This window comes from Bos taurus, chromosome 15, assembly GCF_002263795.3.
Source record: "Bos taurus isolate L1 Dominette 01449 registration number 42190680 breed Hereford chromosome 15, ARS-UCD2.0, whole genome shotgun sequence".
In the NCBI taxonomy this organism is placed as follows: domain Eukaryota; kingdom Metazoa; phylum Chordata; class Mammalia; order Artiodactyla; family Bovidae; genus Bos; species Bos taurus.
In genome coordinates, this window is record NC_037342.1 from 79,079,609 (window position 1) to 79,146,028 (window position 66,420).

Consider the following 66,420-nt stretch of genomic DNA (forward strand, 5'->3'; position numbering starts at 1 on the left):
CCACCTGAGTGTACTCTTTTATTTACTTGACAGATGACAGATCGGTTTAAGCCAGAAACAACCATGAAAATGTCTTATTCAAAAAGCATTTGTCCTATCAAACTATCAGAGGGATTATCTTTTGCTATAAAGAGGAAAACAATTATCCTTTTATTTTTGCCTTTGAGATGTACAAGCTACATCAGATTACTACTGCTTCAGAATGTTTCTCTAGATTTAATATTTAGAAAAATCTTTGAAAAATGAACTTCCCTGGTGGCTTAGATGGTAAAGCATCTGCCTACAATGTGGGAGACCCAGGTTCAATCCCTGAGTTGGGAAGATCCCCTGGAGAAGGAAATGGCAACCCACTCCAGTACTCTTGCCTGGAAAATCCCATGGACAGAGGAGCGTTGTAGGCTCATGGGGTCACAAAGAGTCGGACACGGCTGAGCGACTTCATTTTTTGAAAAATGCACACCAAAAAGCATGTTTTATTTGCTGGAGAGGTGAAGAATGAGGGGAAAGGACAGATAGGGAGTTTAGAATGGACATGTATACACACCAATATTTAAAATGGATAATCAATAAGGACCTACTGTGGAGCACATGGAATTCAGCTCAACGTTATGTGGCTGCCTGGATAGGAGGGGAGTTTATAGGAGAACAGATACATGTATGCATATGGCTGAGTCCCTTTGCTGTCCACCTGAAACTATCACAGCAACGTTAATTGGCTATAAACTTATAAAAAAATAAAAAGGTAAATAATAAAATAAATAAAATTCTCAGAAATGGAAAGTTTTATTTCACTGAGAGGAGCAAGAGGCAGGTCAGTTTCAGAAAGAAGCCATGGTATTACAGGAGGTGGTGAAAAATGATGAAAAGTGGATGCATCGTGGGGGATACCTGGGATTGGATCTGGGCTCTGACAGTTCTGAGAGCTTCTATAAAGGGGAAATAAAATAACATGTACAAAAGCCCATCACTGTTGCATGTGCTCGGTGCATGGCTGTTATTATTTTTCCTCTTCTTTGCAAGCTTTGTTTTTCAAGATTGGATCAATATAGTTGGAATATTTACCTTCTATTAGCATTGTATTTTTAGAAGAAGCTTTAGATTATTTTAGAAGTTGACCCTGCATTATTAAAACCTTTGATAATCATAGTCATTTCCTCTTTAAAATTCTGAGTCCTTTCAATATATTCTAATAGTCATTTCCTCTTTAAAATTCCGAGTCCTTTCAATATATTCTAATATTGACTCGGTTATACCCAGTATGATTTTCATTTTGGCATCCAGTAGAAAAGCCTGTTTTCAGAGAAATGGAAATGGAAACCCACTCCAGTATTCTTGCCTGGAAAATTCCATGAAGAGAGAAGCCTGGGAGGCTATAGTCCATAGGGTCCCAAAAATTTGGACATGACTGAGCACACACATACACACACACACACACACACACACACATTTAACATCATAAGTCTTTCACTATCTAAACTTAAACTCACTGTAACATAGAAAATAGAATTATGTGATATGTGTGTGTGTTTTGGTATTACCAGAATACAAAATTTACAAAGCTTCCTTACTCTCTAAAGAAGATACCAGAGGCATGAAGAGTGAATAGGGGAATCAAAATCAAAATCAAATTATGATACATTGCATTTCTTCCTAGCAGAATATTGTTTTGGTATGTATTAAAAGTCACAAAACAAATTCATGACAAGTAGATAAAGGAGAAAATATCTGGATCAAGGATCTGATCACATATATTGTAAAATTATTAGTTATAGTATTAACTTTATAATCCAGCATTTGCTAATGTTTTAAATATATATACATTTGGTGATCAAAGTTCAATTATATGGTCATTCTAAATGTGTAACCAAACAAGACATATTTAAAGGAAATTGTTTTACATATTTATATTTGTTGCTTTGCATATTTAATTAGCCTGTGTGACTGTGTATTATTTTATCTGCTTGAGCATATACATGTCTTAGTACTTTGAAGAAGGAAAACTTTAGAGAGCAATATTAACATTGCCCATGGCTCTTAATCATGAGCCTGGCCTGTGAACAAATATTTTCAGTTTCTTAATCCTGTTTTATTTGTCTTGAATGAACTATATCATTGAAATGATATTAAGAATCATAATGGGGTTAATCATCTTGTGAATCAAACTCCCATTTAAAAATAATCATTTTAATATTATCAGAAATACTAATGTTCTGATTCTAGAGTTGACTAGATAGTAATTGCAAGTCATTTTACACAATAACTGAAAGTTGTGGAATGCTGCTATTCTGTTTCAGGGATCTGTACACTGATACACTATCTTATGTGTTTGAATATCAGAGGGAAATTATATTTTATTCAGTCATTTGGTGCATTTTAATGTGATTTAGTATGAGGACAGTTAATAGAATGCAGTGACACATTAACCAGTTAACCTCATGGTTTTATAAATTACATGGATTCAAGAAGTAAGTGAACACACAAATATTGGTATTTGATTCTCCAGTGAGCAGCATGGACACTTTACTCACTGCTTTGTCACGTCTCCTGATCAACAACTCGGAAATGAAACATCCCTCAAAATAAATATAAGAGCATATGTCAAAATCCTTTAAGCCACATTACTGAGTCACAATGTTTTTATTATTTTGTAGTAAATGAATTGTAATTTTATGTTTAAATTTGTTCCATGAAGAGTCACCATGAAGAATACCACTGAAGTTACTATATTTGTACTGAAAGGTCTCACAGATAATCCTGAAATACAATTTATCTTATTCTTCCTGTTTCTAGCAATGTATCTCTTTACTTTGATTGGAAATTTAGGACTGGTTGTGTTGGTCATTGGGGATTGCCGGCTCCACAACCCCATGTACTATTTTCTGAGTGTGCTGTCATCTGTTGATGCCTGCTATTCTTCAGTAATTACACCAAAAATGTTAGCAGATTTTATGTCAAAAAACAAAACCATTTTGTTGTCTGAGTGTGCAGCACAGATGTTTCTCTTCACTACTTTTGGGACCACAGAATGCTTTCTTCTGGCTGCAATGGCATATGATCGCTACGTGGCCATCTACGACCCCCTCTTGTATTCAGTCAGCATGGCACCCAGAGTCTACGTGCCACTCATCATTGCTTCCTATGTTGGTGGCATCGTGCATGCTACTGTACACACAGTGGCTACTTTCAGCCTCTCCTTCTGTGCCTCCAATGAAATCAGACATGTCTTCTGTGACATCCCTCCCCTCCTCGCTATTTCTTGCTCTGACACTCACACAAACCAGCTTCTGCTCTTCTACCTTGTGGGCTCCATTGAGATAGTCACTGTCCTGATTGTCCTGATCTCCTATAGCTTCATTCTGTTGGCCGTTCTGAGGATGCATTCCGCTGAAGGGAGAAGGAAAGTCTTTTCTACTTGTGGCTCTCACCTAACTGGAGTGTGCATTTTTCATGGGACCATCCTCTTCATGTACGTGAGGCCAAGTTCCAGCTATGCCTTGGACCATGACATGATTGTGTCCCTCTTTTACAGTGTTGTGATTCCCATGCTGAATCCCATCATCTATAGTTTAAGGAATAAAGATGTAAAAGAGGCAATGAAGAGAATGTTCTGGAGAATTTGATTTAGCTGTAAAGCATATTTTCACAGAAACTGCTACAGCTAAGTCACTTCAGTCTTGTCCAACTTTGTGTGACCCCATAGACGGCAGCCCACCAGGCTTCCATGTCCCTGGGATTCTCCAGGCAAGAACACTGGAGTGGATTGCCATTTCCTTCTCCAATGCATGAAAGTGCAAAGTGAAAGTGAAGTCGCTTAGTTGTGTCTGACTTTAGCGACCCCATGGACTGCAGCCTACCAGGCTCCTCCGTCCATGGGATTTTCTAGGCAAAAGTACTGGAGTGGGGTGCCATTGTCTTCTCTGTAAAAATTAAAGTTAAAAAAATTGAGGGTAAGGTTCTTCTATGCCTCAATATCAAGAAGATACGCTGAAAATATTTTTACATTATGAATGCACTTCTTTTCTCCCTTGATGTTTTAAAACAACGATCAACTCTCTACCTGTACTATATTTATATGCAGAAAAACCCATTTGCTATCACCCATGTGCTCCTCAGTATGTTCCTACCAATATGTGTATATATGTATGCTGAAGCTGTACTGACTGACAGAACACTAGCACAGTCAAAGACATATGTAAATATAATCTTTATTTTATAATGTTGTTTATTATTTTATCCCCATATAACTTGGATATATAGACTCCAATTTGCAATTATAAAAAGTATTATAATTATAAATGACTAGCTTTATCAAATACTATTTGATCAATAGCAAAACCATAGCTGAAATGACCTCATAACCTGGAGTCACTGGTATCTGACTTGGCCTCCATTCTTAGATTTACACATTGTCAGTCACCTAATCCCAGCCTGTGTTTTGGGGACCATAGATAACATGTTCAAATTCCTGGTGTTAATTCCATGCTGATTTGAGGAAGAAGTTCTTCTTTATTTTAAATTCTTTCAAAGCACAAGCATTATATCCACCTTTGATTTCTCACAGATAATAAAGTCTATGCATTAACATTTACAGAGATCATGCTGCTGCTGCTGCTGTTAAGTCGCTTGAGTTGTGTCCGACTCAGCCATAGACAGCAGCCCACCAGGCTCCTCCGTCTCTGGGATTCTCCAGGCAAGAATACTGGAGTGGGTTGCCAGAGATCATACTTACATTCAAAAATGACAAAAGAAAACACACGAGTGAGAATGTAAGAGGTTGATTCAAACGAAATTTAGCTTATATGTTGTTAAATTTTACCTTAAATTAGTGCATCCTATAAGATAAATCAATTCTTCAGCACTCAGCCTTCTTCACAGTCCAACTCTCACATCCATACATGACCACAGGAAAAACCATAGCCTTGACTAGACGAAGCTTTGTTGGCAAAGCAATGTCTCCACTTTTGAATATGCTATCTAGGTTGGTCATAACTTTCCTTCCAAGGAGTAAGCCTCTTTTAATTTCATGGCTGCTGTCACCATCTGCAGTGATTTTGGAGCCCAGAAAAATAAAGTCTGACACTGTTTCCACTGTTTCCCCATCTATTTCCCATGAAGTGATGGGACCAGATGCCATGATCTTCGTTTTCTGAATGTTGAGCTTTAAGCCAACTTATTTACTCTCCACTTTCACTTTCATCAAGAGGCTTCTTAGTTCCTCTTCACTTTCTGCTATAAGGGTGGTGTCACCTGCATATCTGAGGTTATTGACATTTCTCCTGCCAATCTTGATTCCAGCTTGTGCTTCTTCCAGCCCAGCATTTCTCATGATGTACTCTGCACAGAAGTTAAATAAGCAGGGTGACAATATGCAGCCTTGACGTACTCCTTTTCCTATTTGGAACCAGTCTGTTGTTCCATGTTCAGTTCTAACTGTTGCTTCCTGACCTGCATACAAATTTCTCAATAGGCAGATCAGGTGGTCTGGTATTCCCATCTCTTTCAGAATTTTCTACAGTTTATTGTGATCCATACAGTCAAAGGCTTTGGCATAGTCAATAAAGCAGAAATAGATGTTTTTCTGGAACTCTCTTGCTTTTTCCATGTATGGATGTGAGAGTTGGACTGTGATTAAGGCTGAGCGCCAAAGAATTGATGCTTTTGAACTATGGTGTTGGAAAAGACTCTTGAGAGTCCCTTGGACTGCAAGGAGATCCAACCAGTCCATTCTGAAGGAGATCAGCCCTGGGATTTCTTTGGAAGGATTGATGCTAAAGCTGAAACTCCAGTACTTTGGCCACCTCATACAAATAGTTGACTCTTTGGAAAAGACTCTGATGCTGGGAGGGATTGGGGACAGGAGAAGAAGGGGACGACAGAGGATGAGATGGCTGGATGGCATCACTGACTCAATGGATGTGAGTCTGGGTGAACTCTGGAAGTTGGTGTTGGACAGGGAGACCTGGCCTGCTGCAATTCATGGGGTCGCAAAGAGTCGGACACGATTGAGCGACTGAACTGAACTGAGAAGATAAATCCACTGTTTAACATGGATAATGGAAATGTAGTGTCTTTCGTGCCATTTTTCTGTATATTTGTATCTGTGTGCCTGTTTCTTACAAATATTTTTGAAAGGTGAGATTTTGTGATCCAGTGATGGCACTGTCTTACAGTTTTGTCTAACCAAGATATGTTTATTATATAACATACAGAAGATTTAGGAAATTAAAAAAAAAAAAACCCTCTTCTACAATAAATAATAAGCTTCAAATGAGAGATCAAGTTGCAAAATAACACATCAATAAGAATGGAAATTGTGAAAAAAAGAATCTTAACAATGTTATGTGTGTGTGTGGTCAGTTGTTTCTGACTCTGTGTGACAACAAGGACTCTAGCTAATCAGGCTCCTCTGTCCATGGGATTTCCCAGCAAGAATTCTGGAGTGGATTGCCATTTCCTACTCTTGGGCATCTTCCAGACCCAGGTATGAGACCCACATTTCCTGTATCTCCTGCACTGGCAGACATATTCTTTACCACTGAACCACCTGAAAACCCAACATTGTTATAGGAATACTGAATCAGTGGAGAGGTTGGCAGAGCTATGAACAAATGAAGGTCTGTTAACTCCACATGGTGCAGACAGTGTCACTGGTTACATGACAGACAAGATACAAAGGACACCAGAGGAAGCAACAACACAACATTCAAGAATTTATGTCATTGTAAAAAGTGACTTCATGGTAAAAAATCTTTGGAACTTCCTTTCTATGGTCCACAATTTATCTTTTATTTTGTTCATTTTAGAGCCAAGAATATACCATAACTTTATTAATTTTAGGACTAAGTCAATGAAGAAAGAACAGCTGTGCCCTGCACTAAAGTAATGAGTATTCTAGAAAATGATATGTAGGTTGTCTCTGTTTCTTTATCAAAGTCAAAATGATTTTAATAATCATATTACCATAAAACTATGGGCCTTGGAACAAAAATCTCATACTTCATTTCAGAATTTCAGGATTGATATTGTATACATTCATTCCTTCACTTATTCACCATTCGTCTCTTTCAGTCAGTCAGTTAGCAAGTAACTTTTGAACATCTACTGTTCAAAAGTAGATTTTGGGCTTATTTTAGAAGCTATTGCTACAAAGGCAATGTATTTAGACATACTCTATATCCCACAATACTTATAGATCAGGAACTTGCAAAAGGAGAAAGGGCAAAGGATGAAGGGAAAAATATACCCAACTGATTGCACATTTCCAGAGAATAATGAGGTAAGAAAGCCTTCTTAAGAGAGCAATATAAAGAAATAGAGGAAAATATTAGAATGGGAAAGACTTCAGATCTCTTCAAGAAAAGTGGAGATACTAACAGAATATTTCATGCAAAGATGGACTCAGCAAAGAACAGAAACATCAAGGACCTAACAGCAGTAGAAGAGATCAAGAAGAGGTGGCAAGAATACACAGAACATTATACAAAAAAGTTCTTAATGAGCCAGATAACCACAACAGTGTGCCCATTCACCTAGAGCTAGACATCCTGGAGGATGAAGTCAAGCGGGGCTTAGGTAGCATTACTACAAACAAAGCTAGTAGAGGTGATGGAATTTCCAGTTGAGATAATTTAAACCCTAAAAACTGATGCTGTTAAAGTGCTGCACTCAATATGCCTGCAAATTTAAAAAACTTGGCAGTGGCCACAGGGCCAGAAAAGATCAGTTTTCATTCCAATACCAAAGAAAGGCAATTCCAAAAATGTTCAAGCTACCAAACAATTGCTTTCATTTCACATGCTGCCAAGGTAATGCTCAAAGTCCTTCAAGTTAGGCTTCAGCAGTGCATGAACTGAAAACTTCCAGATGTACAAGCTGGATATAGAAAAGGCAGAGGAACCAGAGGTCAACTTATCAAACATCTGTTGGATTATAGAAAAGGAAGATATTTAAAAAAAATCTACTTCTGCTTCATTGACTTTGCTTAAGTATTTGACTGTTTGGATTGCAACAAACTGGAAAGTTCTTAAAAAAAAAGTGAACTTTCTCAGTTGTGTCTGACTCTTTGTACCCTATGGACTGTACCCTGCAAGACTCTTCTGTCCATGGAATTTTCTAGGTCAGAATACTGAAAAGGGTTGCTATTTCCTTCTCCAAGGGAACTTCCTGACCAAGGGATCAAACCCCGGTCTCCTACACTGAAAGCAGACTCTTTACCCTCTGAGCCATCAGGAAACTTCTTAAAGAGATGGGAATACCATACCGTTTTACCTGCTGCATGAGAAATCTGTATGCAGCCAAGAAATATTTAGAAATGGACATGGAACACTGGACTGGTTCAAATATGAGAAAGGAGTATTAAGGTTGTATATTGTCACCCTGCATATTTAACTTATATGTAGAGTACATCATGCTAAATACAGGGCTGGATAATTCACAAGCTGGAGTCAAGATGGCAGGGAGTAATATCAACAACCTCAGATATGCAGATGATACCATTCTGATGAAACAAACCAGCAGGAACTAAAGAGTTGAAAGAAGAGAGTGAGAAAGCAGGCTTAAAATGCAACATTCAAAAAACTAAGTTGATGGCATCTGGTCCCATCAGTTCAGTGGCTAAGTCATGTCTGACTCTGTGACACCATGGACTGCAGAACGCTAGGCCTCCCTGTCTATCATGAACTCCCAGAGTTTACACAAACTCATATCCATTGAGTCAGTGATGCCATCCAACCATCTCATCTTCTGTCGACCTCTTCTCCTCCAACCTTCAATCTTTCCCAGCATCAGGGTTGTTTCAAATGAGTCAGTTCTTAGCATCAGGTGGCCAAAGTATTGGAGTTTCAGCTTCAGCATCAGTCCTTCCAATGTATTCTGGACTGACTTCCTTTAGGATGGACTGGCTGGATCTCCTTGTAGTCCAAGGGACTCTCAAGAGTCTTCAACACCACAGCTCAAAAGCATCAATTCTTTGGCACTCAGCTTTCTTTATAATCCAACTGTCACATCCATACATGACCACTGGAAAAACCATAGCCTTGACTAGATGGACCTTTGTTGAAAAGTAATGTCTCTTCTTTTTAATATGCTGTCTACGTTGGTCATAACATTCCTTCCAAAGGAGTAAGTGTCTTTTAATTTCATGGCTGCAATCACCATCTGCAGTGATTTTGGAGCCCATAAAAAAAAAAAAAAAAAAGTGAGCCACTGTTTCCACTGTTTCCCCATCTATTTGCCATGAAGTGATGGGACCAGATGCCATGATCTTAGTTTTCTGAATATTGAGTTTTAAGCCAACCTTTTCATTCCTCTTTCACTTTCATCAAGAGGCTCTTTAGTTCTTCTTCACTTTCTGCCATAAAGGAGGTGTCATCTGCGTATCTGACGTTATTGATATTTCTCCTAGCAATCTTGATTCCAGCTTGTTCTTCATCCAGTCCAGCATATCTCATGATGTACCCTGCATATAAGTTAAATAAGCAGGGTGACAATATACAGACTTGGAGTATTCCTTTCTTGATTTGGAGCCAGTTTGTTTTTCCATGTCCAGTTCTAACTGTTGCTTCGTGACCTGCATACAGATTTCTCAGGAGGCAGGTCAGGTGGTCTGGTATTCCCATCTCATCATGAAATTTCCACAGTTTGATGTTATCCACACAGTTGAAGACTTTGGCATGTTCAATAAAGCAGAAGTAGATATTTTTTCTGGAGCTCTCTTGCTTTTTTTCCTCACTAAGAAGAAATCAGCAATATAGATAGCTCCAGGAAACTGCACTCAAGTGATTAAATTCATTCCAATGAGGATCTCAGATTATCCAGAACTCCAGATTCCTCTTTTCTGGGTGTTTCTAGTCATCTATGGAATGAACATGACACGGAACCTGGGAATTGTCATCCTCACCAGCGTGGACTCTCACATTCAAATTCCTGTCTACTTTTTCCTCAAGCACTTGGCTATCATCAATTTGGGCAATTCTTCTGTCATTGCCCCTAAAATGTTGGTTAACTTCTTGGTTACAAAGAAAACCATATCTTACTATGCATGTGCAGCCCAGATGAGTGGATTCATAGCTTTTGTTGTGGCTGAGATTTTCATGCTGGCTGCCATGGCCTATGACCGCTGTGTGGCTATTTGCAGCCCCCTGCTCTACCAGGTGGTGGTTTCTCCATGGATCTGCCTTCTCCTGGTGGCCCTTATACATGTCTGCAGTCTGACCACAGCACTGATGATTTTTCCTGTGTGTTTACCGTGTCATATTGTTCATCCAATGTGATCAGCCATTTTTATTGTGATTATGTCCCTTTGTTGCTGCTGCTGCTGCTAAGTCTCTTCAGTCGTGTCCAACCCTGTGCGACCCCATAGATGGCATGCCCACCAGGCTCCCCCGTCCGTGGAATTCTCCAGGAAAGAATGCTGGAGTGGGTTGCCATTTCCTTCTCCAATGCATGAAAGTGAAAAGGGAAAGTGAAGTTGCTCAGTCATGTCTGACTCTTCGCAACCCCACGGACTGCAGCCTACCAGGCTCCTCCGTTCATGGGAGTTTCCAGGCAAGCGTACTGGAATGGGTTGCCATTGCCTCCTCTAGGGAATCTTCCTGACCCAGGGATCGAACCCACATTTCTAGTGTCTCCTGCATTGGCAGGCTAATTCTTTACCATAGCACCATGTGGGAAACCATAATTCTATGTACTTCTAGTCTATTATTTATAAATTTAACAGATGCATAACTGTATCTATTTTCTCTGTTTATGGTTAGTTTTTTCCTATATTAGTGTTTATTTTTCTTTAAAACTAAAATTTTAAAGCATAAAATTTATTTTTGTGATATTGAATTATGTTTAAGAATCTCTTCAATGCCGAATGATACACACACACACACTATTCAACAACACATTTGCATAGTTTGGATATGTAACTATAACTAATATCAGTGAACATGGTTTAGTTTTGATATTTAGTAGAAGAAACCGTATGAATAACAGCTAGGAGAGTATCCCAAACAGTAGAAATAAGAGCAGATATATTGCATAGGAATAAATACAATAACAGCTTCTCTGATGGCTCAAGCAGTGAAGAAGAACCTGCCTGCAATGCAAGAGACCCAGGTTCAATTCCTGGGTCAGGAAAGACCCCCTGAATAGGAAATGGCAACTCATTTCAGTATTCTTGCCTAGAGAATTCCATGGACAGAGGAGCCTGGCAGGCTATAGTCCATGGGGTCGCAAACAGATGGAGACAACTGAGCTACTAGCACTTTCAAATACAGGTAATATAGGTAAGGGAATTCTGCACAAGAACTGTTGAATTATAATTTAAATTTAATCCCAATTCAGAAAAGTATCATTAGGTTGGACTCTAAATCTCAGAAGATTGTCTTGGATTTAAAAATAAGGATGCTCCTTTAAGAAGAGAAAGAGTTTTTGCAAAATTGTGATTAAAATTAATAAATACAAATGAGTGAAAGCAGGAAAGGAGGACACTACATCTTAAAGTTATCTCTGAAGGACACATGTCCTCGCAATGAAAATGAGGTCTATTGGAAACAAGGCTTAAACATGCATGTAGGAGGGACCCTTCTGTAATGAGGTTCTTGGGCCTGAGCATGAGGAGTGGGGGTTTCTGCAGGGGCATATCAGAGTTGAAAGGGTCCAAGGAACAGAGAGTTAAAATCTAAGTCAGCACCAGACCTGTAATCAAATTCATAAAGGTGGATTGGGGCTCAGCTGTGGAAAGAACCGAATACCCAGGCCAGTTATACACTACTCTCTGAATTGCGTTTGTCTTTTTTTAATGTGTGATCGTGATAGATATCAATGTCTGGACTTTATTTTCTGTGAGAAATTAAAGATTTGTTTAGCACTCAAGCTCTGAATGAAGTAACAAAGATGGAAGAAATACATCCTTACAAATCAGCATGGTATTTAACACCAGGAATTTGAACAAGTTATCTGTGGTCCCCAAACCACAGACTGGGGTTAGATAGCTGCCAATGAATAAATCTAAGGCTAGATCAGAATGCTTTGAAATGAATTCAGATACCAATGATTCCATGGTATGGGATCATATGAACTGTGGGTTTGCTATTGATTAGTTGGCATTTCATCAAGCTAGTCAGATATAATGTTAATTACAGTTGTGAATATTGGGGACTATACTTTCAAGTTATATCAAGATGAAAGAAGAAAAGAATATATAATATGCTAAAGAAAAGTTACATACACATGTCTGTGTGTGTTTGTGTTATATCCATCAGCATGCTTTTACATACAAACGTGTATAGGTGTGTGTGCATGTGTGTTTGAGTGTGTGTGTGTACACCTCTATCAATGGGATAATATTAAGGCACAAATGGATGTTATGATTTTTCTGCATATAAAAATAACATAGATAGAAGGTTAGCTATGATGTTTATATTAAAATATCCAGGAAGAATAGAAATATATTAATAAGATAAAACAAAACAATTTCATCATATCTTCTTGGTATTATGGTACATAACATCACTCTCGATATTTTTAGATTAATTTTTACTGTGATAATAGACTTTATTGATAAAGCATTTTTTTGCACTCTCTTCATTGCCTCTTTTACATCTTTGTTTCTTAAACTATAGATGATGGGATTCAGCATTGGAATCACAATGCTATAAATTATAGACACAATCATATCATGATCTGTGGCATAGCTGGAACTTGGTCTCACATACATGAAGAGAACAGTACCATGACAAATGGATACTCCAGTTAAGTGAGAACCACATGTAGAAAACACTTTCCTTCTCTCTACAGTAGATGGCATCCTCAGAACAGTCAGCAGAATGAAACCATAGGAGATGAGGACAATCAAGACAGTGACTATCTCGATAGAGCCTGCAAAGTAGAAGAGCAGAAGCTGGTTTGTGTGAGTGTCAGAGCAAGAAATAGCGAGGAGGGGAGGGATGTCACAGAAGACATGCCTGATTTCATTGGATCCACAGAAGGATAACCTAAAAGTAGCCACTGTGTGTACAGAAGCATGCAAGACGCCACCAACACAGGAAGCAATGATGAGTGGCACGTAGACTCTGGGAGCCATGCTGATTGAATACAAGAGGGGGTCGTAGATGGCCACGTAGCGATCATATGCCATTGCAGCGAGAAGAAAGCATTCTGTGGTCCCAAATGTAACAGCAAGGAACATCTGTGTTGCACATTCAAGGAAGGAAATGGCTTTGTTCTTTGACATTAAGTCTGCTAACATTTTGGGGGTAATTACTGAGGAATAGCACGCATCCACAGATGAAAGTGCACTCAGAAAATAGTACATGGGGCTGCGGAGCCGGCAATCCCCAATGACCAACACAACCAGTCCTAAATTTCCAATCAGCGTGAAGAGGTAAACTGCTAGAAACAATAAGAATAAGATGATTTGCAGTTCAAGATTGTCTGTGAAGCTTTTCAGTAAAAAGGATGTTACTTCGGTGACATTCTTCATCTTCATACCTCATGGAACAAACTTGAAGAAGATTTTCAAAAAATTGCAGTTTATTTCCTACCAAAAGAATGAATAACATTGTGATTCAATGGAATGTGATTTGTGTCCTCAAATTTATTTTTTGCCAGAGTATAATTTCCCAGTTGTTCAGAACATGGTGACAAGACAGTGGGTCAAGTGTACATGCCACTCACTGAAGACTCAAATGGGAAAATACATGTATTCATTCACTCATGGGCTGAATTCATGCCATCTAAATCCATTAGATAAACCAGTTAATTTACCACTGAATTCTATTAGTTGTTTCCATATTAAATTAGCTTAAAACACCAAATCATTGGTTAAAATCAATTTCCTTCTCTCATGCAATAACATGACCTAGTGTATCAGTGTGCAGATACCTGGAATAGGATATCAGCATTCTAGTTACTTTCAATAACTGTGTAAAATTATTTGTTATAATTTATCTATAGAATGAAATCATTAATATTGATTTAACAAAGTGGAGTAAATCAAAATTGATTTACAAATATTGTAACATAAAATGCACTAAGAAAACTGAATATTCAAAATGATGTTAAATAGATAATGCTAAATTAGGCTGGACCTACAGAGTAGCAGCCTCTCAGACTGTAATATTTTATGAGCTAGTCCCAAATTCTTTCTGACTTTTTTTAGCTATTCTTAGGTGTATCCAAAAGAATAATGAAGATTTTTTTAAGATGTTGGGCCATAATTAAATTATTATATGACAACATATTTCATTCAAATGTATTTCTCCATTATTTTGCATTACATTGTGTTTTTTCTTTTACTAAATAGTCACTGATATTTATTACTTTTGGATATCTAAAGTCTTTGCTTTTCAACTGTCTCAAGACCTGTGGTGAAAATGTAAAGAATTTTTCCGAAAAAACAAAACAAAACATTTTTTCCAAATTATTATACTTGTTTAGATATTGTTTACTGTGGATCTAGTGAATTATCAACTAGACAAGCTGAGTCACAGTTAAAGTCACTTGTAAAAAATTGTAACTAAACTATGACAACAGTAATTAACCAACACAAATTTAATACTTTATTTTCTTTGATGTATTTATTCATCTATATGAGAGACAACAGCTATTAATGAAAGGATTACACAACATATCTTGATATTTTAGTTCCAAACTCCTAAAGTACTAAGCAAATGCCTGAAACTTTCTCTTACCTGTGGATTGGCAAAAGCAGGTTTTGATATACTCTGAATATAATTAACTCAAACTGCTTATATCTACTTACTCAACTGCTGATCAAACCACAGGAGAGTCCTCAAGGGGAATACACTCCAATTATGATCTGGTTCAAAATAGCAACATGATGATTCACTCAATAAAAAAAAAAAAAAGTCTTGGAGTAATTCACGACCTAGTAATATTTGTTGAATAAATAAAGTCATTCAGCCTCTGATTTATAATAATACTTTATATTTGTATTTCCCTAATAACTAGTGGTTTTATGTACTTTTTCATACTAACCTGTTGTCCATTTGTGTGTCTTCCTAGGAGAAGATTCTGTTCAAGTGGTTTGAACATTTTCTCCCACTCTGCAGGAGGCCTCCTTACTCTGTGGATTGTTTTCTTTGCTGTATGTACTTTTAGTGTGATTCTTTTGTGCCTGTACTTGTGATGTAATATCTATTAAGTTATCACTAATCTAATGTCATGAGGCTTTTCCTTTATATTTCTTCTGAGAGTTTTATAGTGTCATGTATTATGTTTAAGTCTTTAAGTTTACTTTTGTTCATGGTTTAAGAGGAGGGTTGAGTTTTGTTATTTTGCATATGGATATCCAGTTTTGCCAACACAGCTTGTTGAAGTGATTATCCTTTTCCCACTATCTTTTGTCAACACCCTTGTTGAAGATCAATTGACTAAATATATGTGAATTGATTTGTGGGCTCCTTATTCTGCTCCATTGGTCTATATGTCTGTTTTTATACCAATACTGTATGGTTCAAGTACGGTAGCTTTGTAATACATTCTTGAAACCAAGATGCGTGATGACACCAGCTTTGTACTTTTGCACAAGATATCTTTGGATATTTGAAATCTTCTTTGGCATCACATAAATTTAGAATTTTTTTTCCTATTAAAAAAAAACAATGTTATTTGATAAGCATTGCATTATATTTTTTATTGCCTTGGGTAGTACAGAAATTTTATCAAAGGCAAATCAAAAGTGCAATTGCATATCACCTCACACCTGTTAGGTTATTATTAAAGAAGAAAAAACCTACAAACGTGACAATCACAGAACACAAGGAATAAAATGATCAGTGGTTGCCAGAGGTTTGGGAGCAGGAGGATAAAGAGACAGAGCATAGAGGACTTTTAGGGCATTGAAAACAATTCTATATAAGAATATGATGATGGATTCATGTCATTGTATGTATTTTTGAAACTCATAGGACATACAGCCCCAGTAGTGAAGTCTAATGTAAATAATGGACTTCAAGTGATTATGATGTGTCCATGTGGGCTTATCAAATGTAAAAAATATACCACTTTGATGAAGAATACTAACAAGGGGCATGCACATAAAATATCTGTACCTCCCTCTTAATTTTGTTGTGAACCTATTACTTCTCTTTATAAAGTAATTAAAAAATTGAATGGAAATTGTACATCAGGCAGAGGAAAATTGTCATTCATAAGCCAGAATATCCTCAAAAATACTTCCTGAAATAAAGCATAGAAACAGCAGTAAACAAGGTAAAGTAAAGAAAGCAGTGAAAGACAAATAGATGATAATTTGACAAAATAATATCACAAAATTCCTGTATTAACCCCACAATAAGTATCTCTGAAATGTTAGGACACTTTAAAGCATTGGCCTATTATTGGAATCAACACTTTTTCTCCAAGCACAAGAGTCACATGAAAAGGAAGGTATTAACATGAGCTGTGACACTGAAACCTAGCAGTTTACTGTGTGAGAATTAAATGTTTATATGCATTTAAGTAAGTTGTAGAAGACTCTTGAGAGTCCCTTGGACAGTAAGGAGATTAAACCAGTCAATCCTAAAGGAAAGCAGCCCTGAATATTCACTGGAAGGACTGACTCTGAAGCTGAAGCTCCAATACTTTGGCCACCTGATTTAGTTTTAATAGGGCTACCTCCTTAAACACAGAGTGTAAGCTAAAAATTTTTCCCTAAAATGGGATTACATTACAAGTTATTGTGGTTTATTTTACAGTTTATTTTTTGTTACATTCTTTATCATGTTTTCATATTTTAAAATCCACAGATATGAATAAATGTAGCTCTGTCAATATTGAAATGTTATTGTGGAAAGCATACAACTACATACTAGCTTTGCTACGAGGTGCTTGAAGTGCCTTTTTACATTCATAATTGCAAAAATGGAAGTAAGTAAGCACACATAGCAAGATTTTTGCTTTTATGTTGTACTTCGTCTGGTTCTTGTAGTAAATACACCAGGGTTTGTCTTGACACAAGAATGGAGGCTTTACATTTGGTTCTATTTCCAATATATATGTTAAAATTCAACATGGTAGCCAGAATCCTGTGATTTTCTCCATTCAAGAGCTAGAGGCTACACTTCCAAACAATGTAGGGGTAAAATTCAAAACAAAAAAGGGTGGAATCAATGGATGCAATAGTTAATCAATGGTTTTCAAGAATACTCCCTGGCTATCTACAGATTTGCGTCTTGTGTGACATTTTTGCATACAAGCTTGACTCATAAACATTCAGTTTTCCTTTACTTCCCTGGGGGACCTGATCTGTACTGGGAATTTTGATTCTCCTGTTTAGGGACTAGGGCCATGACACAGATTTCAGTGTGAAGGTCTTCAGAGATTTCAAGCACTTGTATAAACCAGTTAGCACACTTCATGCAAAGGCCTCCAGAGCAGGTCTGGGCAGATCACTCTGCTCAGGCAAGTAAAATCAAATACCTTATTTATTTCAAATTTCAGAAGAGGAGAACAAGGATACTGGAAACTTCATCAGTTTAAATTAAACTCAGAACTGATGATATCTGGTCCATTCTCTTGCCAAGTCACTCATGTCTCTGCCCACTGATTGCTAAGTAGAAGTGCTGATGATACATACAAACACAATGATTTTTAAAACCCTATTGATAGATTATGGAGAAGGAAATGGCAACCTCCTCCAATATTCTTGTCTGGAGAACCCCATGGACAGAGAAGCCTTGCAGTCTACAGTCCCTGGGATCAGAGAGTTGGACATGACTGAATAGCTAACTCCTATTGATATATTAAACTCTGAGAATTTGTACAGAATAATGAATAGTCCTTGAAGTATATTTTATTTTGAACTATAAGGGGATGTTTTCTGCCATGGAACTGGTGAAATCGGTGGATATTTTAGAGGACACATTACACTAGATAAGAAACTTAAGTGTCTTTGAAATATAAGATTCTCTCCTTATACAGTTCTCTCTTACATAAAAATGCTCTCCTTTAAAAAGCTGATTACACACATTCAGAGAAGACAATAATTGTTGTTAATGCTTTTTTTCTTGTTAAATTAAGAATCAGATCAGATCAGATCAGTCACTCAGTCATGTCTGACTCTTTGCGACCCCATGAATCGCAGCACGCCAGGCCTCCCTGTCCATCACCAACTCCCGGAGTTCACTCAGACTCGACTTATCATATATGTTATCTCTGAGTGAAACATACACTGAGTTGCTGTATGTGTAGCAAACAAATACTTTTTTTAAAAAATAGAAATTTATTTTTTTTAATTAGAGGTTAATTACTTTACAATATTGTATTGGTTTTGCCACACTTTAATTAGAGTGAGGGTTGCCACTATGTTTTCCATCAAGAGCTTACTTATGCATCTATTTTAGGTACAGTGTTAGAAGGCAAGAAATAAGCACAGTTGTTGCAATGCCGTTGGATCAGCTCATCGAACATAGAGTATATGTATGGGATAGATATCCTCAGGCACTTGCCAAGTGGCGCAGTGGTAATGAATCTGTCTGCCAACACAGTGGAGAAGGGAAAGGCTACTCACTCCAGTATTCATGCCTGGAGAATTACTTGGAGAGATGATCCTGGCAGGCTACAGTCTATGGGGTCTCAAAGAGTTGGTCATGACTGAGTGACTTTTACTTTTTCATTAGTAAGTGTACTAACTACTAACCACCAACTAAACAAACAAAAAAGCACACCCAAAGCATCATAGAAACACAGTACTGATGAATATCCTATAAAGGCTGTTGGTCTTCCCTAGTGGCTCACTGGTAAAGAGTCTGCCTGCAGTGCAGGAGACTCAGGATATACAGGTTCTGTTCCCTGGGTTGGGAAGATCCCCTGGAGGAGGAATTGGCAACCTACTTCAGTATTCACACCAGGGAAGTCCCATTGACAGAGAAGCGTGGTGGGCTGCAGTCCATAGAGTCACAAAGATCTGGACACGTCTGAGCAACTGAACACACATGCACGCACACACACACACACATACACACACAAGAGGCTGTTTGAGTAACTGAATCTCACTGAACCTAAATTATCTCATCAGACATATAAATAATTAATTATACGTACATTCTGGGACACTCCTGCAGAACAAAGAAATCGTTATTCAAAGTGCCTCTGTATGTGCCGGGCATGGACTACATTACTATTAAATAACGTTAGACTCTATGATTTCCATATAGAAGCAAACAAACTGATCAACCTCTAACAAATCAAAACTATATATTATGTATTTAAAAAAATTAAAATTGGCTTTAAGTTATTTAAAGGAAAAACATACAGCTTTTCTTTAAATAGGAAAAGAAAGAAAGGGTTGCCAGAACAAAATAAAAAGTTTGAGCTGCTAAAAGACAGAGATTAGATAAGAGTAATTTATTTTACAAAAGAAAGGTGATTTTCAAAAAGCAGATTCAGAATGTCTGAAACTAAGAATGAACAGTAGTAAAGTGTAAATTTGCTTGTGGGCAGCTGAATCCAAGGAGTATTGTAATGATTGTTAAGGAAAAAACAGGCTAATGAATAAGTTTTCCACAGAAATACTAAAATAACCAGTATGATGACAATGTATGAGAGGGCAAGAAGACCTGTAGCAGCAAAGAGAAAAACAAGTAGATGTCACTCGAGCTCATCAACTTCTTATAGGTACCTCTCTTTTATCTCAAGAAACACAAGCACATAGAGAGGCATGTATGTGTGTATAAATAAACACCTACACATATATAGACACCGTATATTTCACATGTGCTAAGTCACTTCAGTCATGTCCGACTCTTTGTGACACTATGGACTGTAAACTGCCAGGCTCCTCTGTCCACGGATTCTCCAGGCGAGGTTACTGGAGTGCCATTTCCTTCTCCAACATACATATACATGCAGCATATTTGCGTGAGACATTAATATAATTTACATATGCAAGTAAATATAAATACATCTCATCATGCAATTTATGTATGTTTATCCATTAAACACCATATCCTATAGTACATAAATACATCAGTTGCTTGGTCAGACAGTTCTAAGATCCTGAAATAGAATTCTGAAGAGTTTGCATTGCTGAATTTGATGAAAAGATGAAGAGAAAAGACCATTAAGAAAGTTCTGAAACTTTTAAGTGTTTGTAAACAGAAGTGAACTGATTTTAAGTGAAATACTTAACAATATGGCATGTAACAAAAATAGAGACCACTTTATAGTCTATTAATCACTTGCATTTTCCCCACTACGCTGAAATCAGCAAAATATATGGCTCCAGGGAATCGCACTTACGTGACTGAATTCATTCTAATGGGAGTCTCAGATCTTGCAGAACTCCAGATTCCTCTTTTCTGTGTGTTCCTGGTCACCTATGGACAGGTCATAACAAGGAACCTGGGAATCGTCATCCTCACCAGCGTGGACTCTCAGCTTCAAAACCCCATGTACTTTTTCCCGAAGCAATTGGCTATCATCAATTTGGGCAATTCTTCCGTCATTGCCCTCCAAATGTTGGTTAACTTCTTGGTTACAAAGAAAACCATATCTTACTATGCATGTGCAGCCCAACTAGGTGGATTCATAGCTTTTGTTGTGGCTGAGATTTTCGTCCTGGCTGCCATGGCCTGTGACCGCTATGTGGCTATTTGCAGCCCCCTGCTCTACCGGGTGGTGGTTTCTCCACGGATCTGCCTTCTCCTGGTGGCCCTTATTTACATCTACAGTCTGACCACAGCACTGACAGTCTCTTCCTGTGTGTTTTCCATGTCATACTGTTCATCCAATGTGATCAACCATTTTTACTGTGATAATGTCCCTTTGTTAGCATTGTCCTGTTCTGATACCTACATTCCAGAAACAGCAGTGTTTACCTTTTCAGGGACCAATTTGGTTTTCTCTATGATTATTGTTCTAACATCATACTTCAACATCATCCTTGCCATTTTGAGGATACGTTCTTCAGAAGGGCGACAAAAAGCGTTTTCCACCTGTCCTTCTCACATGATGGCTGTCACTGTGTTCTATGGGACTCTTCTCTTTATGTATTTGCAGCCAAGGACCAACCACTCATTAGATACTGATAAGATGGCCTCAGTCTTCTATACCCTGGTGATCCCAATGCTGAACCCTCTCATTTACAGCCTGAGTAACAAGGACGTGAAGGATGCATTGAAGAGATTCCTGGATAACCCATGTCAGTCATTCAGATTAATGCAAATTTAAAACTACGGCTATCTTCATTTAAGAATTAAATCCTGCTAAGTGAATAGGTAGTAAATTGTTAAAATTCCATTAATATCAATAGAGAAAGCTTAATCCTTTTCATTCCAACTTCAAGCACCCAATTTTCCCTATTTTAAAAGCCATTAATTGTTCAAAGAAAACATACAAAGTAACACACAATAATTTGAAAATAAGTACAATCTAAAATAAAATATATGTTAGAAAAATATTTTTATAATTTTTTAACAAGAAAGAAAAATCCTGATAGTTAAGGTGGATTTATGTTGGAATCGATTCTTGGATGGTTGTTAAGAGTCAGATCATCTTCCTTGCCACAGACATGTTGACATTTTGTTTGATTACTAAAAGTTTTACTATTTTTTGCAGCATTTTACCTATTAAGTTATCAACCTTTCTGAGCTCATTGATATCTTGCATCTAACCAAATTTATATCACAAAAAATAAAGCTTTCAGGAATAATGAAACCTAATAAAAAATACACTTTAAAAACTAAATGACCCAATCAAAAAATGGGCCAAAGAACTAAATAGACATTTCTCCAAAGAAGACATACAGATGGCTCACAAACACATGAAAAGATGCTCAACATCACTCATTATCAGAGAAATGCAAATCAAAACCACTATAAGGTACCATTTCACACCAGTCCGAATGGCTGCGATCCAAAAGTCTACAAGCAATAAATGCTGGAGAGGGTGTGGAGAAAAGGGAACCCTCTTACACTGTTGGTGGGAATGCAAACTAGTACAGCCACTATGGAGAACAGTGTGGAGATTCCTTAAAAAACTGGAAATAGAACTGCCTTATGATCCAGCAGTCCCACTGCTGGGCATACACACTGAGGAAGCCAGAACTGAAAGAGACATGTGTCCCCCAGTGTTCATCACAGCACTGTTTATAATAGCCAGAACATGGAAGCAACCTAGATGTCCATCACCAGACGAATGGATAAGAAAGTTGTGCTACATATGCACAATGGAGTATTACTCAGCCATTAAAAAGAATACATTTGAATCAGTTCTAATGAGGTGGGTGAAACTGGAGCCTATTATACAGAGTGAAGTAAGCCAGAAAGAAAAACACCAATACAGTATACTAACGCATATTTATGGAATTTAGAAAGATGCTAACAATAACCCTGTGTTTAAGACAGCAAAAGAGACACTGATGCATAGAACAGTTATGGACTCTGTTGCAGAGGGAGAGGGTGGGAAGATTTGGGAGAATGGCATTGAAACATGTATAATATCATGTATGAAATGAGTTGCCAGTCCAGGTTCGATGCACGATACTGGATGCTTGGGGCTAGTGCACTGGGACGACCCAGAGGGATGGTATGGGGAGGGAGGAGGGAGGAGAGTTCAGGATGGGGAACACATGTATACCTGTGGCGGATTCATTTTGATATTTGGCAAAACTAATACAATTTGTAAAGTTTAAAAATAAAACAAAATTAAAAAAAAAAAAAAAGGTGTTGAAGCAAATAGGCAAGCACATCAACCAAGCATTAGTTTTCAAGAAAGTAAGATAGAAAAAGGAATTTGTCTGCAAGCTCTCATTTTTATTAGTCAAAGCTTACCCTGTGGGACACTGTCACCTGTAATTCCAAATTATGCTTACTTGAGTGCTCAAGTGGTTCCAAAACATTCATGTCCAAACCATTAGAGCAAAACCTTGTTGGTGGTTAGGGGAGACGGGAAACCCAGGACATAGTCATGAAGCAAGGTCTAAGAATACTTGTGAAAGTTCAGTTCAGTCAGTTCAGTCACTCAGTTGTGTCCGACTCTTTGAGACTCCATGAATCACAGTGTGCCAGGCCTCCCTGTCCATCACCAACTCCCGGAGTTTACCCAAACTCACGTCCATCGAGTCAGTGATGCCATCCAGCCATCTCATCCTCTGTCGTCCCCTTCTCCTCCTGCTCCCAATTCCTCCAAGCATCAGGGTCTTTTCCAATGAGTCAACCCTTCGCATGAGGTGGCCAAAGTATTGGAATTTCAGCTTCAGCATCAGTCCTTCCAATGAACACCCAGGGCTGATCTCCTTTAGAATGGACTCGTTGGATCTCCTTGCAATCCAAGGGACTCTCAAGAGTCTTCTCCAACACCACAGTTCAAAAGCATCAATTCTTTGGCTCTCAGCTTTCTTCACAGTCCAACTCTCGCATCCATACATGACCACTGGAAAACCATAGCCTTGACTAGACGGACCTTTGTTGGCAAAGTAATGTCTCTGCTTTTGAATATGCTGTCTTGTTTGGTCATAACTTTCCTTCCAAGGAGTAAGTGTCTTTTAATTTCATGGCTGCAGTCACTATCTGCAGTGATTTTAGAGCCCAAAAAAGTAAAGTCTGACTCTGTTTCCACTGTTTCCCCATCTATTTCCCATGAAGTGATGGGACCAGATGCCATAATCTTAGTTTTCTGAATGTGAAAAGTTAGGAATGAGGAAAGAACAACTACAGGGTCTCTCAGTGTGTAGCTACAACAAAACTAATTATTAAGAGCTTCATAAATTTGCATGCAGATATCCAGTATCTTGGTACTGTAAATTCATTTTTAGTGTTCATAATAAAACTACAATCATATACCATTGCCTCCTTTCAGCTAGCAAAGTTAAACTTACATGACATTATGAAAAGCTGTTAGAGGTGTTATTGTTTAGTAGCAAAGTCATATCTGACTTTATTGTGATCCCACAGACTGTAGTCTCCCAGTCTCTTCTGCCCATGGGATTTTCCAGGCAAAAATACTGGAGTGCATTGCCATTTTCCTTCTCCAGGGGATATTTCCAATCCAGGGACTGAACCCAAGTCTCCTGCATTGGTTGGTGGATTCTTTACTTCTGAGCCACAGGGATACAGTTCAGTTCAGTTCAGTTCAGTCACTCAGTCTTGTCCAACTCTTTGTGACCCCATGGACTGCAGCACTCCAGGCCTCCCTGTCCATCACCAACTCTCAGAGTTTACCTTTACCAGGGCTACAGGTGTTAGTAAATAAATAATCCCCAAATTTTATCAATATATAAACTGATAGAATCACTATGAAACATCAATGATATATCTATTAGATGTAAAAGTATTTATACACTATGACCTAATAATTTTCAAATATTATCCAAGTACATAGACTAGACACATTATTGTGTATGGGTAACATAAGGAATAAAAATATGTGACCTGCATCATTATCCATAATAAAGAATACTCAAAAGTAACTACAATGTCTATGTAGATCAAACGTGTGAATCAAATCTGTAACAATCAAGATAGTTAATCTCAAACTTTTAAGGTTGAGCAAGAAAAAAGCTTACATATACATACATATATGTAACACCGATCACAAATTACATATATATATAGACATATACAATTATGCATATATATAACCAATCACAAAAATATATAAGTATCTTAAACTCACTCGTATCAATTTTAAAACCACATAATTAACAATTATACATATGTAATATGTATATGGGGCTTCCCTGTTGACTCAGACGGTAAAGCCTCTGCCTGCAACATGGGAGACCTGGGTTTGATCCCTAGGTCAGAAAGATCCCCTGCAGAAGGGAATGGCAGCCCACTCCAGTACACTTACCTGGAAAATCCCATGGATGGAGGAGCCTGGTAGGTTACAGTCCATGGTGTTGCAAAGAGTCAGACCTGACTGAGCAACTTCACTTTTCATGTATGTATATAGTGCTTCCCTGGTGGCTTAGTGGTAAAGAATCCTCTTCAATACAATGGGTTTGATCCCTGGATTAGGAAGACCTACTGGTGATGGAAATGGCAACCCACGCCAGTATTACTGACTGGGAAATCCCATGGACAGAGGAGCCTGGTAGGCTACAGTCCATGGGGTTGCAAAACAGTTGGACATGTTGTATTAGTCAATTCTAATTTTCTCTAGATGAGGCAGCTGAATGGGATTGAGAGAGGTTGGGCTGATGGAAATTAGGCTTACATGTAAGTATGTGTTACTTTAAAATAATAAACCCAGTAAGACAAAACTATGGTTTAATGTGAGTGATCAAATTATAGTGTCCATAAAGTCATTATTCTGCTTATTTATATGTGTGTGCTTCTTATAAATAGTTTGAAAGTGAAATTTTGTGATTCTGTGATAGAAAATACCTCTTATAACAATAAATAGTAGGCTAAAATGAGAGATCAAGTTGTCAAATAAAGCATCAATGAAAGTGAAAAGTTCTAAAAGAAGTAGTTAACTAAACAACAGCAATAGCATGTATGAGAGCTACTCTAAGAACTTCAATTAAAAAACTTGATATTCATTGTCTTCAAAACCATTCCCATTTTGACTTTATGTTGAAATTCTCTGATTTTTTTAATTTTTTAATTTTTTTAATTGACCAGAGGGATATTATTATTATTTTTAATGTAAGTTTATATAATTGGAGGCTAATTACTTTACAATAGTGTATTGGTTTTGCCATACATCAACATGAATCCGCCATGGGTGTACGCGTGTTCCCCATCCTGACCCCATCCCACCTCCCTCCCCATATGATCCCTCTGGGTCATCCCAGTGCACCAGCCCCAAGCTTCCTGTATCATGCATCGAACCTGGACTGGTGATTCGTTTCACATATGATATTGTACATGTTTCAATGCCATTCTCCCAAATCATCCCACCCTCGCCCTCTCCCACAGAGTCCAAAAGACTGTTCTATACATCTGTGTCTCTTTTGCTGTCTCGCATACAGGGTTATCATTACCATCTTTCTAAATTCCATATATATGTGTTAGTATACCATATTTGTGTTTTTCTTTCTGGCTTACTTCACTCTGTATAATAGGCTCCAGTTTTATCCACCTCATTAGAACTGATTCAAATGTATTCTTTTTAATGGCTGAGTAATACTCCATTGTGCATATGTACCACAACTTTCTTATCCATTCATCTGGTGATGGACATCTAGGTTGCTTCCATGTTCTGGCTATTATAAACAGTGCTGTGATAACATTGGGGGACACATGTCTCTTTCAGTTCTGGTTTCCTCAGTGTGTATGCCCAGCAGTGGGATTGCTGGGTCATAAGGCAGTTCTATTTCCAGTTTTTTAAGGAATCTCCACACTGTTCTCCATAGTGGCTGTACTAGTTTGCATTCCCACCAACAGTGTAAGAGGGTTCCCTTTTCTCCACACCCTCTCCAGCATTTATTGCTTGTAGACTTTTGGGTAGCAGCCATTCTGACTGGCGTAAAATGGTACCTCATTGTGGTTTTGATTTGCATTTCTCTGATAAGAAGTGATGTTGAGCATCTTTTCATGTCTTTGCTAGCCATCTGTATGTCTTCTTTGGATAAATGTCTCCATTGGCCCAGTTCTTTGGCCCAGTTTTTGAAAGGGTGGTTTATTTTTATAGAATTGAGCTGCAGGAGTTGCTTGTATATTTTTGAGGTTAATTCTTTGTCAGTTGCTTCATTTGCTATTAGGAAATGAAGTTTCTCCCATTCTGAAGGCTGTCTTTTCACCTTGCTTATAGTTTCCTTTGTTGTGCAGAAGCTTTTAATTTTAATTAGGTCCCATTTGTTTATTTTAGCTTTTATTTCCAATATTGTGGGAGTTGGGTCATAGAGGATCCTGCTGTGATTTATATCATGGAGTGTTTTGCTTATGTCCTCCTCTAGGAGTTTTATAGTTTCTGGTCTTATGTTTAGATCTTTAATCCATTTTGAGTTTATTTTTGTGTATGGTGTTAGAAAGTGTTCTAGTTTCATTCTTTTACAAGTGGTTGATTACTTTTCCCAGCACCACTTGTTAAAGAGATAGTCTTTTCTCCATTGTATATTCTTGCCTCCTTTGTCAAAGATAAGGTGTCCATAGGTGCATGGGTTTATCTCTGGGCTTTCTATTTTGTTCCATTGATCTATATTTCTGTCTTTGTGCCAGTACCATACTGTCTTGATGACGTGGCTTTGTAGTAGAGCCTGAAGTCAGACAGGTTGATTCCTCCAGTTCCATTCTTCTTTCTCAAGATTGCTTTGGCTATTCGAGGTTTTTTGTATTTCCATACAAATTGTGAAATTATTTGTTCTAGCTCTGTGAAAAATACCTTTATTAGCTTGATAAGGATTGCATTTAATCTATAGATTGCTTTGGGTAGTATACTCATTTTCACTATATTGACTCCTCCAATCCATGAACACGGTATATTTCTCCATCTATTAGTGTCCTGTTTGATTTCTTTCACCAGTGTTTTATAGTCTTCTATATATAGGTCTTTTGTTTCTCTAGGTAGATATATTCCTAAGTATTTTATTCTTGTCGTTGCAATGGTGAATGGAATTGTTTCCTTAATTTCTCTTTCTATTTTCTCATTATTAGTGTATAGGAATGCAAGGGGTTTCTGTGTATTGATTTTATATCCTGCAATTTTACTATATTCATTGATTAGCTCTAGTAATTTTCTGGTGGAGTCTTTAGGGTTTTCTATGTAGAGAATCATGTCATCTGCAAACAGTGAGAGTTTTACTTCTTCTTTTCCAATCTGGATTCCTTTCATTTCTTTTTCTGCTCTGATTGCTGTGGCTAAAACTATGTTGAATAGTAGTGGTGACAGTGGGCACCCTTGTCTTGTTCCTGACTTTGGGGGAAATGCTTTCAATTTTTCACCATTGAGGATAATGTTTGCTGAGGGTTTGTCATATGTAGTTTTTATTATGTTGAGGTATGTTCCTTCTATTCCCGCTTTCTGGAGAGTTTTTATCATAAATGGATGTTGAATTTTGTCAAAGGTTTTCTCTGCATCTACTGAGATAATCATATGGCTTTTATTTTTCAATTTGTTAATGAGGTAGTACATTGATTGATTTGTAGATATTGAAGAATCCTTGCATCCCTGGGATAAAGCCCACTTGATCATGGTATATGATCTTTTTAATGTGTTGTTGGATTCTGGTTGCTAGAATTTTGTTAAGGATTTTTGAATCTATGTTCATCAGTGATATTGGTGTGTAGTTTTCTTTTTTTGTGACATCTTTGTCAGGTTTTGGTATTAGGGTGATGGTGGCCTCATAGAATGAGTTTGGAAGTTTACCTTCCTCTGCAATTTTTTGGAAGAGTTTGAGCAGGATAGGTGTTAGCTCTTCTTTAAATTTTTGGTAGAATTCAGCTGTGAGGTCGTCTGGACCTGGGCTTTTGTTTGCTGGAAGATTTCTGATTACAGTTTCAATTTCATTGCTTGTGATGGGTCTGTTAAGATTTTCTATTTCTTCCTGGTTCAGTTTTGGAAAGTTGTACACTTCTAAGAATTTGTCCATTTCTTCCAAGTTGTCCATTTTATTGGCATATAATTGCTGATAGTAGTCTCTTATGATCCTTTGCATTTCTGTGTTGTCTATTGTGATCTCTCCATTTTCATTTCTAATTTTATTGATTTGGTTTTTCTCCCTTTGTTTCTTGATGAGTCTGGCTAATGGTTTGTCAATTTTATTTACCCTGTCAAAGAATCAGCTTTTGGCTTTGTTGATTTTTGCTATGGTCTCTTTTGTTTCTTTTGCATTTATTTCTGCCCTAATTTTTAAGATTTCTTTCCTTCTACTAACCCTGGGGTTCTTCATTTCTTCCTTTTCTAGTTGCTTTAGATGTAGAGTTGGTTTTTTATTTGACTTTTTTCTTGTTTCTTGATGTATGCCTGTATTGCTATGAACTTTCCCCTTAGCACTGCTTTTACAGTGTCCCACAGGTTTTGGGTTGTTGTGTTTTCATTTTCATTCATTTCTATGCATATTTTGATTTATTTTTGTTTTTTTTTTTCTGTGATTTGTTGATTATTCAACAGCGTGTTGTTCAGCCTCCACATGTTGGAATTTTTAATAGTTTTTATCCTGTAATTGAGATCTAATCTTACTGCATTGTGGTCAGAAAGTACGCTTGGAATGATTTCAATTTTTTTGAATTTACCAAAGCTAGATTCATGGCCCAGGATGTGATCTATCCTGGGTAAGATTCCGTGTGCAATTGAGAAAAAGCTGAAATTCATTTTTGGGGGTGAAATGTCCTATAGATATCAATTAGGTCTAACTGGTCTATTGTATCATTTAAGGTTTGTGTTTCCTTTTTAATTTTCTGTTTAGTTGATCTCTCCATAGGTGTGAGTAGGGTATTAAAGTCTCCCATTATTATTGTGTTATTGTTAATTTCCCCTTTCATACTTGTTAGCGTTTGTCTTACATATTGCGGTGCTCCTATGTTGGGTGTGTGTGTGTGTGTGTGTATATGTATATATATGTGTGTGTATATATATATATATATAATTGTTATCTCTTCTTCTTGGATTGATTCTTTTATCACTATGTAGTGTCCTTATTTGTCTCCTTTCTAAGCTTTGTTTTAATGTCTATTTTATCTGATATGAGTATTGCTACTCCTACTTTCTTTTGGTCTCTACTCGTGTGCAATACCTTTTTCCAGCCCCTCACTTTCAGTCTGTATGTGTCCCATGTTTTGAGGTGGGTCTCTTGTAGATTACACATATAGGGGTCTTGTTTTTGTATCCATTCAGCCAGTCTTTGTCTTTTGGTTAGGGCATTCAACCCATTTGCATTTAAGGTAATTATTGATAAGTATGATCCCATTGCCATTTACCTGATTGTTTTGGGTTCGAATTTATACTCCCTTTTTGTGTCTCCTGTCTAGAGAATATCCTTTAGCATTTGTTGGAGAGCTGGTTTGGTGGTGCTGAATTCTCTCGGCTTTTGCTTGTCTGTAAAGCTGTTGATTTCTCCTTCATATTTGAATAAGATCCTTGCTGGGTACAATAATCTGGACTGTAGATTATTTTCTTTCATCACTTTAAGTATGTCCTGCCATTCCCTTCTGGCCTGAAGAGTGTCTATTGAAAGATCAGCTGTTATCCTTATGGGAATCCCCTTGCGTGTTATTTGTTGTTTTTCCCTTGCTGATTTTAATATTTGTTCTTTGTGTTTGATCTTTGTTAATTTGATTAATATGTGTCTTGGGGTGTTTCACCTTGGGTTTATCCTATTTGGGACTCTCTGGGTTTCTTGGACTTGGGTGATTATTTCCTTCCCCATTTTAGGGAAGTTTTCAACTATTATCTCCTCAAGTATTTTCTCATGGCCTTTCTTTTTGTCTTCTTCTTCTGGGACTCCTATGATTCGAATGCTGGGGCATTTAACATTGTCCCAGAGGTCTCTGAGGTTGTCCTCATTTCTTTTAATTTGTTTTTCTTTTTTCCTCTCTGTTTCATTTATTTCCACCATTCTATCCTCTACCTCACTTATCCTATCTTCTGCCTCCATTATTCTACTATTTGTTCCTTCCAGAGTGTTTTTGATCTCATTTATTGCATTATTCATTATATATTGACTCTTTTTTTATTTCTTCTAGGTCCTTGTTAAACCTTTCTTGCATCTTCTCAATCCTTGTCTCCAGGCTATTTATCTATGATTCCATTTTGTTTTCAAGATTTTGGATCATTTTCATTATCATTATTCGGAATTCTTTATCAGATAGATTCCCTATCTCTTCCTCTTTTGTTTGGTTTCGTGGACATTTATCCTGTTCATTTACCTGCTTGGTAATCCTCTGTCTCTTTATCTTGTTTATATTGCTGTGTTTGGGGTGGCCTTTCTGTATTCTGGCAGTTTGTGGAGTTCTCTTTATTGTACAGTTTCCTCGCTGTGGGTTGTATGGGTGGCTTGTCAAGGTTTCCTGGTAAGGGAAGCTTGTATTGATGTTCTGATGGGTGGGGCTGGATTTCTTCTCTCTTGAGTGCAATGAAGTGTCCAGTAATGAGTTATGAGATGTCAGTGGGTGTGGAGTGACTTTGGGCAGCCTGTATATTGAAGCTCAGGGCTATGTTCCTGTGTTGCTGGATAATTTGTGTGGTATGTCTTGCTCTGGAACTTGTTGGCCTTTGGGTGGTGCTTAGTTTCAGTGTATATATGGAGGCATTTGATGAGCTCCTATCGATTAATGTTCCCTGGAGTCAAGAGTTCTCTGGTGTTCTCAGGATTTGGACTTAAGCCTCCTGCTTCTGGTTTTCACTCTTATTTTTACCGTAGCCTCAAGAATTCTCCATCTATAGAGCACCATTGATAAAACATCTATGTTAAAGATGAAAAGTTTCTCCACAGTGAAGGACACTCAGAGAGGTTCACAGAGTTACATGGAGATGAGAAGAGGGAGGAGGGAGATAGGGGTGACCCGGATGAGATGAGGTGGAAACAAAAGAGAAGAGAGCAAGCTACCCAGTAATCACTTCCTTATGTGCGCTCCAAAGTCTGGACCCCTCAGAGATGTTCATGGAGTTATACAGAGAAGAGAAGAGGGAGGAAGGAGACAGAGGTGGCCAGGAGGATAAAGGGGGGAATCAAAAGGAGAGAGACAGCTCCAGTCAGTAATCAGTTCCCTAAGTGTTCTCCACTGTCTGGAACGCACAAAGAGATTCAGAGAGTTGGGTAGAGAAGAGAAGGGGGAGGGAGGAGACAGAGGAGACTTGGTGGAGAAAAAGTAGAGTCCAAAGGGGGAGAGAGCAATCAAGCCAGTAATCTCACTCCCAAGTAAAAATGGATACTGAAGATTGGGTTCTTAAAGGTACAAAATTGATACCAAATAGCAAAAAGCAAAGATTAAAAATCTAGAGTAGAGGTTGGATTTTCAAAAATTCAATATTAAAGAAAAGAAAAAGTCACAAAAATTATAAAATATATATGTATGAAGTTTGCTTTAAAAAAATAGGGTCTCTCTCTCTTTTTTTTTTTTTACAAAGTAATAGTAGGCTATAAAAGTGAAAATTAAAGGAGTAATAGAGGACTTAAAAATTAAAAAAAGTTTAAAAAAAGAGAAAAGAATGATCATAAAAATAGTAAAAGTACATCTAGGACTTTCTCTGGTGTTCTTGTGGGCAGTGTGGGGTCAGTTCATTTTTGGATAGTTCCTTGATCCGGCTTATATTTCTCAAGATCTATAGGCCCCTTCCTATGTAGTTGGTACTAAATACAGGGTTTTAATCTATTGCACCTTTCACTTCCAAGGCTGTTCCCTCGGTTTTAGCTTCTTCTGTTTGCTGGTCTTTTCAGTGTCTGATTTCCGCCCTGACACAAGGGGTGCTGGTGCACACTTTTAGGCTCACTTGTTCAGTCGTGCTGTGGGGAGGGAGGGATGCTGCAAACAAATAACACTGGTGTGTGCTTGCAGTGTCTCAGCCACGCTGGGCCTGACCCCGCTCAAGACACGTGTGCCCTCCCTGCCCACACTGCTCAGGCTCTAGGTTGCTCCGCAGGGAACCATCCAAGCCAGCCCTGGGCTGCATGCACCTCCGAGGTCTAAGCTGCTCAGTCCTCAGAGGCACAGACTTGGTTGGGCCTGCGTTTTGTGCCCTTCCCAGGTCCAAGAAGCTCATGTGACCAGGTGTTGGCGAATTTGGTCTCTGTGACTTATTGCCTCCCTCATCCCTGCTGCTTGGTTTTCTGGGTGTACAACCGGCACACCTTCTCAGGCAAAGGTTGGCCATCCAGAATGCCAAGAACTCTTGGTTAGCTATGAAGCCTTCTTGCAGTTTGGTAGATAATGCCTCTCTGGGGCCGTGATTGCCCCCTTCTGACTCTGGCTGCCTGTCACCAGAGGGGGATGGTCTGCTGCCTGCTAGCTCTGTTCAGTCTTTTGTTGTGTGAGCCGGCCTGAGGGTGTCTTAGGTTACGGCTTTTTGCGTAGCTCTAGTCAGACCTTTGTTCTGTGCATGGGCCTGGTGGTGTCTTAGGTTAGGGCTTTTCACGTGGTAGCTGTCTCACAGTCTGGTTTGCTAGCCCAAGTTAGTTCCTTCAGGTTGCCCTTGGGGCATTCGGGCCTGGTCCTTACTCTAAGCAATGTAACCCACGCCTCCCTGCCCAGCCCCCGCTTGCTAGCGGTGGATGCAGGCATCTGCGCTGCTTCTCTGCTGGGGTAGTTACCATTGGGCATGTAATCTGTGGGTTTTAATTATTTATTTATTTTTCCTCCCAGTTATGTTGCCCTCTGTGGTTCCAAGGCTCACCACAGACTTGGCAGTGAGAGTGTTTCCTGGTGTTTGGAAACTTCTCTCTTTTTTAAGACTCCCTTCCCCAGATGGAGCTCCATCAATACCTCTTTTGCCTCTCTTTTTATCTTTTATATTTTTTCCTACCTCCTTTCAAAGACAATGGGCTGCTCTTCTGGGTGCCTGATGTCCTCTGCCGGCATTCAGACATAGTTTTGTGGAATTTACTCAGTGTTCAAATGTTCTTTTGATGAATTTGTGGGGGAGAAAGTGGTCTCCCTGTCCTATTCCTCTGCCATCTTAGGACCGCCCCTGTGATTTTATTTTAATATGTAGCAAATACAGCAGGGTTTATTCTTGACACAAAATTGGAGGCTTTGCAATTGGTTCTACTTCCAACATTCACATTAAGTTGAACATTGGGATCAGAATTCTGTGCTTTCTAGCCACTGGATTTTCTCCAACCCAGGGCCAGAGGCAACACTCTCAGAAAATGTCAGAAGATGTAGAGGTACAAGATGAAATCACTGTATGCAATAGTTACTGAAAGTGATTATCCAAGCATGCTCCCAAGCTGTCTCCACATTTTCACTCTGGGGGGCAGTTTTGCACAGAGACTTGACTAATGAGTATTCAGTTTGTCATTCTTTCCCTGTGGAATCTGGCCTGAGTCAGGGGATTCTGGTTCTCCTGTTCAGGAACTGGGCTGTGAACAGAGATTTCATTGTGAAGGTCTTCAGGGACTTCAGAATCTTGTATAATTCAGTTACCTGTGGCTCAACAGTAAAAATTTCTCCTGCCAGGGAGGAGACACAGAAGATGCAGGTTCTATCCCTGGGTTGGAAAGATTCCCTGGAGGAAGGCATTGCAACCCACTTCATTTTTCTTGCCTGGAAAATGCCACCGACAGAGCAGCCTGGCAGGTACAGTCTCCAAAGAGTCACAAAGAATGAGACATGACTGAAGCTACTGAGCACAGCACATAAACCCGTTAGTACACTTCATACCAAGGCCTCAGGAGCAGGTCTCAGCAGATCTCTCTTTTCGGGTAGGTAAATTTAAAAATCTTGTTTATTACAAATTCTGAAAGAGACAAGCAAGGATATTGAAAACTTAATCAATTCAAATCAGAACTGGCACTTGTCCAGTGGTTAAGATTCTGCACCCTAATGCTGAAGGCATGGGTTCAATTACTGACTGGGGGAGTAATATCTATCCTGCATGCTTTTCAGAACATGGGCAAGGAGGAAAAAAAAAAAAAGACAAAAAGTAGCGAACTGCAATCAGAATTGAAGTTATATCCACTTTGTTCTCTTTTCAAGTCATTCGCTTTTCTACCTGCTGATTGATTGCAAAGTGGAAGTGCTGGTGATACAGCATAAACAGTATTTTCTAGCATTTCCACTGATAGACTGACCTTTTTCACAGAATAACAAAGTGTGACTAAGGAATTATATTTTACCTTAATTTATAAAGAAATGTTTTCTGCAGAACTGATGAATGTTTTAGAGGACACACTACACCACATAGGAAACTCTGTGTCTATTCAAGATTCTATGTCTCCAAGTAAGATCTATTCTTACTGAATGCCAATAAAAACAAGTTTTTCTTCCCTTCCTGTTTTTTGTGTTGCTCAGTGTGATAAACCTTCAGATGGAAAGACTTTTGGTGTCAGCAGTCATTCTCTATTGCTGGTGGACACTGAGAGCTCATGTTGAGATGCAGTGTTTGTTTCTAACACAACTTTAGGATAAATTCCATAGTAGGAGACCCATGCAACATACTCTTGAAATCACATCAGCATCTATTTAAAAAATAACTTGCAATATTATTTTTCATTCACATTTTGAGATAAACGATTAACATTTGTATTTTTTTTTAAATTTTGTTCACTGAGAATCTGTGTTTTTAGAAAATCTACAAAATAGTTTATTTTGAAAATAAATTTGAGAAAACTATTTTCGAAGAATTAAAATAGTTACCATCAGTAGCAAATTCTAAGTCAAACAAGATTATAAATACATAGGTGAAAACTGGGGCTCTTTTACAGAAACTTTATTTCAGTGACGAGTACTTACCTAATGAAAAAGCTTTGCATCCTTTATATTTTATGATAAATGGTAACCAGTAATAGACCATGATGCATATCATGGCCTCCATTTTAAAAGCTAACCACACAAATTGAGACTAGACAATATTTTCTGTTATTGACACTCTTTTTATCCTTCTTAAATTAAGAATGAGTTTATTGAATATATTATCTCATAGTGAAGCTTGCACTGACTTGCTTTATGTATAGCAAACTAATATTTTGCTTTGAGTGTTGCCACTACGTTTCTCATCAAGAGCTTCAGATCAGATCAGATCAGTCGCTCAGTCATGTCCGACTCTTTGCGACCCCATGAATCAAAGCACGCCAGGTCTCCCTGTCCATCACCAATTCCTGGAGTTCACTCAGACTCATGTCCATCGAGTCAGTGATGCCATCCAGCCATCTCATCCTCTGTCGTCCCCTTCTCCTCTTGCCCCCAATCCCTCCCAGCATGAGAGTCTTTTCCAATGAGTCAACTCTTCGCATGAGGTGGCCAAAGTACTGGAATTTCAGCTTTAGCATCATTCCTTCCAAAGAAATCCCAGGGCTGATCTCCTTCAGAATGGACTAGTTGGATCTCCTTGCAGTCCAAGGGACTCTCAAGAGTCTTCTCCAACACCACAGTTCAAAACCATCAATTCTTCGGTGCTCATCCTTCTTCACAGTCCAACTCTCACATCCATACATGACCACAGGAAAAACCATAGCCTTGACTAGACGAAACTTTGTTGGCAAAGTAATGTCTCTGCTTTTGAATATGCTATCTAGGTTGGTCGTAACTTTCCTTCTAAGGAGTAAGTGTCTTTTAATTTCATGGCTGCAGTCACCATCTGTAGTCATTTTGGAGCTCAGAAAAATAAAGTCGGACACTGTTCCCACTGTTTCCCCATCTATTTCCCATGAAGTGGTGGGACCGGATGCCATGATCTTCGTTTTCTGAATGTTGAGCTTTAAGCGAACTTTTTCACTCTCCATTTTCACTCTCATCAAGAGGCTTTTGCGTTCCTCTTCACTTTCTGCCATAAGGGTGGTGTCATCTGCATATTTGAGGTTGTTGATATTTCTCCCCACAATCTTGATTCCAGCTTGTTTTTCTTCCAGTCCAGCATTTCTCATGATGTACTCTGCATAGAAGTTAAATAAACAGGGTGACAATATACAGCCTTGATGAACTCCTTTTCCTATTTGGAACCAGTCTGTTGTTCCATGTCCAGTTCTAACTGTTGCTTCCTGACCTGCATACAAATTTCTCAAGAGGCAGATCAGGTGTTCTGGTATTCCCATCTCTTGAAGAATTTTCCACAGTTTATTGTGATCCATACAGTCAAAGGCTTTGGCATAGTCAATAAAGCAGAAATAGATGTTTTTCTGGAACTCTCTTGCTTTTTCCATGATCCAGCGGATGTTGGCAATTTGATCTCTGGTTCCTCTGCCTTTTCTAAAACCAGCCTGAACATCAGGAAGTTCACAGTTCACATATTGCTGAAGCCTGCTTACTTATGCATTTATTTTAAATGCAGTGGTAGAAGGCAAGAAATAAGGCAAAGATGGTGCAACAACGTCAGATGAACTCATTAGACCCATATTTGATGTATGGAGAAGAGTATCTTTACTTAATAGAAACGAAAAAGGCAGATGTAAGAGAGTCAGGTTGTAGGAGAGCATATCTGAATTTGTTTAACTGTACAGCTAGATACCATCTGTCCCTGTGTTTTGAATATACAAAATTATAATTCACTTAATATTTGCATCTCAACTATAAAATTTCCAGTAAGGGAAAATGAGTTACTGGGACTGAAATAATTAATCACATTTTAAAAAGTTATTCAAGGGACTTTCCTGGTGGTTTCAGTGGTTAAAAATCTGCTTGTCAATACTGGGAGCATGGGTTCAGTTGCTGGTCTGGGAAGATCCCACATGCCGTGCTGCAACTAAGCCCTTGAACCACAACTACTTAGCCTGTGTGCTAGAGCCTGCAAGCTCCAACCACTGAGCCCTCATGCTGCAAGTACTGAGGCCGCATGACTAGTTATGTTAGGTTCATTATTTCCACTTTGTGAGAACTAAGTTTACATGTACAATACCTCATTTAATTTATAAAACATGAAGACACAATTACCTGGTAAAAATCATGCAACTAATAATTGGTGGACTAACACATAACCAAAAGACTAATAGACCAAATAAGCAAACAAAAATACATAAAAAATTATAAAACCATGTTATTAACTGATATCCTATACAGACACTGAATAACTTAATTTCACTGAGCCTAAATTGTCTCATCAGAGCAAAACAAACAAACAAAAAAATTATACCCATCTTCCAGGATGCTCCTGCAAAATAATGAAATGATTATTTCAAAATACTTCACATACTTCTTGCTGCAGCATATAGAAGGAAAGAAAGAAAACAGAGTGAAGTCAGTCATGTCCAACTCTTTGCGACGCCATGGGCCATAATCTGCCAGGCTTCTCTATCCATGGGATTTTCCAGGCAAGGATACTGGATTGGATTGCCATTTCCTTCTCCAGAGGGAATTGAACATGGGTCTCCTGCAGTGCAGGCAGACTCTTTAGCATCTGAGAGACCAGGGAAGTGTATACTACATACTAAGTAATGTTAAGCTTTCTACTCATTTATCTGCATAAGTAAATGGATCGAATTTTCACAAAATCAAAACTGCCCACAGTACGCTTTTTAAAAATAAAAATGGACTTTAAACCATTTAAGGATAAAGGGGTATATGTTGGAAAGGAAAAAAAAAAGGCTGTAAGAATAGAACAATAAGGAAGAGTGAGCACTTAGAAGTCAGAATCATAAAAAAGGACTGGTTTGTTTTATTTGGCAGAAGAAAGGAAATGACATAAAGGAAAGAAGATTCAGAGGAATTTCTCTCTGATGCTAAGGAACAATATTGAAATCTAAGACTGCCTGTGGGCAGCTGAAGCAGAAGTGGTAATGATTATTAAAGATAAAACTGTTACTGAAAGTGGTCCCCATAGAAAAATGGAAATTCCCATAAATGATGGCAAGGCCTGGTCTGAGGTGATAACCTGTAGCCACTAAGGAAAAATAACTGGATATTTCTCTAGCTATCAACATTTTATAGGTACCTTTTGTTAATCACTGGAAATACCTACACAGAGGCAAGTGTATGTGCATTAAATATATATTAATTAAATATTCATTAAATATGTGTAATATAATTAATATATTAATATTAATACATGTAATGGCATAATACAATAATGTGCATATATTCAATATAAACCATATCCTGCAGTGAATGATACATTAATATTTTGGTCAAATAGTTAGAACATCCTGAAACAGGTCTCTGCAGAGTTAGTATACCTGAATTTTGTGAAAAGATAAGAGAGGAAAACAAGGAAGATCTGAGACTTTTGACTATTTTTGAACAGAAGTAAACTGATTTTCAATTAAACATTTAACAATCTGACATCTAACAAAAAAAACATGATTTTATCCTTTGTTATTCTCTTTCCATTTTCCCCATTAAAAGAGGAAATCAACAAAATATATGGCTGCAGGGAATCACACTTACGTGACTGAATTCATTCTAATGGGAGTCTCAGATCTTGCAGAACTCCAGATTCCTCTTTTCTGTGTGTTCCTGGTCATCTATGGACAGGTCATAACAGGGAACCTGGGAATTGTCATCCTCACCAGCGTGGACTCTCAGCTTCAAACCCCCATGTACTTTTTCCTGAAGCACTTGGCTATCATCAATTTGGGCAATTCTTCCGTCATTGCCCCCCAAATGTTGGTTAACTTCTTGGTTACAAAGAAAACCATATCTTACTATGCATGTGCAGCCCAACTAGGTGGATTCATAGCTTTTGTTGTGGCTGAGATTTTCGTCCTGGCTGCCATGGCCTGTGACCGCTATGTGGCTATTTGCAGCCCCCTGCTCTACCGGGTGGTGGTTTCTCCACGGATCTGCCTTCTCCTGGCGGCCCTTATTTACATCTACAGTCTGACCACAGCACTGACAGTCTCTTCCTGTGTGTTTTCCATGTCATACTGTTCATCCAATGTGATCAACCATTTTTACTGTGATAATGTCCCTTTGTTAGCATTGTCCTGTTCTGATACCTACATTCCAGAAACAGCAGTGTTTACCTTTTCAGGGACCAATTTGGTTTTCTCTATGATTATTGTTCTAACATCATACTTCAACATCATCCTTGCCATTTTGAGGATATGTTCTTCAGAAGGGCGACAAAAAGCGTTTTCCACCTGTCCTTCTCACATGATGGCTGTCACTGTGTTCTATGGGACTCTTCTCTTCATGTATTTGCAGCCAAGGACCAACCACTCATTAGATACTGATAAGATGGCCTCGGTCTTCTATACCCTGGTGATCTCAATGCTGAACCCCCTCATTTACAGCCTGAGGACTGGGATGACCCAGAGGGATCGTATGGGAAGGGAGGAGGGAGGAGGGTTCAGGATGGGGAACACATGTATATCTGTAGCGGATTCATTTCGATATTTGGTAAAACCAATACAATATTGTAAAGTTTAAAAATAAATAAAATTAAAAAATAATAATAAAATAAAATTTTAGTCAAAAAATTTAAAAAAATAAAAAATAAAATATAAGTATATACAAGGTTTTTGAAATTTCTAAATATGGAAGATAAAAATGAATGCCTATAGGAAATTTTTTTGGATGTTTACTATGAGTTAGATTACCTTACTCGTCACAAATATCTTTTCTTCAACTACTAAAAGTTTCATAATTTTTTCTAGTATTTACTGATCAGATTATCAAGCTTTTCAACCAATTGTTAATTTGCATTTAAAATAAATTTGAAAAAAGTAAGTTTGTACATGAAAATAAATGTTGAATACAGAATGCTTAGATATACATGAAAATATGACATTTGCCAAAACTGACTAAAATACATATGAAACTTTATTCTATTTTTTCATCCTTTATGTTTCATATATAAAGCAAAATATCAATGTTCATTCAGATATAAAGTATATAATTGTTTTTCCTAAAATCAGATCAGATCAGATCAGTCGCTCAGTCGTGTCCGACTCTTTGCGACCCCATGAATCAAAGCACGCCAGGCCTCCCTGTCCATCACCAACTCCCGGAGTTCACTCAGACTCACGTCCATCGAGTCAGTGATGCCATCCAGCCATCTCATCCTCTGTCGTCCCCTTCTCCTCTTGCCCCCAATCCCTCCCAGCATCAGAGTCTTTTCCAAGGAGTCAACTCTTCACATGAGGTGGACAAAGTACTGGAGTTTCAGCTTTAGCATCATTCCTTCCAAAGAAATCCCAGGGCTAATCTCCTTCAGAATGGACTAGTTGGATCTCCTTGCAGTCCAAGGGACTCTCAAGAGTCTTCTCCAACACCACAGTTCAAAAGCATCCATTCTTTGGCACTCAGCCTTCTTCACAATCCAACTCTTGCATCCATACATGACCATAGGAAAAACCATAGCCTTGACTAGATGAACCTTTGTTGGCAAAGTAATGTCTCTGCTTTTCAATATGCTATCTAGGTTGGTCATAACTTTCCTTCCAAGCAGTAAGTGTCTTTTAATTTCATGGCTGCAGTCACCATCTGCAGTGACTTTGGAGCCCAGAAAAATAAAGTCTGACACTGTTTCCACTGTTTCCCCATCTATTTTCCTAACATAGACTCATATTAAAAAGATTTTGTTATAAAATCATAACAACAAATACTTCTTTTAGTGAGAGTCAAGTTCATGAGTTAATTTTCAACTTTACTCACAAATAAGTAAATTATTTGAAGACAGAAAAGTTGTAGTATATAATGTATATTTCTGGTCTTCAGGGACAAAGCCAGTAATAACTTGGTACCATTAACCTTTAGAATTTTATATTATTTATAATTATATAAAAGTCCATAGGGAATGTTTGTTTTCTTTTATTACAGTTTTATTTATCTTCATCCACCTAGGTACTTGCAATCAGAGAAGTTTACTTTATAGCAGAAAACAATTCTCTTTGAGTCTGGTTAGGTCAACAGAAAAAGAGCAACAGGACTAAACTCACACTTATTTCTACCAATTATCTGCAACCTATGTAATTAATTTAAGTTAGGAATTTAAGTTAAGGAAATCAGTCCTGAATATTTATTGGAAGAACTGAGGCTGAAGCTGAAGCTCCAATACTTTGGCCACCTAATGCAGAGTTGACTCACTGAAAAGGGATGTTGGGAAAGATTGAAGGCAGGAAGAGAAGGGGATGGCAGAGGATGAGATGGTTGGATGACATCACTGATTCAATGGACATGAGTTTGAGCAAGGTCCAGGAGCTGGTGACAGACAGAGAGGCCTGGTGTGCTACAGTGCATGGGGTCACAGGGTGTTGGACATGACTGAGCAACTGAACTGAAATGAAGTTAAGAATTAAAACTGTAGTGTTTCCTACTTCTTAATTTGGTTGACATATATGTGTTTTCTAAAATAATTATGTTGTCACTTGTATTAGCTTCTGAACGGTGCTATAACAAATCATCTCCAATTTGGAAGCTTGAAACAATGTGAACTTCTTGTCCCACAATTCTGGAGGTCAGAAGTTCACAATGAGTCATCCAGACCTAAAATCAAGGTATCAGAAGATTGCATTCCCTTCAGGACCCAAATAGGGTTCAATCTGTCTCCTTGCCTCTCCCCGCTCCTGCAGGTTCCATATACCTTGCCTGGCATTCACCTTCCATCCAACAAAGCCGTCATTCTAACCTCTGCTTTCACTGACACATCTCCTCTGCTTCCTACTTTTGCATCTTTCTCTCCCTGTGACTACTTTTGACTCACTCACATGAGGCCCTTTACTTAATCACATTGGCAAATCTCTTTTTGCTTTAACATTTCCATTGGAGGATAATTGCTTTACAATATTGTGTTGGTTCCTGTCATATGTCACATGAATCAACCACAGGTAAACATATGGCCCCTCACTCCTGAACCTCCCTTCCATCTCCCAAGGTTTGGGAATACCGTTGGAAGTTAGGAAAGACTTGAAAACAGCAACCAGAAGGACCTCTCATTCTGTAGCTGCAATAGAGACAGTAAGTATGAAAACTTGAGCCCAGCTCTGTAATATAAGTATGCCCTAGGCAGAAAGCACTGCAAGTATGTTAATCTTGAAGGTGGAAATCATAAATAAATCCTTTCAAGATCATGAAAATAAGAAAAGCCATTCAAATTTCCCAAATTCAGAATAGCAAATGCCATTTTACAAATTTAAAACCAAAAACCTACTAAAAGGCCCTGCCGTTTTCTCGTAATGCCTTTTGTTTTGAAGGACTGTGATCAGGTATCTCCATTATTTTACATATGTCTCAAAACACTCAAGTTTAAAAGATGTTTCTAGTTCAATAACCAAAAAGATAATATAAACTGGTCCTACTTATGTTTGTTTGTTTTTTTTTTCTCATTTAAAAGCACACTCAAGTTTTAAGGTTTTCATTGAAGATTTGCTTGTTTCTTGGTCAGAAGAGGTTACTAATGATTGAAAAAAGAATACTTTATGAGCTATTATGGATAAGTTTAGTTTGAGCAGCTATTGTTCCCACCCTGGAAGTCCACAAACATTGACTCCATTTGTCTACATTGTCATACCTGCGTCTCTACTTTCCAAAGGGCTGTTTCCACAAGCCACTTCTATGGAAATGAAAAAGTCCATTCAAAGATATCATTCAAAATATAGTAGGCTGAACTGAAAATTGAATATACAGGTAGAAGTGGTCAAAATGAAAACAAAAACGATTTGATGATCAGTCAATTTCTGCTACATGATGTATGTGGCAGATTTTGTGTCACTTCAATGATTATTTCTTCAGCATTATTCAAAATTCTCAGTCTTATCACTATTATAGACATTTGAATATTAAAACTATTTTAAAATATGTGTTATGTGTATCAGTTAGCATGGATACTGCTTAGTATATCATTCTTTTCCAAATCATTTGGATGATTATTTAAAAAAAAATAATGTATTAGGAACGCAATTTTGGCTCTAAAACTTTGAATCTGGTTTAATTATTTTTACAGTTCCTTATCATGTGAACAAATTGTATATATTCATATGTTGGATGTCCAAAGTATAAAATTTTGTGTAGTGATGATAGAATGTATGTTGATAAATCTTGGCATAGATTCATATTAATTTAAATAAATTAATTTTGCTTGTATTTCTCTTATCAGGGACTAACTCCAGGAGATATTGAGTTGGTCAAAGTTTCCTCAGTTTTTAAATGCAAATACAAGAAATACTTTTAATTTTGTCCAAGAACAATACTACCTTCTGCCATTTTTTAGGTAGCTTCATATTTCCATCTTCCCAACAACTTTTGTCTTTTTTTTGAGCAAAGACCTGTTCTAGGTGCCTTTTATAGTCTGCCATGGAATTGAAAATGTTTTCCATTATGAGAATTTTATAAAGAGCAGAATAAATGTAAATCTGAAGGTACAATATCTGGTGAATACAGTGGTTGAATCAGAATTTCCCAGCCAAGCTGTAACCATTTTTGCCTGGTTATCAAAGAAATATGGGGCTTTACGTTATCCTGATGGAAGATTAAATGTTTTCTGTAACTAATTCTGGATGGTTCTCATTGGGTGTTGCTTTTAGATGATATAACTGAGAACAGTACGTGTTGGAATTAATCACCTAGTTTTCCAGAAAGAACTCATAATAGAAGACTCCCTTCTAATCCCACCATATACACAACATCATCTTTTTTTTTTCTTTCTAATTTTATTTTATTTTTAAACTTTACATAATTGTATTAGTTTTGCCAAATATCAAAATGAATCCACCACAGGTATACATGTGTTCCCCATCCCAAACCCTCCTCCCTCCTCCCTCCCCATACCATCCCTCTGGGTCGTCCCAGTGCACCAGCCCCAAGCATCCAGCATCGTGCATCGAACCTGGACTGGCAACTCGTTTCCTACATGATATTTTACATGTTTCATTGCCATTCTCCCAAATCTTCCCACCCTCTCCCTCTCCCACAGAGTCCATAAGACTGTTCTATACATCAGTGTCTCTTTTGCTGTCTCGTACACAGGGTTATTGTTACCATCTTTCTAAATTCCATATATATGCGTTAGTATACTGTATTTATGCTTTTCCTTCTGGCTTACTTCACTCTGTATAATAGGCTCCAGTTTCATCCACCTCATTAGAACTGATTCAAATATATTCTTTTTAATGGCTGAGTAATACTCCATTGTGTATATGTACCACAGCTTTCTTATCCATTCATCTGCTGATGGACATCTAGGTTGCTTCCATGTCTTGGCTATTATAAACAGTGCTGCGATGAACATTGGGGTACACGTGTCTCTTTCCCTTCTGGTTTCCTCAGTGTGTATGCCCAGCAGTGGGGTTGCTGGATCATAAGGCAGTTCTATTTCCAGTTTTTTAAGGAATCTCCACACTGTTCTCCATAGTGGCTGTACTAGTTTGCATTCCCACCAACAGTGTAAGAGTGTTCCCTTTTCTCCACACCCTCTCTAGCATTTATTATTTGTAGACTTTTGGATCGCAGCCATTCTGACTGGTGTGAAATGGTACCTCATAGTGGTTTTGATTTGCATTTCTCTGATAATGAGTGAACAACATCATCTTTGAATGAAGAACAGCCTTTGGTGTGGTTGATCGCGGTTCATTTCACTTGCACTGTGATTTCTTCCATTCCTCAATAGTGTACAGTATACATTTTTCATCACCCACCACAAATTTTTTTAAAAAACATAATGTTTTTATTATGTTTAAGTAGAGAATAGCTTGCGGAAATATGATCATGAAGGCTTTTTTCACTTAACTTATGTGGAAACCAAACATCAAAGTGATTAATATAACTGGGCTGGTGCAAAAGATGTTCAGTGCTTGATTTGGATATTTTGAGTATGTCAGCTATCTCCTACGTGGTATAATGTTGATTGTTCTCAATGTCTCGAGTTGATCGCTATCAACTTCAACTGGTCCACCCGATGGTGGAGCATTGTCCAGCAAGAAATCTCTAGCACAAAACTTGGCAAATCATTTTTGACACATTGGATCAGTCACAGCACCTTCTCCATACACTGCAAAAATCTTTTTTGAGGGTTTCAGTTGTGCTTTTATCTTTCTTGAAATAATAAAGCATAATATGCCAAAATGTTGCTTTTTGCTTCCATCTTCAATATTAAAATGGCTATACAAACATTCACCAGTTTTGATAATTTTTAAATGCATGTTGATATGACAGCTGTTTTGATACAATCTATCTAAATTGTTTCAAATGAAATTAAAGATAAATAAATGCTATTAGAGTCATTTTATGGGAAAAAAGCAAACGAACTTTTTGACTAACCCAATATATCATAGAAAAGTTCATTCATGGGTCTGTGGGGACTACACACATAAAGTCATTAACTGTGGTGACACAGATAAAATTCCAGAGTTGGTAACTAGATGAATCCCAGTACTACAGAAGCAAACATTTCAAATTAAAGGAGACCCAGATTATAGTAATTTTACAAAACAGAATAGAGAGAAATAATAGTGTGTTTGTACTAAAATGGTCCCTGGAGAAGGAAATGGCAACCCACTCCAGTACTATTGCCTGGAAAGTCCCATGGATGGAGGAGCCTTGGTAGACTACAGTCCATGTGGTCGCAAAGAGTTGGACATGACTGAGCAACTTCACTCACTCACTCACTCATTAAAAGGGGCTTCTCTGGTGACTCAGGGGATAAAGAATCTACCTGCAATGCAGGAGACCCAGGTTCAGTCCCTGGATTATGAAAATCCCCTGGAGAAGGGAATGGATGCCCACTCTAGTAATCTTGCCTAGAAAATTCCACAGACAGAGGAGCCTGGTGGGCTACAATCTATGGAGTTGCAAAGAATTGGACATGACTGAGCAATTAACACCCCATTCCCTCCGCCACCCACACAGTAAAATGAATGTGCTTCAAAAATGTAGAGTTGAATGAGACTCTTTAAGCATCAAAGCAAGTTAAATGACAACATGCTGCTGATGGTGCTGCTTCTACTAATTCGCTTCAGTTGTGTCTGACTCTGTGCAACCCCACAGATGGCAGCCCACCAGGCTCCCCGTCCCTGAGATTCTCCAGGCAAGAACACTGGTGTGGGCTGCCATTTCCTTCTCCAATGCATGAAAGTGAAAAGTGAAAGTGAAGTCGCTCAGTCGTGTCTAACTCTTCGTGACCCCATGAACTGCAGCCTACCAGGTTATTCCGTACATGGGATTTTCCAGGCAAGAGTACTGGAGTGGGTGCTGTCACCTTCTTTGAATGATAACATGAGTGCACATTAAAATGTATACTATATTTACATTATACAGCTGTATTTCTTTTGAAGAGCATATAGCAGCTCTCATAAAGAAGGTGCATGTATGAGGAAGGAGAACTGGGTTGGGGATGGGAAATGAGGATTGAGGAGGATTATAGGATACAGAATTAGGGTGTGATTAATTCAATTTAGTCCCTTAAAAATGAAAAATGAGTAATATACATATTCATAGTTTGTATTCCTTCTGAGTCTTTAGAACCAAAGAAGAGGTGGAAAAAACACCCAGAAGAATGGTACAAAAAAGATCTTCACAACCAAGATAATCACAATGGTGTGATCACTGACCTAGAGCCAGACATCCTGGAATGTGAAGTCAAGTGGGCCTTAGAAAGCATCACTACGAACAAAGCTAGTGGAGGTGATGGAATTCCAGTTGAGCTATTCCAAATGCTGAAAGATGATGCTGTGAAAGTGTTGCACTCAATATGCCAGCAAATTTGGAAAACTCAGCAGTAGCCACAGGACTGGAAAAGGTCAGTTTTCATTCCAATCCCAAAGAAAGGCAATGCCAAAGAATGCTCAAACTACCACACAATTGCACTCATCTCACACGCTAGTAAAGTAATGCTCAAAATTCTCCAAGCCAGGCTTGAGCAATACGTGAACCGTGAACTTCCAGATGTTCAAGCTGGTTTTAGAAAAGGCAGAGGAACCAGAGATCAAATTGCCAAAATCCACTGGATCATGGAAAAAGCAAGAGAGTTCCAAAAAAACATCTATTTCTGCTTTATTGACTATGTCAAAGCCTTTGACTGTGTGGACCACAATAAATTGGAAAATTCTGAAAGGCCTGCCTCTTGAGAAACCTATATGCAGGTCAGGAAGCAACAGTTAGAACTGGACATGGAACAACAGACTGGTTCCAAATAGGAAAAGGAGTACGTCAAGGCTGTATTTTGTCACCCTGCTTATTTAACTTATATGCAGAGTATATCATGAGAAATGCTGGACTGGAAGAAACATAAGCTGGTATCAAGATTGCCGGGAGAAATATCAATAACCTCAGATACGCAGATGACACCACCCTTATGGCAGAAAGTGAAGAGGAACTCAAAAGCCTCTTGATTAGAGTGAAAGCGGAGAGTGAAAAATTTGGATTAAAGCTCAACATTCAGAAAATGAAGATCATGGCATCTGGTCCCATCACTTCATGGGAAATAGATGGGGAAACAGTGGAAACAGTGTCAGACTTGGTTTTTTGGGGCTTCAAAATCACTGCAGATGGTGACTGCAGCCATGAAATTAAAAGACGCTTACTCCTTGGAAGGAAAGTTATGACCAACCTAGATAGCATATTGAAAAGCAGAGACATTACTTTGCCAGCAAAAGTCTGTCTAGTCAAGGCTATGGTTTTTCCAGTGGTCATGTGTGGATACGAGAGTTGGACTGTGAAGAAAGCTGAACACCGAAGAATTGATGGTTTTGAACTGTGGTGTTGGAGAAGACTCTTGAGAGTCCCTTGGACTGCAAGGAGATCCAACCAGTCCATTCTGAAGGAGATCTGCCCTGGGTGTTCTTTGGAAGGACTGATGCTAAAGCTGAAACTGCAGCTCTTTGGCCACCTCATGAGAAGAGTTGACTCATTGAAAAGGACTCTGATGCTGGGATGGATTGGGGGCAGGAAGAAAAGGGGACGACAGAGGATGAGGTGGCTGGATGGCATCACTGACTTGATGGACGTGAGTTTGAGTGAACTCTGGGAGATGGTGATGGACAGGGAGGCCTGGCATGCTGTGATTCATGGGGTCACAGAGAGTCAGACACGACTGAGTGACTGAACTGAACTGAACTCAGGACACATTTAAAGAGTTTGTCTTTATCCTCAGACATAAAACTTGGGCAGAAGCCATGGTGGAAAATACTGAATATTGAAGTAATTTGTGGGTGATTAAAGGATTTACCCAACAAATGATAAATGGAAATCCAGATATTTGAGTGAATGCAATAAAATTAATAATAAAAAAGCATGTGAATTGCATTTAAAAGAGTGTTTTCTCAATAGGGAAATCAAAAATAATTAACCAACTAAAAAAAAAAAAAAGACTATAGTGGCTTCATTTCATGTTCTTAGATGCTTTGGGAATAATCAAGAAATTGCACTCAGATTCCTAAAACTGTCTCAAAGGGGAGAAACATTCATAAATTCTTCTGACTCAGTCAGACTACTAACCACATGGCAGAAGAAGAAGTCATTCCTTGTTTTTGGTGAGTGGATTGCTGATTACTAGATTAGCTCCAGTGACAATTCTTGATTTCTGTCTTCAGTTTAAAATTATGGATGACTTTAGTCACTGATGCCAGACCCAATACATTAGTCATGAATATTAATACTCTCTTGTCATAACCGATTTATGGAGAAATTATGTATTTTACTACTCTGTTATTGTATTCTTTGCAAATAGTAAACAACCTTTTCTTCTATTTGTTATTAACTCTATACTGGGATTCTAAAACCATAAACATTCTGAAGGGAGTGTAGGTATTTCTGGAAATCTCCACGTAAAATGCTGTTAATGCAAAGATACTGATTGCAGGCCAGAGTTTTTGATACTAAAGGACCGTCTATGCCTCAGGTGGTAACAGTTTCTGACAGAACTTTCAGTTATACAATAACACGATATTATTATCATTATCATGGCTCCATAGAGTTTTATTTGTGCTATATATATATTTGTTGCCTCTTTCTGTTAATATCACATAAGAGACAGTGTTGGTCAGAGTGTAAATTTTAAAAGAAGGCTCTGAGGTAAGGAGCTGGACTTTTAATGTTTACTTGGTAGAGGATTTTAGGAAGCAAAAATGAGGGATAAGTGTTATGGTCTTCTTGACAGACCGGAACCTGGGGACAGGAGTTGAAGAAAAGAAGGCGAAGAAAAGAAGGACGTGGGGGACCCAAGTCTCTAGTGGAACAAGGGTGCTTTAATCATGGTGGCGTGAGCTTATATATTGCTATACAAGGAAGCTTTAGGCAGAAAAATAAAGTTGAGCAAAAACACCGAAACCAAATGCATAACCACAGTAACTAGGGGAATAACAATCATCACAGGCCAGAAGACAATCCATGTGTTGGAAATAGGAACATGACTAAGTAGTTTTACAGAAAAGTAAAATGTTATTGAAAGGAATCCATGTATGCATTCCATCTCATGACCTCAGTCCTGAGAGATGTATGCAGGCCTGCTCATTCCTGTTTTCCAGGAACTGATAAGGAACAGAAGGCCCTTGAGAAACAGAAAACAACATATAGGATTCCTTAAAATTAAAAGTTCTTTGGCAGATAAGGAATGTGAGACTCCCCTGATTAGGGAGACAGCTAACAAAGTATGCAATAAAGAAAAATTACTGCCGCATGCAACTAAATTTCAATTACTTAAGATAGTTTAGCTTCCTGCATTAAAGAGGGCTAGAAAAGCTTGAGTTTTTATCCATTGAGTCCTGTCACTTATTAGTTTAATATTTCTCTTAACACAGTAGATCTCAGGCCCTTACAAACTGCTGTGGGTGGGGTCCAAGCAAAATCCCTTTGCCCTCAGGAAATGAAGTCAAACACTAGAGATGGAAAGCAACCAGCATGTCAGAAAACACTCTATCTTGGCTTGTAGGTCAAGTCAGAAAGAAAAAGACAGTGTCAGTCAAGCAATCATGTCTGACTCTTTGCGACACCATGGATTATAACTCACCAGGCTCTTCTCTCCATGGAATTCTCCAGGTATGAATACTGGAGTGCACTGCCATTCCCTTCTCCAGGGCATCTCCCCATCCAGGAATTGACCCAGGGTCTCCCACATTGCAGGCAGATTCTTTACGGTCTGAGTCAACAGAGAAGCCCAGGTCAATTCAGAGGTGACCTCAAACACAAAGCATGGAAGACAGCTGTGTCTGCTACAGTGATATTTGCAATAGTAAGTTGATGGAAAAGGCAAAATAATACAGAATAAACTTTTAAAAACATTTTCTGAGAAGCTGCCATTGGTTCCTCTTTCACTCCTTCTCTGGGTCATTCTTCGTCAATATTATGCTGAGGAATCACATCGACATCTTTAGAATTTGCCTTCAATGTCACAGTTCCTTCACTGGCCCCCAACACACCCATAGGCAGAAGGACCTTGGGATCCCAAAAAGGCCAACCTCTTCTGCTCTTTGTCTCTAGAGGCATTCAGGAAAAACCAGCTCCTATACAGAGATGAAGCTGTTAATTTATTCTTTCCTATTTGCAGGTATTCTCTCCTTACACAGATGTCAGTAAATTCTGCTAACATAAGTGTGTGGGCTACACTGACCTGGCCCTTTCAAACCCATGCAACAGGAAGGAGCCTTTTGCTCTTCTCTGGTTTCCAAATAGACTTTTTGATTCTGGGTACAATGTCCTCCACACCAAAATGATTGGATGTCTTTGACCCTATCACCTTTGTATCAAATTTAACTTTATATAGATGATGAGGCTGAAGGCTTGGAAGCATTATACATATAGTGGAGCAAAACTGAGTCTAAAATCAATACCAATAAGAGTCAAGAAATATCAATCCTTGGAAGATTTCTTAATCTAGTACATGCATTATAGTTTTAGTATTTGTGAATTTGCCACACCTTAAACACTTCATAATCTAGCCTAGGGTATTGCCTTTTCACTCTCATTAATCTAAATGCCTTAAGAGCAGCTTTCTTCTTGATCTCTTGTGTTTTGTGTTACAAACTGCACACAATGGAATTGAATAGGAGGAATTATTTTTTGAAGGATGAGAAGAAGAGGGCAGAAGGCCTCCCTACACCTCTCCACAGCTCCCAGGTATATAGCACAAGTAAAAAAACTGTGTTACTCAGCTCAAAGAATTTCTGCATGTTTGAGAATCTAGCGTCATGGGATATCATTATAACAAAGTGGTTCAGTTTTAAATAATCTTCATGGATTATAAAAAGCCACATAATAGTGGTTTAGTGATAGGCACTGAATCCCACATTTGGTGAGGATAATATTGGGCATCTTAAGTTAGAAATTTTTGGCATTGCTAAGGAGGATTTTGCCAAGTGCACTATTTGTCAAATTCCAAAGATGTAATTGGAAAAGATTTAGACTGATTTTATGCCCTTTACTAATGCAACATAATTGCAGAGGTAGTGCTCCCTGATTGAGAAAATATGATGTATTTTACAAAATAAGGAAAGGGAAGATAAGGACTTTTGGCCTTATTAGCTGTATTGAATGAGAAAGTGTTGTTGTTCTTTTATACTTTTAAATTAATGTGTGTAAATATTTCTGCCTATGTTAACTCACCTAAAGACTGCTGACCCTGACCTACTTTAAGACCCATTCAAGATTCTTCTTCTTTTTTATCCTCCTTAGTTTTTTTGTCTGCCCTTTGAAAGAGAATATTCTCAATCTGACCAACTATGTATCTCAGTTGAAACTGTTTGCAAAGTTTTAGAATACATAGCTAAGACTGGGTGTTTGAGTTTGCATAAGATAATAATTAATGGGTTTTACATACATTCAATTGCCAAGTCCTGGTGAAACTCTGAAGTTTGTGCTTCTATCAGAGAAGAGTCAGTCTTATTGCTCCATTTTCCTGTTTCTTTTTCCAGCTGGTGGTTTGATACTTGGGTAGGGGTGATGTGGGGAGAATCAGATGAAAGTATATAATAATAATAATAAGATGAGAGCTTGTTGTTACGTAGAGAAGTGAATATTCCTCTGATTATACATGAGGGGCCCTCTAATCATGAATAAACCATCCTGCTCTTTAATCAATCACATGAAGACCCAGACACATAAGGTTGAGTGTCAGTTTCACAATTAGGAAGCCAAACCGCTCCAAGTCATAAATATGCCCATGAATGGAAAGCTTGTCTTGTTTCAATACCATAGGACTTTATCTCAAACTGCTTTAATAAAGGTAATTTAAAAAAAAATCAACTCAGTTGAGTTTCAGAATTCCAAAGATTTGTAAAGTACAACATAATTTGGATGAAAAGGTTTGCCACAATACACAAGCTTCTGTGGAAAAATTCTTTTCTTTGAGTATAACTCTTGTAGCTAAAGGCCCTAGATTTTTCCCTCTGTCTTGTTTGGTTGCTGTTAATGAATGTTTGTTTTTTACCTTTTTTGTAAATAATTTGTTAATATTGTGAGTAGATTTTTAGAAAGAATGAATTGTATGAGGCAGATTTAATCTTCCAAATTAAGCAAATTTAGATTCTGATTTTCTTGAAATTTCTATTTGCTTAGTGACATCCAGAAGTTCTAGCTTTTAACTTGCTGTTGCTCAGTCCCTAAGTCATGTTCTAGTCTTTGCAACCCCAAGGACTGTAGCAGGGCTCCTCTGTCCTTCACTGTCTCCCATAGTTTGCTCAGATTCACCTACATTGAGTAGGTGATGCCATCTAACCACCTTATCTTTTGCTCCCCCTTCTCTTTTGGCATTCAATCCTTCCCAGCATCAGGATCTTTCCCAATGAGTTGGCTCTTTGCATCAGGTGGCCAAAATATTGGAGCTTCAGTTTCAGAACCATGAGATTAAAATTTTTCTTTTAATACCAAGTTCTTGAGCAGTCTGTGACTGATTTTTATATGGATGAGCTAAAGATTCAATTTCACCATTTTCTATGGAGATAATCAATTTAGTACAATTTTTTACAAAAAGGATATTGGAATGAAAATAATGTTTGAATATGTGGAGTTACACTAAAGAGAAGTAAATAAAAGTCTATTAAATGAGTTAGTAATAGTTTTCTTCAGATACTGGGACTGAAGTTCCAAGGGAAAGAAAGTAAGTACTGTTACTTTGTATTATGATTGTTTCTAAAATTTGATATATTTTTTTTTTTTTTTACCAATTATATGTATTTCAACTGAAAAATATTTTTGAAAAAAAAAATCAGGTTTCCCACTCTGGCCAAATGTTTATAATGATAGTTTGTTAACAGAGCTATAAAGGGACCGTGTGTATTTTGTAATGAGAATCAGTACATGACACAAAAAGTAAAATGACTATTATATATGTTAGGTTATGCTGGTGGTGGTGGTGGTTTAGTTGTGTCTGACTCTTTGCAACTACATAGACTGTAGTCTGCCAGGCTCCTCTGTCCATGGGATTTCCCAGGCAAGGAGAGTGGAGTGGGTTGCCATTTTCTTCTCCAGGGGATCTTCCAGGATCAAACCACCTCTCCTGCATTGCAGGCAGATTCTGTACCACTGATCCACCAGTGAAGTCCATCTTACCTTATAATGGTTTCTAAATTTGGTTCCAGGTTCAATGATGGAGGTGAGTCTTGTTTTAAATCATTCCATTTAAAATAATTAGATTCATCTTACACATAATGGCTCTGCATACTAAACTTTTATCAGATGGTATCTTCTGAACCCCAACATCTATTCTTACGGCTCTTCCCACAGTTATTTCCCTTGATGGCCTGGATGGACAAACAAAATCAAACAGTGCCTGGTGAATTCATCCTCATGAGAATCACAGACCGGCCTGAGCTGCAGGCTGCCTTCTTTGTGCTGTTCCTCACCATCTATGCAGTGTCGGCAGTGGGAAACTTGGGCATGGTTGTTCTCACCAAGGTGGACTCCAAGCTACAGACACCCATGTACTTCTTTCTCAGAAACCTGGCTTTCATCGATCTTGGCTATTCCACATCTGTGGGACCCAAAATGCTGGTAGCTTTCGTAACTGATCAAAACACAATCTCCTATCATTGGTGTGCTACGCAGCTGACTTTCTTCATCTTGTTCATCATCAGTGAACTTTTCATCCTGTCGGCAATGGCCTATGACCGTTTCGTAGCCATCTGCAACCCTCTACTCTACACAGTAGTTATGTCACCAAAAGTATGCTGGGTGCTGGTCACAGTCCCCTATGTTTACAGTGCCTCCGTTTCTCTAATAACTACCATCCAGATATTTATTTCATCCTTCTGTGGCTATAACATCATCAGTCATTTCTACTGTGACAGTCTCCCCTTGCTAACTTTGCTGTGCTCAAGCACATGGGAAATCGAGCTGTTCATACTGATCTGTTCCGTGTTTAATTTGGTTTCATCTTTTCTGATAGTGCTTGTATCTTACATACTGATCCTTAAGGCCATCCTAAAAATGAACACTGCACAGGGCAGGCAGAAGGCTTTCTCCACCTGTGGGTCTCATCTGACAGTGGTGGCTGTACTATATGCCACTCTAGCCTTTATGAATATGCAGCCCAGGTCCAGCCACTCTTTTGATACTGACAAAATGGCCTCTGTATTTTTCACTTTGGTCATACCCATGCTGAACCCTATGATCTACAGCTTGAGGAACAAGGAAGTAAAAGGTGCTCTGCATAGAATGTGGGAAAATCTCTGCAAAATTCCTATATAAAAGTAAATATAGAAGGCATGCATGATAAATTAGATTATGGACAACTGTTTATTTTCTGTGACAAATTACTCAAAAGCAGTAATATGTGAAAATCATGCAAACTAGAAATGGTTTTTCTTGTGTCAACTGTAGATGTTCAAGTTGTGATCATTCTGTGTCAACTTTGGTTTAACCTCAAGTTTCAGTGCAAGAAACTCAAGTCCAGATCACTGTTCTCACTTTGCCAAGTGTTTATGTTTTAATTGAAGGGAAGCCTTTTTTTTTTTTTTTTTTTTACTACATCCATCATTAAATATTTTTTAAAGACATTCTTGTGTCTTTTAATAAAATGCTTTTCTTTGTGTGTGTGTGTGTATTACATAACATTTAAATACTAGTGACCATCATACTGGCTAAGTAGAAGATGGCAGTTAATGTTCTTTTGCTGGCGAGTACAGCAATGAGCAATACATCAAAAATATTTGCCTTAATGAAACATTAGCCATATCCCCTTTATGGTTGCTGCCATCTCAAATTTCTGTCAAATTATGAAACAAATATTTTTAAGCTTGGAGAAATAGAAATAAAATGGCAGTTATTCTCAAATGGATATGTGTTAAATAAAAATTCAAAAAATAAAATTCAAGCTAAAATATTAGAAATGAGAAGTGAATTTTACCAGGTTGATGGCTATAATGTCAGCATACAAAAATAGTTATTAGTTATTTTGTAGACTATTTTTGTAAAGTAGCCTGCTTCATTTTATTCTTTGAAGCCAAATTTGCCTTTTACTCCAGGTTCTTTTGACTTACTGTTTTTGCATTTAATCCCCAGTGATGAATAGAACATCTTTTTTTTTTTTTTTTTTTGGTGTTAGAATCAATTACATTCTTTGGAGCCAAAGATGGAGAAGCTGTTTACAGTTAGCAAAAACAAGACCTGGAACTGACTGTGACTCAGATCATCAGCTCTCATAGCAAAATCCAGGCTTAAACTAAAGAAAGTGGGGAAAACCACTAGGCCAGCCAGGTATCAGTTCAATTCAGTCCCTAAGTCATGTCTGACTCTCTGCAACCCCATGCATTGCAGAACGCCAGGGCTCCTTGTCCATTACCAACTCCCGGAGCTTGCTCAAGCTCATGTTCATCAAGTCCGTGATGCCATCCATCTCATCTTCTGTCATCCCCTTCTCCTCCTTCCTTCAGTCTTTGCCAGAATCAGGGTCTTCTCCAGTCAGTTCTTTGCATCAGGTGGCCAAAGTATTAGAGTTTCAGCTTCAGCATCAGTCCTTTCAATGAATATTCAGGACTGATTTCTTTTAGGATGGACTGGTTGGTTCTCCTTGCAATCCAAGAGACTCTCAAGTGTCTTCTCCAACTCCACAGTTCAAAAGCATCAATTCTTCCATGCTCAGCTTTCTTTATAGTCCAACTCTCATATCCATACATGACTACTGGAAAAGCCATAGCTTTGACTAGATGGACCTTTGTTGGCAAAGTGATGTCTCTGCTTTTTAACATGCTGTCTAGGTTGGTCATAACTTTTCTTCCAAGGAGCAAGCGTCTTTTAATTTCATGGCCATAGTCACCATCTGCAGTGATTTTGGAGCCCCCCAAAAATTAAGTCTCTCACTGTTTCCATTGTTTCCCTATCTATTTGCCATGAAATGATGGGACCAGATGCCATGATCTTAGTTTTCTGAATGTTCATTTTTAAGGTATGACTTAAATCAAATCCTCTGTAAATATGCAGGGGAGATAACTAATAGATTCAAGGCATTAGATCTAGTAAACAATGTGCCTGAAGAACTATGGGCGGAGTTCTATAATATTGTACATGGCAAATAGAAGGGGAAAAGGTGGATGTAGTGAAAGATTTCCTCTTCTTGGGCTCTAAGATAACTGTGGATGGTGACTGCAGCCATGAAATCAGAAGATGATTGCTTCTTGGCAGGAAAGCTATGATAAACCGAGATAGTGTGTTGAAAAGCAGAGACATAACTCTGCCAACAAAGGTCCGTATAGTTAAGGCTATGGTCTTCCCAGTGTTCATGTATGGTTGTAAGAGTTGAATCATAAAAGAAGAAAAAACGCCAAAGAATTGAGGCCTTAGAACTGTGGTGCTGGAGAAGACTCCTGAGAGTCCCTTGGACGGAAAGGAGATCAAGCCACTCAATCTTAAGGCAAATCAACTGAATACTCATTGTAAGGACTGATGCTGAAGCTGAAGCTCCAGTATTTCAGTCATCTGATGCATATAGATGACTCAGTGGAAAAGTCCCTGATGCTGTAAAAGACTGAGGGCAGAAGAAGAGGGCATTGGAAGATGAGAGATAGCTGGATGGCATCACTGATGCAATGGACATAATCTTGAGTAAACTTTGGTAGATGGTGAAGGACAAGGGAGGCCTGGCGTGCTGCAGTCCATGGGGTTGCAAAGAGTCAGTCACAATGGGTGACTGAACAACAAAAAACATCTTTATTATGTTTTTTGATGAATGCTACACATTTAGTTTGATACTATAGGCTTTTCCTCTTTGAATAGTGAAAAAAAAATATAACCCTTGGAAAGGGAGTTAATATTATTAAGAAACTCCACCTTTTAAGATTTTCATGATTATACTTGGACTCTTAATGAAGATATGAAATATGATATTTGATATCATATGATATAAAATGGTATATAAATATGATATAGAGTTGATATAAATGGAATTTATTTCAAAATTTTAACACCAAATAATGACAGATTCTCACAGTGTTTTCCAAATATGTCTGAATTAAAGGCATTATATCAATGTGTTTATAGTCCTTATAATTTATCTGCTTCTAATATACGAGTTTCCCAGATTTATCCATATATTGCAAGGATCAATGCCATTTGAAAGTCATCATTTTTTATTTTTTGCTAGAGGTGAGGTCAAAATAAAATATTAAAGCATCCATTTCACTACATTGTGACTTCATCACCCTATAATATCTAATTCTGGTTAGAGGACTCTCACTCCCTCCCACCTACAAATCTTTGAGACTGTCAAATCATCCCTTAAATGACTAACTGCACATCTAATGGAGATTGGAATGAAAAAGAAAATCTGTACAGATACAGATTTACGCACAGGACAGTCCTTTCAAAATTATGAAATGGGAATGTATATTTTGTTTAAAATTAAGGTTATTTTCCATTCTTTATTTATTTAGTAGCTCTTTCCAAAACTCACTTTATTCTTTCTCAAAAAATTACTTTGATGTTTAACTATAAGCATTTAAACATATATTTTTGATCTCTCTTTGTAGATTACATTTACTGTCATGCATTTATTGTTGAAAGGTATAGTTGCTGGCACCAGCGGAGGCGGTGGGGGAGAAGGATTAGAAATGATTTAGCTTCTCTAACCTCCGTCCTTAGTGTGCACAGTGAAGGTCCGAGGTTCACCCTTGTCCATGGTGTTTTGTATATCTTTTCAGGTGATTATTGGCCATTTGTTTATCTTCTGTGAGACATTTCTGTTCACATCCTTTGTCTGCTTTTAATTTGGGTGTTTTTTCTATTGTTGAATTATAAAAGTGTTTTGTATATTCAATGTATTAGACACATCAGACGTATGATTCCCAACTTTTTCCATTGTGAGGGTCATGTTTTTTAATACTTTGAGAATGTCCTTTGACAGACAAAACTTTGTTTTAATTTTCATTTATATAAAGTCAAATTATTTATTTTTGTTTTTTTGTACTGTTTATGTGTCATGTCTAAGACACCTGTCAGGAGCTAAAGTGACTTGGGAGAGAGAAAACTGAGCTGCCAATTAAATTAACAAACCATAAACATAAGATTTAAGATTGTAACCACTTATTACAATGATAATCTCACCATAGCTCATGAAGGTTAATCATTATTTTTATATTTATTCTCAGTTTATATTTCCCGAATGGCCTGGCTGGACAAACACAATCTGATGATACTGAATGAATTCATCCTTGTAGGAATCACCGATCTCCCTGAGCTACAGGCGCCTTTGTTTGGACTCTTCCTCATTGTTTACATGGTCTCAGTGGGGTATAACCTGGGCTTGATCATTCTCACCATGATAGACTCCAGGCTACACACACCCCTGTGCTTTTTCCTCATACATCTGGCTTTTACTGATCTTGGTTACTCAACAGCTGTAGGACCCAAAATGCTAGTAAATCTTGCCATAGATCAGCATACAGTCTCTTATCATTGGTGTGCTACCCAACTCTCTTTCTTCAGTAGGTTTATCACCAGTGAAATTTTCATTCTGTCTGCTATGGCCTATGACCGCTACGTGGCCATCTTTAACCCTCTGCTCTACACAAGCATCATGTCACAAAGATTATGTCACACACTAGTGGCCATTCCCTATCTATACAGCCTCTTTTTGTCTCTGCTAACCATCATAAAAATTTTTATTTCATCTTTTTGTGGTCATGATGTCATTAAGCATTTCTGTGATAATCTGCCCTTGATATCTTTGCTCTGTTCAGACACACGTGAAATTAAATGGATAATTCTGATCTTTTCAATTTTTAATTTGGTTTCATCTCTTCTGATAGTTCTTGTGTCCTATATCTTGATCCTTGTCACCATCTTTAGGATGAACTCTGCGGAAAGAAGACACAAGGCTTTCTCCACCTCTGGATCTCATTTGACAGTGACAGTCATATTCTATGGTATTCTCTTCTTTATGTACATGCAGCCCAAATCAAGTGATTCCTTTGATATTGATAAAATGACATCTTTATTTTATACTTTATTAATACGCATGCTGAGAAACGGCAAAGGCACCCCCACTCCAGTACTCTTGCCTGGAAAATCCTATGGATGGGAGAGCCTGGTAGGCTGCAGTCCAAGGGGTCGCTGAGGGTCGGACACAACTGAGCAATTTCACTTTCACTTTTCACTTTCATGAATTGGAGAAGGAAATGGCAACCCACTCCAGTGTTCTTGCCTGGAGAATCCCAGGGACGGGGGAGCCTGGTGGGCTGCCGTCTATGGGGTCGCACAGAGTCAGACACGACTGGAGTGAATTAGCAGCAATCAGATCAGATCAGATCACATCAGTTGCTCAGTCGTGTCCGACTCTGTGTGACCCCATGAATCGCAGCATGACAGGCCTCCCTGTCCATCACCGACTCCCGAGTTCACTCAGACTCATATCCATCTAGTCAGTGATGCCATCTAGCCATCTCATCCTCTGTCGTCCCCTTCTCCTCTTGCCCCCAATCCCTCCCAGCATCAGAGTCTTTTCCAAAGAGTCAACTCTTCCCATGAGGTGCCCAAAGTACTGGAGTTTCAGCTTTAGCATCATTCCTTCCAAAAAATCCCAGGGCTGATCTCCTTAAGAATGGACTGGTTGGATCTTCTTGCAGTCCAAGGGACTCTCAAGAGTCTTCTCCAACACCACAGTTCAAAAGCATCATTTCTTCCGCACTAAGCCTTCTTCACACTCCAACTCTCACATCCATGCATGACCACTGGAAAAACCATAGCCTTGACTAGATGAACCTTTGTTGGCAAAGTAATGTCTCTGCTTTTCAATATGCTATCTAGATTGGTCATAACTTTCCTTCCAACGAGTAAGCATCTTTTAATTTCATGGCTGCAGTCACCATCTGCAGTGATTTTGGGGCCCCCAAAAATAAAGTTTGACACTGTTTCCACTGTTTCCCCATCTATTTCCCATGAAGTGATAGGACTGGATGCCATGATCTTCATTTTCTGAATGTTGAGCTTTAATCCAACTTTTTCACTCTCCACTTTCACTCTCATCAAGAGGCTTTTGAGTTCCTCTTCACTTTCTGCCATAAGGGTGGTGTCATCTGCATATCCGAGGTTCTTGATATTTCTCCCAGCAATCTTGGTTCCAGCTTGTGTTTCTTCCAGTCCAGAGTTTCTCATGATGTACTCTGCATAGAAGTTAAATAAACAGGGTGAAAATATACAGCCTTGATGTACTCCTTTTCCTATTTGGAAGCAGTTTGTTTTTCCATGTCCAGTTCTAACTGTTGCTTCCTGACCTGCATACAAATTTCTCAAGAGGCAGATCATGTGGCCTGGTATTCCCATCTCTTGAAGAATTTTCTACAGTTTATTGTGATCCACACAGTCAAAGGCTTTGGCATAGTCAATAAAGCAGAAATAGATGTTTTTCTGGAACTCTCTTGTTTTTTCCATGATCCAGCGGATGTTGGCAATTTGATCTCTGGTTCCTCTGCCTTTTCTAAAACCAACTTGAATATCAGGAATTTCACGGTTCACATATTGCTGAAGCCTGACTTGGAGAATTTTGAGCATTACTTTGCTAGCTTGTGAGATGAGTGCAATTGTGTGGTAGTTTGAGCATTCTTTGGCATTGCCTTTCTTTGGGATTGGAATGAAAACTGACCTTTTCCAGTCCTGTGGCCACTGCTGAGTTTTCCAAATTTGCTGGCATATTGAGTACAGCACTTTCACAGCATCATCTTTCAGGATTTGGAATAGCTCAACTGGAATTCCATCACCTCCACTAGCTTTGTTCATAGTGATGCTTTCTAAGGCCCACTTGACTTCACATTCCAGGATGTCTGGCATAAGGTCAGTGATCACACCATCGTGATTATCTGGGTCATGAAGATCTTTTTTGTACAGTTCTTCTGTGTATTCTTGCCATCTCTTCTTAATATCTTCTGCTTCTGTTAGGTCCATACCATTTCTGTCTTTTATTGAGTCTGTCTTTGCATGAAATGTTCCTTTGATATCTCTGATTTTCTTGAAGATATCTCTAATCTTTCCTATTCTGTTGTTTTCCTCTATTTCTTTGCATTGATCACTGAAGAAGGCTTTCTTATCTCTTCTTGCTAATCTTTGGAACTCGGCATTCACATGCTTATATCTTTCCTTTTCTCCTTTGCTTTTTGCTTCTCTTCTTTTCACAGCTATTTGTAAGGCCTCCCCAGACGGCCATTTTGATTTTTTGCATTTCTTTTCCATGGGGATGGTCTTGATCCCTGTTTCCTTTACAATGTCACAAACCTCATTCCATAGTTCATCAGGCACTCCATCTATCAGATCTAGGCCCTTAAATCTATTTCTCACTTCCACTGTATAATCATAAGGGATTTGATTTAGGTCATACCTGAATGGTATAGTGGTTTTTCCCTACTTTCTTCAACTTAAGTCTGAATTTGGCAATAAGGAGTTCATGGTCTGAGCCACAGTCAGCTCCTGGTTGTTTTTGCTGACTGTATAGAGCTTCTCCATCTTTGGCTGCAAAGAATATAAACAATGTGATTTCGGTGTTGACCATCTGGTGATGTCCATGCATACAGTCTTCTCTTGTGTTGTTGGAAGAGGGTGTTTGCTATGACCAGTACATTTTCTTGGCAAAACTCTATTAGTCTTTGTCCTGCTTCATTCCATATTCCATGGCCAAATTTACCTGTTACTCCAGGTGTTTCTTGACTTCCTACTTTTGCATTCCAGTCCCCTATAATGAAAAGGACATCTTTTTTGGGTGTTAGTTCTAAAAGGTCTTCTGGTCTTCATAGAACCATTCAACTTCAGCTTCTTCAGCATTACTGGTTAGGGCATAGACTTGGATTACTGTGATAATGAATGGTTTGCCTTGGAAACGAACAGAGATCATTCTGTCATTTTTGAGATTGCATCCAAGTACTGCATTTCGGATACTTTGGTTGATCATGATGGCTACTCCATTTCTTCTGAGGGATTCTTGCCTGCAGTAGTAGATATAATGGTCATCTGAGTTAAATTCACCCATTCCAGTCCATTTCAGTTCACTGATTCCTAGAATGTCGACATTCACTCTTGCCATCTCTTATTTGGCCACTTCCAATTTGCCTTGATTCATGGACCTGACATTCCAGGTTCCTATGCAATATTGCTCTTTACAGCATCGGACCTTGCTTCTATCACCAGTCACATCCACAGCTGGGTATTGTTTTTGCTTTGGCTCCATCCCTTCATTCTTTCTGGAGTTATATCTCCACGATCTCCAGTAGCATATTGGGCACCTACTGACCTGGGGAGTTTCTCTTTCAGTATCCTATCATTCTGCCTTTTCATACTGTTCATGGGGTTCTCAAGGCAAGAATACTGAAGTGGTTAGCAGCAATATCCATGCTGAATCCAGGGATCTACAGTTTGAGGAACAAAGAGGTAAAAATTCCCTGTCTATAAACTGGAAAATATGTGCAAATATACTATTTAAAATTTACTCTAGGATATGTTAACAATGGGCAATGTATTAGTGAATGTATACCATTATTGGTGTTGTTTAAGCTTTGTAAATTTACCTCTATTGGATGAAGAAGAATTGATGTATGAGAATCATAGAAATAAAGAAAACTATTCATTACTCTGAAACAAAATATATCATTAACAGATGACTAATCCCTGCTCAGATATTCATCCATGCCTAGTTTCAGGCCCTCATCTGCCATTCCTGTGTGTTCTTATGTGTGGCCTATTATGTGTCTCTTCCTTAAAACACTAATTTTTATAAACCAAATAATGTATAGTACATTCACAGTTTTTCTGTAGTGCTAGCAGAGTAAAAGTTACAAAAAAGAATGGCTGATAAATATTACATAAATGATTCATTTAAGAAATTAAACATGCATTGGCTTTTTAACAACCAAGACTCATTCTTCATGAGGCTTAGAGAAAATACAGAAAATTTGCAGAATGAAAAGTAAGCTATATAGTATGATTGATGTTGTTGAGCAATATTGAAATGAAAAAAGAGGACATAGCCAGGATGCGGCCTAAATTTTGATTAAAGTTGTCAGGTAGCCTTGTGTAAGAATGATGCTTAAATAAACACTTGAGAAGTTGAGTGAATGGAATATGTGTATATTTAGGGGAAGTCTGCTCCCAGTCAAAAAATGAGCAGAAGATCTAAATAGACATTTCTTCAAAAATACATACAAATGGCCAATAAGCATATAAAAAGATGCACAACTTTGATAATTATTAGAGAAATGCAAATCAAAACTACAGTAAGATATCACTTCCCACTGTTCAGAATGACTATTATTTTAAAAGTCTACAAATAGTATATGCCAGAGAGGGTATGAAGAAGAGGAAATCCCCCTCCACTGTTGGTGGAAATATAATTTGGTGCTGCCACTATGGGGTCGCAAGAGTCGGGCACAACTTAGACTGAATCGCCATCACCGCTATGGAAAACAGTATGGAGGTTCCTGTACGAGCTAAAGTTTCCATATGATCCAGCAATCCCACTTCTGAGCACACATATGGAGAACAGCAATTCAAAAAAATACATGAACCTCAAGGTTCATAGAAGCGCTATTAACAATAGAAGCGCTATTAACAATAGAAGCACTGTTAACAATAGAAGCACTATTAACAGTAGCCAAGACATGGAAGACACCTGCCCGCTGAGGGATGGACAGATAAAGATGTGGTGTGTGTACATGATGAAATACTGTTGTCATAAAAATAGAGTGAAATAATGCCACTTATATCAATATTGATAAATTTAGAGTGTATCATACTAAGTGATGTCAGGAAGAGGAAGACAAATACCACATGATATCACTTACATGTGGAATCTAAAAGCAATGCTACAAACTAGCTTAGCAACAGAACAGAAATAAACTCCTAGAGGCATGGGAAAAAAGCTAATGGTTACCAAAGTGGAAAGTTGGGGGAGGGATCAATGTGGAATTTGGAAATAGATAAAGACTAGAACGCAATGGCACCCCACTCCAGCACTCTTGCCTGGAGAATCCCATGGATGGAGAAGCCTGGTGGGCTGCAGTCCATGAGGTCGCTGGGAGTCAGACACGACTGAGCAACTTCACTTTCATGAATCGGAGAAGGCAATGGCACCCCACTCCAGTGTTCTTGCCTGGAGAATCCCAGGGACGGGGGAGCCTGGTGGGCTGCTGTCTATGGGGTTGCACAGAGTCAGACACAACTGAAGTGACTTAGCAGCAGTATATATATACATATATACATATATATATATATATCCATTATGGTTTATTACAGGATATTAAATATAGCTCCCTGTCCTATATATGTATCGGAGAAGGCAATGGCACCTCACTCCAGTACTCTTGCCTGGAAAATCCCATGGACAGAGGAGCCTGGTAGGCTGCAGTCCATGGGGTTGCTAAGAGTCAGACACGACTGAGTGACTTCACTTTCACTTTTCACTTTCATGCGTTGGAGAAGGAAATGGCAACCCACTCCAGTGTTCTTGCCTGGAGAATCCCAGGGACGGGGGAGCCTGGTGAGCTGCCATCTTTGGGGTCGCACAGAGTTGGACACGACTGAAGTGACTTAGCAGCAGCATATATATATATATATATATATATATATATAATCTACCTGATGCATTGTTACTTTCACTTTATTTAATTACTTACATAATGTCTAGAGAGACACTTTTTCCTTTAAAGGACTTCAGTATTTGCTTTTGAAGACCTTCAAATGATTAGATGAAGCCCACTTATATTTTGAGGAGCATTTGGCTGTACTGAAAGTCTATTCATTTAAAAGTTAATAAAAATTTAAAAAAGAATAATTTTCACAGTGACACTAGACTGATATTTAGCTAAACAAATGGGCACCACAGCCTAGCCAAATGGGTACAGAAATTAACCATGAAAGCAGAAAAAAAGGGAATATTAATAAAGGGTAAAAAATAGGAAACCAATGTATGTAACTTATTTACAGGTACATACAAACTGCTCTGGATTATTAATAAATACACTTCATTACTTGCATTCTGTGATATTTTAATGCTTCAGGGACAGTCAAGAAATTGCTTGGCAACTCCTCAGGGAAAGTCAGAGAGGGAGAGAAAAATGCATAAATTGTTCTCACTATTTGTGTTGCAAAGCACATGAGAAAGTCAAACAGAGGTTTCATTACAGGTAAATAGCATATTTCATGTGGTGCCTTATTTTAACATAGATGGATAGCTTTGGTGGCATTTGCAAGATGGCAGTTTTATTCTATGACAAATCACAGCAAAACATGAGGATATTTGGCTCTTTTCCATGTACAACTTTCTACTGATAGTGTATGAGCAGAATAGAACTGCATCCCTTTTCCTGCCTATAACTGTTCAAATATTTTCACAAATACTAAGGAGCATCTTTGAAATGTCAGTGTCATATTATTTAATATTTGGAGGCCTGGTGTGCTGCAGTCCATTGGGTCACAGAGACTGACATGACTTAGGGACTGAACAATAGCAACAAATGTTTTCTATAAATTAATTGTATGAATAAAAAAGGACACAACTGTGGGACAAGAAAACCTGAAGATTCAGTAATTAAAAAAAAAAATTAAGTCAGAATTACAAAGCTGCTGGTGGTCAATTTCTAGTTTGGTGTTCTTCCAAGTC

At 38.2% G+C, this 66,420-nt stretch overlaps 6 protein-coding genes and 1 pseudogene across 7 annotated transcripts; 6 read left to right on the forward strand and 1 right to left on the reverse strand.

Annotated features, from left to right (window-relative positions):
* Window positions 1-2,699: 2,699 nt before the first annotated feature.
* OR5T21 (olfactory receptor family 5 subfamily T member 21) lies at window positions 2,700-3,620 on the forward strand. The gene has a single exon (NM_001389971.1). It carries the CDS (start codon window positions 2,700-2,702, stop codon window positions 3,618-3,620), a length of 921 nt encoding a protein of 306 aa, NP_001376900.1.
* OR8X1P (olfactory receptor family 8 subfamily X member 1, pseudogene) lies at window positions 9,753-10,360 on the forward strand (annotated as a pseudogene).
* Window positions 11,698-13,471, reverse strand: OR5T1C (olfactory receptor family 5 subfamily T member 1C). Its single transcript, XM_024975606.1, has 2 exons — window positions 12,530-13,471; window positions 11,698-11,721 (listed from the first exon to the last, which is right to left on the reverse strand). Exons 1-2 carry the CDS (start codon window positions 13,469-13,471, stop codon window positions 11,698-11,700), a joined length of 966 nt encoding a protein of 321 aa, XP_024831374.1.
* A 6,758-nt stretch (window positions 13,472-20,229) lies between these two features.
* Window positions 20,230-21,183, forward strand: OR8J2E (olfactory receptor family 8 subfamily J member 2E). Its single transcript, NM_001390015.1, has one exon. The coding sequence runs from the start codon at window positions 20,230-20,232 to the stop codon at window positions 21,181-21,183; it is 954 nt and encodes a 317-aa protein (NP_001376944.1).
* A 17,583-nt stretch (window positions 21,184-38,766) lies between these two features.
* On the forward strand, window positions 38,767-42,830 carry OR8J12 (olfactory receptor family 8 subfamily J member 12). Its single transcript, XM_059875030.1, has 2 exons — window positions 38,767-39,747; window positions 42,760-42,830. The coding sequence occupies exons 1-2, from the start codon at window positions 38,847-38,849 to the stop codon at window positions 42,828-42,830; spliced, it is 972 nt and encodes a 323-aa protein (XP_059731013.1). The 5' UTR covers window positions 38,767-38,846.
* Window positions 42,831-54,086: 11,256 nt separating this feature from the next.
* On the forward strand, window positions 54,087-55,037 carry OR8K67 (olfactory receptor family 8 subfamily K member 67). The gene has a single exon (XM_002693652.2). The coding sequence runs from the start codon at window positions 54,087-54,089 to the stop codon at window positions 55,035-55,037; it is 951 nt and encodes a 316-aa protein (XP_002693698.2).
* A 3,907-nt stretch (window positions 55,038-58,944) lies between these two features.
* On the forward strand, window positions 58,945-63,215 carry OR8K56 (olfactory receptor family 8 subfamily K member 56). Of its 2 annotated transcripts, XM_002693653.1 has the most exons (2): window positions 58,945-59,797; window positions 63,148-63,215. In XM_002693653.1, exons 1-2 carry the CDS (start codon window positions 58,945-58,947, stop codon window positions 63,213-63,215), a joined length of 921 nt encoding a protein of 306 aa, XP_002693699.1. The 2 variants fall into 2 exon arrangements, with proteins under 2 accessions (XP_002693699.1, NP_001377276.1); NM_001390347.1 differs by lacking the exon at window positions 63,148-63,215 and having other exon boundaries at window positions 58,945-59,898.
* Window positions 63,216-66,420: the final 3,205 nt, after the last annotated feature.

What these genes read in the sequence shown, in the direction of transcription:
- OR5T21 (NM_001389971.1), top strand. Translation starts at nt 2,700, where the DNA reads ATGAAGAATACCACTGAAGTTACTATATTTGTACTGAAAGGTCTCACA.
- OR5T1C (XM_024975606.1), bottom strand. Translation starts at nt 13,471, where the DNA reads ATGAAGAATGTCACCGAAGTAACATCCTTTTTACTGAAAAGCTTCACA. An exon ending in CAATAAAGTCTATTATCACA is followed by an intron (nt 11,722 to 12,529) that starts GTAAAAATTAAT and finishes TTCTTTCCACAG; the next exon opens with CTGAGCCCCAATCCACCTTT.
- OR8J2E (NM_001390015.1), top strand. Translation starts at nt 20,230, where the DNA reads ATGGCTCCAGGGAATCGCACTTACGTGACTGAATTCATTCTAATGGGA.
- OR8J12 (XM_059875030.1), top strand. Translation starts at nt 38,847, where the DNA reads ATGGCTGCAGGGAATCACACTTACGTGACTGAATTCATTCTAATGGGA. An exon ending in TGGGATGACCCAGAGGGATC is followed by an intron (nt 39,748 to 42,759) that starts GTATGGGAAGGG and finishes CTCATTTAAAAG; the next exon opens with CACACTCAAGTTTTAAGGTT.
- OR8K67 (XM_002693652.2), top strand. Translation starts at nt 54,087, where the DNA reads ATGGCCTGGATGGACAAACAAAATCAAACAGTGCCTGGTGAATTCATC.
- OR8K56 (NM_001390347.1), top strand. Translation starts at nt 58,945, where the DNA reads ATGGCCTGGCTGGACAAACACAATCTGATGATACTGAATGAATTCATC.